Here is a 71925-nt window from a genome sequence, read left to right on the forward strand (position 1 = left end):
ATTGGATGAATTATATCAGGAATGGATGACTTTATCAGGAAAGGATAGCGTCATGATATTAGAATGCTTACAAATATTCTCCATGTTAACTATAGGACCTTTCCTGTAACTCTGTCATCACTGGAATCTTCTGGATCACAATGGAAAAACTAGCAGCTTTCCTCTGCTCCAATGAATCCAATGGTACTTAAATAAGGCAAATTTAAATTTTTGTACTGGATGGAATTGTTAGGCCTTCTGCTTTCTGTTAGGCTTGGAGGATGTCTCTGACTCCACATGTGGGGACACATGTTTCTTAAACAGCAGTGCTTATACCATGTGGAAGTGGCTTAGAGCTGCCTCCCTAGTTTCCCATAATAACTTTCCAGAAGGCAGAGCATCCTGCTGTCCGGACACGTTAAATCTTTGGATGAGGTAATATGAAACTACTTCTGCTGCTCTAATTTCCACTTATATATATTTTTCCTGGCTCCAGAACGGTGACCCAATTCTCTTTCCTCCTTAGATCTTGTCCTTCTTCCAGAGCATTCAGTTTGTTGCGAGCCCATGTTTTTTTTCTTCACTGCCCTTTTCCATCTTGCTTGCATTATGCCTTTAGAGGTGTGGGAGATTCATAGTGATTACTTTAGCTAATGGCTTGTTATGGGCAAAGGATTCAGCTGTGGGAAGGGACAATGAGACAAACAAGCCGGGGAAGAGAGTCTTTCTTTATCAACTAATCTCCGTTCCCTGTACTTGGGTTCCCATGTAGGCATTTTTGTACCTATGCTTAGGTGGCAACTAGGCTTAATAGCATCCCTGATTACATCATCAGAAGTGAGCTGGATGTCCTTTAGAAAGACTCCACTAGCTGTAAACAAAACTGGAGCTTCTCTATTGAATTCTCCCTATACGCAGTTTTCTACGCTAAGTGGGACAGGAGGTGGAAGCTGTATGGTCTATATGGCTTCCCACATGTGGCACTGATTGATTGATTACACAGGCCAGCACACATTTTGCTTCCTTAAACGTTACACCAATTCCTGGGTATATTTGGGGTGCTGATTCCAAAAATGGCATCCGTTTTGCCCTATCATGTCTAGTTTTGGAGATATAGTATAGCCTCTTCAGTGAATGGTTCAAGAAGCTTCCTCATGAGGAAACCTACACCATGGCTTCCTCATGAGGAAGCTGCTTGAACCATTCACTAATGAGGCTATACTATATCTCCAAAACTAGACGTGATAGGGCAAAACGGATGCCATTTTTGGAATCGGCACCCCCAAATTCATATCAAAGCACCATAAAGTTTGGGAAAAATTTTTTCTGACCCTCAGTTTTGTAGGCCTGTGTTATGGCTGCAATCCTAACCTCACTTTCCTGGGAGTAAGTCCCATTGAACACAATAGGACTTCTGAGTAGACCTGCTTAGGATTGTGCCCTATGACACTATATATCAGGCAGCCCAGTCCTAACCTGCTCTGGATCTTAAGTGGGGTGGGATCAACCTTGGCAATTTAGGATGGATCCTACAATCCACCTCCCAGCCAATCTGCCATTACAACGGGCTGTTCAGATTTTGCGCCAACGATTTCCCCTTACTCCGAGATGCACAACACCAGAACCAAGGGACATCTGCTAAATTTGGCTTTTGGGAGAGTTAGGACAGACAAAAGAAATATTTCTTTACTAGTTAATCTGTGGAACGCCTTGCCACAGGATGCAGTGATGGCATCTGGCCTGGATGCCTTTAAAAGGGGATTGGACACATTTCTGGAGGAAAAGTCCATCACGAGTTACAAGCCATGATGAGTATGAGCAACCTCCTGATTTTAGAAGTGGGTTACCTCAGAATGCCAGATGCAAGGGAGGGCACCAGGATGCAGGTCTCTTGTTGTCTTGTGTGCTCCCTGAGGCATTTGGTGGGCCACTATGAGATACAGGACTAGATGTGCCTATGGGCTGATCCGATGGGGCTGTTCTTATGTAAGGATTTCTGCTTCTTTTTCACTTTTCAGTGCCATGAGGGTTGCTTGGAAACCAGTATATAGTTACTGAAGGATCTAGGGAGCTCAGCCATTAAAAGTTTGGGTTCATTTCAATATTTTTGAAGTTTGTGGCTAAGGTGCCACATTGAAAAACAGTTTGGTAATAAGTTCGGATACTCAGAACCAGTTTACATAAATTTTGTACGGAAATTTCACACAGACACTGGCTGCAATCCTATCAATACTTTCCTGGGAGTAAGCCCCATTGATTATAAAGGGACTGACTTCTGAGTAGACATGCATAGGATTGGGCTTCCAGTTGCTTGCAATGTACTTCTGAAAAATGAATACAGTGATAACAATTCAACCTGAAAAAAAAAAAATGTAAACCGTTGACTTTTGAATTTTTGGAATCACTTCCGGTAGGGTTATCAGTTTTATTCCTTGGAGGAATTCAGAAGCATTCTCCATCTTCAGGGACAAGCTGTAGTTGTTGGATTTCATACCTGTCATGTTTGTTGCAGTCGCAAGAGCCCAATCTGGGAAAAGGTGGTGACCCTAACTTGGTGGCGACTGGGAACGGAGAGAAGAACACAGCAACAGTGACATGCCTGTGGCGTATGTCCAATGTTCATTGTGCCACCCCCTAAGCTTAGCGCTCCTGAATTAGATAGTCTTGATGCTGGATAGAAATTAACCAGAGAGAAGCAAACTCTCTGTTCTCTCAGGAGGGCTAAAAATCCCAGATATTGTGGAATTCCGCCCCTTACTCTGTGGAAAGAGTGCATACGATGAGGTCTTCTATGAGGTTGGGAGGGGTAATGTATGTTTACACTTAATGCAAAGATTGCAAAGTTGAACCTCCTTGTTTTTCAGAAGCAAGACATTCCAGAACTAGTAGGTGCATGTCACCCTCTCTGAAGCGGAACATGCTTAGACCAGTTAAAGCCAAGCACAGGGTAATCGGAGCAGGGAATTTCCCTCAGTCTTTAATACTTGCAGATCATTCCGCTCAAGTACATTCCTGAGGAAACCTATTGGCGTATACTTTCTAAATGCACGCATGGCAAGAGGCTGTGAATAGTTGTCTCTCTGCTTTGCCACCAGTGCTGGTCATGGCATTTCCCACATGTGTCATGACATGGAAGGGAGGGCAGCAGTTTTCTCCATTCATAGAGTTACAACCCAATCCTATCCCCTGCCAGCCCGTAGCATGTAGGGCCGCTGATCGGGTGTGCACTGCATGCTATGGTGAGGGGGGGGTACGATTAGACAGTCCAAGTGAGGTAAATAATTTTTTTTAACTTACTTCCCTGTAGGCCACCTGGTCTCCAATGGCTGTTTAGCTAGCATAAGTCTTTTGAGTCAGGGGCATGCTGGACCGAGGAAAGGGGGCTAGGATCTTGGCATGCATTGCTGTACCTGAGGTGCTCCCCCTCCCGCCTCTGGCTTGGTCCACTCCCCACCCCAAACGGCCCACGATACTCTCCATTCTGTCCCCTACTGATTATAGCAGCGCAAGATGGAGGAGTTTCCGCAGGCTGCTGTCAACTGGGCCAGCATCCAGCTGTTTGCCCTGGTGGCCACAGCCTGCAGGATGATGGAGTAACTTTTGCGCCATTGTTCCAGGACTTGCACTGATGGATTGCGAGATCTGTCAGCCTATGTCCTGGATAGGATTGGACTGCCTTTGTTCAAAGGGAAAGATGGATGGCAAAATGGATGCGGCCTAGTGGTTAGCAACTGACACCCTACTCTGCTGAAACACTGTTTTAACTAGGTAAACTGGAATTGGACTGGGGAAGGGTAGTTTTGCTGCCACCATCCAAAACTGGAAAGCCCAGATAGGAGAGACCACTTTGAGAAAGTCTCCCACTCATGTTGAGAGCAATTCCCCAAATTGGGGGTGGGGGGGTGGGAGGGCTGCGGCTTAAAATCAACCAGTAGGTGGGGCAACTCACTTCTTCCTGAATGAACTGAAACCAGGCAGGTAAACCATTAAAAATAATAGAAGGTTATTAAAAGGCTGGAACATTGAAACTATGGATGGAAAAATGATAACAACAAGGCCCCAATCAATTAGCAAAAGGAGTTACAAGAGAATGCAGCAGCAGCAAAGGTTGGCAAGGATGCTAAAATGCAAGCAGCAAATAAAAATCCAGATGTGACTTCCAGGTATGATCCCTAAACTACTTATAGCCCAATCCTAAAAGGCCCTAACTCTGGTGGAATGAGCAGTCCATCAGCGTAGACTGCCTTATGGCAGTTGCAAAAGACTTTTCAGCAGCATGCAAAGCCACACGCTGAAGGCCACAGTGGCCTTGTGTATGGTGGTGGCCCACCAACCCAGGTAAGTTGGAGGGCAGGATGGGGTGAGGAGAGTGGGGACAGAGGGAGGGTGGAATGGGGCAGCGATGGGATGAGGAGGGTGGATCAGCTCCGAGAAGGGGATGAGTTTGGCAGCAGTAGTGGCTGTCAATTCCAAACCCCCTTTCCGCATCTAATGCTACACCCTGGATCCCTGTGAACCTGCACCAGCGATTTCATTGGTGCGGTTCTGGGTAGACTCTCTGTGCCGTAGAAGATTATTCCTGGATAAGGGAACAAAGGGAACAAATGCTCCTAATGGAACATTCCCAGCAGGGTGCAATGCAAGCCATGTTGGTGCACCTGCATCAGTGGGGAGGGGGGCATAAGATTGGGCTGTTATTCATGCTGTTTCAGGCCCTTGTTCCTGGCCCCCACACTTGCAGCAGGGTGAACAAGCAAGTCCCCCATGAAGCACTGGGTGCTTCCAATGTCAGATCTGGGCAAATGCATAAAGCAGGGTGCGTAACGCTACTTTATATGACCTGTGACAATTCACCAGGTATCACCCGGAGGATTGGATCGGGGGAGGGGGGCAACCCTGAACTTTTTGTTCCTGGAAAATCAGTGGGTTTCAAAGTTGTATGAACAGACGAAAAGCCGTGTTCTTTGTTTACCGATCAGTCGGGGATAAAGAAGCTTAACAATAAATGGCAGAGATCAGTGGCATAGCTAGAGGGGGTGCAAAGCACTAAGTTTTGCAGGAAGTCTGACCACAGCGTGCAAGCATTCTCTCCCTGTCCCCCGTCAAAGCTGTTCCGAGCGGTGGGAGTAACACTGAGGCATTGCCGCTGTTTTGCTCACATCACCCAGAATGGCTCTGAAGGGGAGGGGAGGGGCCACTTTCATGCTGCTGTCAGGATCCCTGCAAAACTTAGTGCTTTGAACCTGCTCTATCTGTGCCACTGACAGAGATAATGACCTCTTCTGACTGGGCAAAGAGGCACCTTTCAAGGTGGTGCTCCTCTTACATTGAGCAGGAAAAGAGCAACTATCCCTTGTTGCCCCTGCATAGCATCTTCTCCAGTGGTTCTCTGCTGGTGTTTTCTCTGCATTTTGCATTTTTAGATGGTCAGCCCTTTTGGTGACATGGGATCATTTATTTATTTTGCTGTGTAAATTGCTTGGAGAACTTTGTTGTGGAAAAGCAGCATGCAAATATTCTTAATAATTCATACTGCGCTGGGATGACTAGGCAGCCTTTTCGAGGAGGCTGAAGCATCGCCGGCATCTGCTTGATGCTAGAAACCGTTGAAAAATTAGGCAAAAAAATAGAGAAACCTCAGGAATGTTCACTACCCAATCCTATCCAGTGCTGGCGCAGCAGGCCATGCTGTATCCAGCACTGTGATTGAACAGGCTGGAGGACTCCTTGGGAACATTTTTCCCCTTACCCTCGGTTGAGCCCCAGCCTGCCCAATGGAGCTACTTGGATATGTTCCAGCAAAATCCTACACAGAAGCTGCAAAATCCCAAAGCTTGTCCTATGAATGAACAGTTGCAAGGCTATGGGTTCCCTGCCAGGAGAAACTCTGCTCCATCTGGTATTTGCCCTGGAACTGCAGAAGTGAGGGGCAGGACACTCTGGCTGTTGGCCAGATGATGAAGGTTACTGGGTATTTGCATCACTCCTTAGGGAAGATTAGCCTGCCACTAACTGGAGATAAGTGCTTATAATCTTACAGGAATCCCCAGTCTATTCTGGTATTGTCAAACTGACCGCTCTCTTCTTCCTTTTCTCTTTTCTTACATTGGCACTGCTGAAGAGATGAGATTTTAATGCACAATATGAAGAAGGGACGGTTGGGTTGCCTTTTCTGAAACAACCACCACCATTTCTGCACTTAGCGGAAACCAAGAACGAAGTGGGAGACATAGATTCTATGCTTCCCCAGTGCCCAGGGCTGCAATGGCACCAAAATGGCAACTGCTGCATCCAATGGGGCAAGGAAGCAGTGCCAGGTCTCTTTGGGATGAGGGAAAAAATATTCCCTTATCTTATGTAGTGACCCAACGGGTCTCCTCAGATCTGTGCCCGCTGTTGCGTGGGAGCAGAATCAAAGAGACACATGTCAGGTTTCCTGGCCTGGGAGGGGGTTAGGATATGGTAGCAGAGCCTGCTGCCCTCTCTGCCCCCCCAGCCCTGCTCTTCCCCCTGCCCTCCCCCTGCCCAGTTCCATCTCTTCCCTACCCTTCCCCCTGCCCCGAAAAGGCCTGTTGCTGGTAGAACTTACAGCTGGGAGTCGTCACTGTTCGTTCTTCAGTACTGCGGCCCAGCATCAACTGATGCTGGACTCAGTGCTGGTGGTATGCAAGTACCTCTGGCACGAAAATGCCTCGCAGCACTTTTTGCGACAGGCCAACAGTGCTGGCGGAGCAGCCCATAGGATTGGGCCGTGTATGTGTGTGTGTGTGTGTGTGTGTGTGTGCGTGCGTGCGTGCGTGTGCGCACATTTTAATCCTTCTCCTTGCATAGAAGTGCATCCAGGACAGATCCAGACTCCTGAGCAATGGAAAGATCTGCACTTGATTTTGTAATTCCCCACTTCAGCCTGTTCATGCGTTGTATAACAGAGAAATGACAAATTAATTGCATGTTTCCCCCTCCCTTTTGTGGGTCTCTTTATTAATACATGTGATGCCAACTCAGCTGCTTAGAATAGATGGTCTGAAGCTGCTTTAATAATTACCCTCCTTCTGGGAAGGCAGCCTTCTCTGGGTGATTGGAACTCTCATTTCATCGTGTCTCTTTTGACACGGACCCATTCCATTCCCAGACCCCTTAAGAGAAAGCAGTAAGAACCCCTGGTCCCTACTTTCCCACCAAGTATAAAATGACTTTTTAGCACATCTTCTCTGCTGTGGAAAGGTAGTACACATTGTTTATAGAGCACCAGCCCAGTACTGCATTCAGCGGAAACCATGGTAACAGTAACTGCCATAAAATGGCAAATAATTATTTGGGTCATGCTCACTCATAAGGGCACATAGTGGATGTCAGCCGTTGTTCTATTACAGTTCATTGATCTATCATATCAATAGTATTGCAATAGGATGGAAAAAGAGGACACAGATTTTACTTCCTTAAAAACGGATGGAAACTCAGGTCAAGTGACTCAAGTCCGAGTCTCAAAAACACGTTTTTTGCTGACCCGTGTACACTCGTCAGGCGTGTCAATGCCTCCAGCGCTGACTCGAATCTGAGGCCACTGACTTGGAAATGAACCCCCACACATGCAGACTTGTCTGTCTGTGTCTGGGTGTGGTGGTTGGCAACCTTGGTATAAGACTTGGCAAGACTATGGTATAAGCCTACAGCACCTGGTATTCCCAGGTGGTCTCCCATCCAAGTACCAACCAGGTCTGACCCTGCTTAGCTTCCGAGATCTGACGAGATCAGGCATGTGCAAGGTAACAGTTGCTGCGGTGTGCTTGCTTACTTTTTTTTGGAGTGTGAAAGACCATGTGGGGTGCCCATTCAGATCAGGCAAGCAGCAGGGAAGTTCCAGCCAGGAGGCAGGGAAGGGTTAATGTTTTTGTTTTGCATCGAACAGGAGTTGGGGTGAAGAGGCAATCCTAGGCATGCTCAGAGGATCATGATGTAGTGGTGAAACCCTGATGCTGACATGACATTAAACTTGCCAATCAGATGGTGTAAGTTGAAAGCATTTCCCCTTGAATCAGTGGAGACCTCTGAAGAGTTGTCACCTCCATCTTTTCCCTCCCAGCTCCCACAATCGTAACGTAAGTAAGGAGAACACATTGCAGATCAAAGTGCACAAAATAGAACTTCATTTCTCTGCCCTGATGTCTAGAGAATTGTGAGGAAATGTACCTGGGGTAATGTATCCCCTGCCCCCCTTAGCTATGCCACTGGCTCCCTCCCTATCAGTGTTTTGACAAGGCCTGAAGACCCTGTTGTGCTGTTCTGCTTCTTCTGTTGCAAAGCCCCCCAAGTCTGGTTTTTATTCTTGGCTTGTGATTGTTTGATTACAGGTGTGCGACACTTAACAATGGGGATAAGTTCTCCAATCCTCGTTGTTATGTGGTCAGGTCATTAAATGAACATTTCACCAATCTAGTGCCTTCGTTGTGTCAACAGACACTCCCTGCCAGACTTGCTGATTGCACAGGCTACTGGAGACAAATGGCCTCTTCTTTGCATTAAGAGCCTCTTTGTTCTGTAAACAGACACTCTGCTGCAGGCTATGGGAGACGTGATTGCCTCATTAAGAACCTCTTTGTTGTGCTTTGTCCACCATCGTATATGCGGTCTGTTGTTATGCAATCCGTTGTTAAGTGGCACATGACTCTACTTCTTTTTTGTTTATTGTTGCTGTTATATTTTAATATTGTATTTTGTGTATTGTTAGCCACCTTGAGCAGCTCTTCCATAGAGGGGAAAAGCAGGCCTTACTTTTTTTAATAAATAAGCAAAAAGAAGAACACTTTGCACACGTCACAAGAAAGCCAGGGCTCACAACCAATAGAGGCAGGAGAGACAACTGCTGCTTGTCTTCTCAGAATTGCTTATGGGTCCTCAGGTGGCGAAGGTTTCTGAAGCATTCACTCCCAATCCCTCATGAGTAGCTAATTGCAGGAACGATCTGTTGAGACAGGTGACGATGACTCGTTCCTGCCAATGCATACCTGTCATCTCCTCACAGCCAGAGGTTGTTCTTCCCCCTCCACAGTGCTACATGGACCTGAAGCAAGGCCTCCTCTGTGGGGTTATGCCTTTTAATTCTAGCAGAGTTTCTGTGCCTTTTTTCAGAATCCACTGCAGACAATGGGTTTGTTCAGAAGACACTTTTGCCACCCCGCAGCCCCATGCGCTTAGAGGAGTGCGTGCTCATGTGGGATAATTGCTCTAATTCTGTGGGGTTTGGGCAGTTTGTCCAAACCGCTCTTTCCTGTGATGACAGAGATTAAACAGGAAGGGGAGAGGGGAGCCAGGATGTGTACACATCACGAATGTGCACACCCATAATCATGAGGGGTGAAAATGTCATCTGAACCAGACCCTTAACATAATGGGTGCTGCAACACCAAGTATGGAGATGCAGTGACAGAAGGATCTGTACCTTTCGTTCCTCTGTTATGCAGCTTTCTAAGGCATATGCTCCCTGCAAGAACAAAATCTGGCTACCCCATCCGCCATGTTGTTTTCAGAACTCATTCTACCGTGCATGCTGCTCATTCAGCATTAGGCCATTCCAACTATATCTGTGTTGTAATGAGAGTCAGGGTAATGAGAGTTCATTCCCACTCTTGTTATTCGTCTCAGCTGTCTACGGGTGCAATCCTAACCCCTTATGTCAGTGCTTTCCAGTGCCCCTATGTCAGTGCTGACATACGGGCAATGAAGTTCTGAGGTAAGGGAACAAACATTCCCTTACTTTGAGGAGGCATTTGTGACTGACCCCCAACTGCAGGATGCAGCACATGTCCCATTGGCACCGCTATGCCAGTGCTGGAAAGTGCTGACATAAGGGGTTAGGATTGCGCCCTGTAGCTCTCAAATGCTTCAGCACTGGGACCCAATTTTTCAAAGGACCATCTATTGCGACCCATATATCTGTCATCTCACCATTTTAGCCCTGCCCCACCTGCAGCTCACAAGGGCCCCACCTGCATTGTACTTCCACCACAGTGTTCCTTCCCACCACCCAGGTGAGAGCCTTGTCAGTTGTGGCCTGTCCGGCAGGACCTGCCTTGCTGGAAGGGGACAGAGGCTGCCTCCTCTGGCCACTACTGGTAGTGTCTGGGCCCACCAACAACTAGAGTTCCCAGCCACATCAAGTGCTGCGCGGGCCAGGTAGTGCCTCAACAGACTTTGTGCATGGTTCACCGAAGGCCAGCTGTGACCCACCAAAATTTGGCATGTGACCCACTGATGGGTCATGACCCACAGTTTGAGAACCACTGGTCTACAGGATGGGACACACTGTGGGAGGGGAGCCTAGGGCCTTCCCCACACCTCATCATGGCTGAGCCAATGGGAGAGATCCCACAGCCTAGCTACCTGCCACTGGAGCATCAGTAGGGGTAATGGGCTGGCTCCAGCAATAAAATATTCTCCTGATCTCACAAGGAATCATCTTGTTGAAATTATTATACGTAAACTGCCCCAGTCCATACATACCTCTATCAGCTTGGCCTTACCAATTGTACCCACATTGACAAACATTCTCCACTATACCTTCTCCTCAATCTAATCATGATTTTTTAAATGCTTCAGTGCTGTGGCTTTTGAGTCACGTTTGTCAAAGCTACAGCTAACAAGGGTTGCTCATTAACTGTGAATCACAGGGGAACCCTAAGCATTACTTTGGTGAGGAGCACATGAATGTGTATGGCTTCTTTTTAGGTCTTGTGATGCAGTCTGCACGCCAGAGGATCCAGGCTATTTGGGTCCGTTTAAATGAGTAACTCTTTGAAAATGTGCCAGGATTTTCTGTTCTAAAAAAAAAAAAAACCTCGTTGATGAGACCTTTGAAAATTATGCCGCCCTGTGATATTACATTGTAATCTCTGTTTTGATTGATCGATGAGGCTTTAATGTGCAAGGAGGAGTGAAATGGATGAGCCAATCTCAGAGAGAGAGCTCGGATAAGGTCAGAACGGGGGAGTCCTTTACTTTGTTTCCTGAAAGATATTGGGTATTAAGTGTCAGATGCAATCTTTGTCATGAAAATGAGGGAAGGAGGCGCTGCCATAACCCTATTCTTTCAATGCTGGTTGTGTCATTTGCTGTTGTCAGAACTCAAATGGAGCAGACTGGGGCAGGGAGAGAAATGTACCAGGCTTGATTCAAATATTTAAATCTAGTCATTAATTCAAGGCAGGGGCTAAAATAGCGGAAACACAATACTTTTCTGCCTTGGTTTCCAAGTCCTGATTATTGCAATGTGCGGGGAAAATAGATGCCTGGAATCTGATACCGGGAGGTTGCTTTAAAATGGCTTTATACAGCCTGTCTCTCCTACTGTGGCTCAGCTTGATCTGCCTTTCAGTCTGGGATGGGAGGCTTTATATAGGACTGAAGCACAGGAGAACTAGTACTTGGAGGTAAAATGGGGTGTTGTGGGGTGTGAAATCTCCCCTGACGCAATGTCTCTGAAAACTAAGGGATGAGGAGCAACAGTGGGAGAGGGTGTAAGCAGGAAGAGAGAACAAACCCAGCAGTTAGTGACAACTCTCACTTCTCTGCTTCACTCTTCTTATTGATTAAACTGGGAATACTGGCAAATGATAGGTCTCCACCCAAGCTAAGAAGCTCAGATAGAAAGATCCAACCTTGGGAAAGTCTATCCCCCAGAGTAACAGAAAGCCCTGAAATCTGGACAGCTCCCTTTAAAACTGAATGGCAGGATCCCTACCCTAATTATTGACTTTGTTCCAGAGTCCTGGTCCCTACATCCACATGTGTAGAGTGGTGAGTGGGTGGGCCTTTTGTGAAGCAGCAGTTGCTTCCAAAGATGGACCTGGGCAACCGTCATGGGGCAGGAGGCCTTGATATTATATATAGCCTGTGGGGTTGGGTATTTTGGGAGCACCTGATTGGCTTCTTCTAAGGCTCTTCACCAGCCATTGCAGAAGAGAGACCCAGAAGAGTCACCCAACTGCCTTGGTGTTGTGAGGACAATTCTTTATCTTGTGGGCCTGAGCCAAGCTGTCCCTGGGTTGTCCTCTCAAGCACAATGGGCAGATGCTGTCCATCTTTGTAGCTCTCCCAAAACCCCAAGAAAAGTGGGGATCAATTTCCCAGAACCACAAGTGAGGCTGCAAATCTGGAGTTGTGCTTTGACTCAGTCCTCGCTTGGCAGCATGTTCATTAGAACAGGCGTGGAAAGAGTAAGCTTTTGTTTTCTGCTTAATAGGTAAGAAAAATAAATGGCACTTCAGGGAAATGGGGCTGTGGAGGGAGGGGGGACATTTGGAAACCTTTACACAAGAAAAGACTGTGTCTGAATTCATACACAACTTTCCCGCTGTGCTCAACAACACCTCTTGCTCCCCAGTGCCCTTCTGTAGTTGTCGGCTGTTGGTTGTCTGCTTCTTAATCCTAAGCATTTTTCAAGGGTGAAGACGGCCCGAAACCTCTCCTGTATTTCTCACTCTCCTGACTGAGAAATGTTTGGAAGTTAAGTCAGGTAGGTGTGAATAACACAACCCAAGCAGCATAGCTGTCTAGGAGTTCCAACACTTTAAAAATAACCATAGCAGGGGGCAGCAATTTAGGTGTTGAAAATGCCCTATCTCTACCTCAAGGAGCAAAACCGTCTTGGCACTACAAGAATTTATGTGTGAATCTCGGGACACAGGAAAAATGAAACACCGTCCTTCTCAAGCTGCTATTTTTTCCCATGCCCTATCGCGCAAAAAAAAAAAAAAAAGCCAGTCAGAGGCAAATTAAATTTGCTAGATTATGTCAACACTTTAGTCCAGCCATTTTCAACCACTGTGCCATGGCACACTGGTGTGCCGCAAATGGTTCTGTAGGTGTGCCGTGGGAGTTTGGGGGAGGGTCACTTATTAGTAGAGCCATTGGGGGATATAAGCCCCCACACCAGCAACATGGTGTCAATTGTCCAAAAATGGATGGTGTGCCTTGACAATTTTAGCACCTTGTCAGTGTGCCAAGAACTGAAAAAGATTGAAAAAACCCTGCTCTAGTCTATAATGTCACTCACCTACACTCAATTCATCTTGCAGATACACCCACAATCTAGAAGGTTAGAATGGATTCAGATGTGCCGGAGGGGAGAGTGAAAGAGGAAATCCAAGTGCCTCGTGTTTTCCGGTCTCTACACTTCTTGTCCACATCCCCCCACTCTGAGGAAGGGGTGGAAATGCAAAAATTCTATTTGGACCTGACAGAGAATCAAGGAAACATAAAGTGTGGGGGACTTGTAACTCTTGTTCTCTCGTATTTCTGACACATTTACCAAACTGCTCTCTGTTGTTTTTTTTTAGTGCTCCTAAAGAAGGTGACTTCTATTAATGTCCTGGTGGACCTGTTCACATATCCAGGTTGCTCTGAATGGTCATGTGGAGATGGGTGCTGGTTCCTGGAGATCCCAGGACAAACCTGAAGGGTTGGCAACCCTACTCTGCGTGGAAGTTAGAGATCAACGGATCCTCAACGCAAGAGGCAAGGAGACAGTGGAGCAAGGAGCTGTGCAGAATGTTGAGGACTGAAGGTGTGTGCAGATCCTGCAAATGCCTTTCCTTTTTCTTTTCATGAACCTCAAAACAGTGTACATGGCATTCTCAAGTAGTCAGTCATCTTGGTAACTACTTGGTCTTGAGGCGTAGTTTGTGGGCACATGGTATATCCCCCTTTGCTAGAGCTTTGTGGACCTAAGTCTACTTAGGCTTGCAAAGTTTTAGCAAAGGGGTTTATATCATGTGCCCACAAGCTATGCCTCAAAACCAAACACTTCTTTGTGACTTGCACCTCCCCCTACCATCCCTAGGGATGCATCCATGTGGTAAAGCTGATTTGTGACTGCTTATCCATGAAAATAGCCACGGTTTCTCTGCCATGGGCACCTTCCATACCTGCAGAGATGGCAGAAAAGTCACTACTATAATCACGTCAGGTTCTTTACATTAATGGGGCAATCGAGCCTGAATCACACAGAAAACATTCTAAAGCAGGAGTGTCAAACATAAGGCCCACGGATCTGATCAGGTCTGCGGAAGCTCCTTATCTGGCCTGCATGAAAAATGGGCTTGTGATAATTGAGCTGAGAATGAGATGCGGATGGTGTGATCATTATCATTAAGTCAGACAGGTCATTGCCCATTTTAAGATGATAGTGTCCCGCTCAGGTTGTTAATTGCTCCAAAACGTAGGGAAAAAATTAGGGGGGGACACTGCCCAACAGAAGTAGCACCGCTGAAAGGGCATCCCATGTGATAATTAGTCTCTCCCATATCTGGAAAATGAAAAAAAAAATGCACATTTTCTTGTCTGTCATTTGCAGCTAATGAGTTCCTAGGTGAGAACGAAGTGCTTATCTGCTCATCACCTGCTTAATGATGCCACTTCCTGCTTAATGACACCGCTCCTAGCCCTAGCCCTCAGCAGGCACCATGGATGCTGCCTTTGGTCCGCTGTATGAAATGAGTTTGACACCCGTGTTCAGACTTCTGCACTGGCCTTAGATACAGAGGTTCTTCAACTGGCTTGTAGCACACGTTTCACATTTTTTCACAACAGCCGTGATGGCTAGATATTTGCAACGGACCTAGAATGGCACAGCCAACTGTTTCCATGTTGCATCCTGGATATTTTGATTTACATCCTGCGATCATCCTGGCATGTGTTGTCAGTGCCAGGGTTGCCTTCAACTGGAGATCATTATCACGCATCTCTTGCCCAAGAATTCTGCGCAAATCTCTCAGCACTGTTGGCACTTTTTTACACTATCTCTTCCTCGTATTCTATAGGAATAAAGAATATATTTATTTCCACCAAGCACCTACAGCAAGCCTGGGCAGAGTTCAAGCTTGCAGGATCAACTTGTTTTTGGTTTATTTTTGTTTTACTAGAACTGAGGTCTACCAACCAGAGCAATGTGCAAAATGGGGTGGGGGGGGCGTACATTGTAATTGAGGACCAGGATGCCGCTGAGGACATGCTCAGTTCCAGAGCTGAGCATTCAGTCCTTCCATACACACAAAAACCACTCCTGATTTCCCCTCAAGTTTTGTTTTCGGCAACCTATGTTTATTTGGAGGGAAATGAGTCTTGTTATTGATGCTCTGGTTAGAAGTGAGAATCAAAAACCCTTGCAAAGTCATTGCAAATCAACAAAAGATCTACAAGTAGATCCTGATCCAATTAGCCACCAAAAGTCTGGTCCCAACCCATAGTTTGGGAACCACTGATCTAGTTCGAATCAAGAACAAGGCCTTCTAAACAAGCATGAGTTCTAATATGCAAAGTAAGCTTGCCAATTAAGTACTGCTGCTGCTGGGGGATGGAGAAGAGGATATGTTAGAGTTTATTTTCCTTTTTTTTGAAATGAGAAATTTACAAGTACAGTCGTGCGCCACTTCGCGACAGGGATCGGGACCGTGATCGTTGTCGTCAAGCGGTGCTTGATGCAATTCGGACCCTCCGCAGGGAAGGGGATGCTAAGAACATAAGAACAGCCTCGCTGGATCAGGCCATAGGCCCATCTAGTCCAGCTTCCTGTATCTCACAGTGGCCCACCAAATGCCCCAGGGAGCACACCAGATAACAAGAGACCTGCAACCTGGTGCCCTCCCTTGCATCTGACATAAGAACATAAGAACAGCCCCACTGGATCAGGCCATAGGCCCATCTAGTCCAGCTTCCTGTATCTTACAGCGGCCCACCAAATGCCCCAGGGAGCACACCAGATAACAAGAGACCTGCATCCTGGTTTACTCCCCTGCATCTGGCATTCTGACATAACCCATTTCTAAAATCAGGAGGCTAGATAGCTAGATGCTCTGCTCCCATCCCCTCCGGAGGGCCATCTGAGCTTCCCAGAGGCAGTGCATGTCTGCCCGTTGCCTCTGTGAAGCTCAGACTGAGGGAAATTGCGTCTCTCTCTCATGACTTCACGGTTTTGCGGATGTACACTGCCTCTGGGAGACTCAGACAACCCTCTGGAGGGGAACAGAGCTTCTCTCACTTTTGAAGGGTTGGGGTGTGCACCCCAGATGACCACATGACCACACATGGTTGTTGGTTATGCGATCCCGGCGTAAGCTGGAGCATCACAAAGTGGCACATTCCTGCATTTAAAAGCACGTGGGGATTTTCCCGATCCCTTCCAACACTCTGATATTTCTCTGCAATTCCATGAAATTATTTTCTATCTATTCTGTCATTTTAGCGGAGATGGCAATATCCCCTCTCTTCCCCTCGAGTAGTGATGATGACATGCGATAGGCTAATCAACACTCTGATCTAGTGTGCCATTTAAACGTATGCAGTGAGCTCAGGCAATCCTTTGTCAGCAGGAGGATAAATGTGACTGTGGCTGTACAGAAAACACTTTCAGGATCCTGTGAATATTGCTCAGAGATTCATATTATTAACCATCTTCAATTCATTGAGTACGTTTCAGGGCTTGGGAGGAAGCAAAAGTGCACCAGCAAAGATTACTTGGAAAATACGCCTCTGATAATAAAAGCTTCTCTATTCTTAGTTACCCTTGCACTAAAAGGCTGCAATCTATGATCACAGCTACACTGGTGCCGCGTCCTGTTTTGCAAGAAGAATCTGCAAATTCAATTGGCTTCAGAGCTGATTAGCTAGACGGATCAGGTTTGATTGGGTTTGATTGGGATGAGGCAAGATACAATATATCCCTGCCCTTGTTTCCACCTAATCCATGTCAACATTTGTGCAATTGTCAATTGTACAGATAACATCAGAGGCAGTAGCAGTGCCACCAATCTTCCTGCCCATCCTGTTAGGGCACAGCAATATCTGCAAAGAAAACTTCCCTCTTCCATTCAACACCTTCTCCTCCAGGAAGTTTTAGGCGATACCTCTTATTAACTTGCTCAATGGCTAGATCTCACAAATGAACACCTGTAACTATAGCAGCCACAGGGACATATTGAAGACCCTACCTGATAACTGGGGGTGGACCAATGAGACTGATTGTTCGAAGAGCCCATGAGATGTTATTATGAGACAGTATGGAACCAATAAGGTGTTAGTAATGTGATAACCTTGGGTGTGTGTGTGTGCGTGTGTGTGTGTGTGTGTGTGTGTGTGTGAGACACCACTAGTGACCAAAATTGCTAAAATTGCAATTTGTAGGAATAATATCATCACGTTACATACCGTTCGATGCGTAATTTACAGCAGAATGCAATGAAACAAACCGCTTTGAAATATCTCTATTCTATCAAAAGGTATGGCCAAAAAACCAGTGGGAACAGGGCGATGGTACATCACCAAGTCCACCTCCCGAGTTTTTGCCCCGCCCACTGCATGGGAGGAGGTCCACCAAGGGGGTGATGCGCTGGCCCTCTGCACTGGGTAACACAAACCCAGGTGAGGCCACTGAGCAGGGTGAGTGGGGGGGGGGGCTGATAGATCTTGCCTGTGGAGCACATGCGGGAGTGCTATGACCCCATAAAGTGCACAACCTACCATTCTACAGGTTTATTCTGAAGTGTTGATAACATACTGTGGTAGCCCAGTTCTACCAAAAATCACCATGTGTTTTTGTGATGCACCATGTGATGCAGCAGCAACTGTTACCTTGCACGTGCCCGATCTTGTCTGATCTCGGAAGCTAAGCAGGGTCAGGCCTGGTTAGTACTTGGATGGGAGACCGCCTGGGAATACCGGGTGCTGTAGGCTTATACCATAGTCTTTCGAGACTGAAGGTTGCCAACCAACAACGATGCAGCTGCACTGGTGCAGGCTATTGCTATTGCAGGGGGTCTTTGGCTGCTGGAGGTCTCCTCAGGGTAAGGCTAAGGGAACATTTATCCCCTTGCCCCGGATAAGGCCCAGCAGCTCCAACAGGTCAACTGGAATCTCTGCCAGTGATATCAGTGGCACAAATCTGCATTGATCAATACAGGCAGATCAGGCCCAGGAGGGGGTTTAGATATGGTATGCACTGGATATGATGCAGTGCATTTCAGCGCTGTTGATCCTGCTTCTCTGCCAGGCCTGCATTTGCTGCCCTTCCCCACCCCATTACAAGGGTGCCCCGCCCTGCCTTTCCTCTGCCCCTCTGCTGCCTGGCTTGGGCCTTACCTGCTCTGACACGCAGCGTTCCTTACACTGTTACTGGCGGGCTGGTGGAGAGCTTCCTGCTGGTGCTGTGAACTCCTACATTATGGTGCTTTCGCGACAGCCTGAGCCACAGGGTGAGCGCTGGATTGTGCCCAAAGCAAAAACTAGCCCGTTCTTTGTAGCGCAGTTTGCACACGTAGCTCCTTAGATGGCTTGAAAAGTGAATTAGATAAATATATGGAGTACAAACCTCTCAGTGGTTAGTATACGTGATAGCAACATGGAATCTGCAGGTTCTGCCTCTAAGTGGCAGTGGCTGGGAAGAGACTCTGTTTCCCCACTTGCCCCATGTCCTGGCTTAGGCATTTGGTGGACCACTGTGGAAAGCAAGACACTCATTTAGAAATGGGCTATGTCAGAGTGCCAGATGCAAGGGAGGGCATCAGAATGAGGTCTCTTGTTATCTGGTGTGCTCCCTGGGGCATTTGGTGGGGCCGTTGTGAGATACAGGAAGCTGGACTAGATGGGCCTATGGCCTGATCCAGTGGGGCTGTTCTTATGTTCTCATGTTCTCAGGGTTTGTGTCAGGTTTGAGACATCCCAGGCCATGTGCTCTGTCACGTACCTGATAAAGGTCCAGGATCCTTGCTAAAAGCAATAACATAAGGTAGCACTCCTTCTGATGGGGGCCAGAAGAGGTGAGTGGTAGGGGTGGCAGGCAAGAAAGGCTTGCAAGAAAGGGAAAAGATGCTATATTATGAAGAGTTTGGAGTCTATGCCCCCCTCCCCCAGTTTCTCACATTGGTATCTCTCTGCCAGAGCCAGGTGCTGTGAAGTGATTCCAGGAAGATGCCTGTGGCTTTTGTTCATTCCCCCCCCCCCCCAGGTGACGGCCATTTTCCAGAGCCTGTGGCTTGCACATGCCACTTATGGGAGCTTGCCAACACAAGCGGTAGCCGAGCCAGAGCACTGCGCATCGGAGGGCGATCTGACTCTTGACAGCGCCATTGCACTGACTCTTGACAGTGCCAAATTCCAGCAATGGCTTTTGTATGACCAAGAATGCCTCGGCGCGGCACAAGCAGTTGTTTAACGAGAACCAGATTTGGGCCGTAAACCATCAGCGTATCAAGCCGTTTTTTTGTTTGCTAATGTTTACCTTCCAAGCGAGAGCTTTTCTCCCCCTTCCCTCTCTGCGCCCTCCGCCTCCTTTTTGGTGGTTGGACTAAAAGGGCACTGCTATAAAAGGAATGCATGGAAGCAAAAATGCTCTGAACTGCATGTGACTCGCAGCTGCAGGCTTTCCCACAATATCGAGGGCTGCCTCAACAAAGTGGCTTATGTGCCTTAACAAACATCAGCTGTTTGTTGGGGTGTAATGAACAAACTTGAGCCACAGCAACAACTGCTTCGAGTCATTATGAAGACAGCCTGCACACTATAGCCCTGCTTGTTTGGAGGCCCCGATGACGACAGCCCGACTGCTGTTCCTGCCAGCTTGATTTCAAAGCACTTTTCTTTCCATATTTCAAAGGTCGGTCAGCCTGCGTGGGGGTGAGGGCCGGAGAGAGGCTGCGGGTGTCAGGGAGACAAAGGAAGCCTTTGGAGGACTTCCAGGATTCCGCGCCGCACTTAGCAGCCTCGTAACATCAACAGTGACTCACTTGTGTGTGTGTGTGTGTGTGTGTGTGTGTGTGTGAGAGAGAGAGAGAGAGAGAGGTGTTGCTGGTTTTCCATTAAAGTTGAGAATGGTGCATCTTGTGCTAGGTGCTGTAGCACAACACAAACAGTATTTCCTTCTGTGGGTAAAACAGCATGGATTCCTGAAGAAATCTTCCTTCCAAACCATCTTCCTGTGTTTTGGCTATCTATCACGTCTTGTTAGTTTGACCCCTGATTCATTTAGATTCAATATAAGTCTCATGCTTATGCTTCCTGGACACTATAAGGGGCTTCACGTTTCATGATGTGTAAGGCTATACACAAATGAGGCTCCTGGCACTCACCGGGCATTCACCGGGATTCTGTTCCCAGAAGCCCTGCAGATGCTGAAACCTGAAATCTGCTGAAAGATGCTGAAATCATAACCATGGTGGAGGGCCCTCACCTGACATCCAGACATGATTGGAAGCATCTTTCAGTTGCGTCCAGAGGGGTTCTGAGACCCAGAGAGGCCGTGTGACCTGAAGGTGCTTCATGTCACATTTGGGAGGTCAGGTGGGGCCCTACAACTCAGGTTCTGAATCCATGGCGAGTCAAGTCCACAGGTTCCTAACCCACAGATAGAAAGGGGCCACCTGTATTGATTTTGGTGAAATAAGTCCATTTTTCAGCCCAATCATATTGGACCATACTGCCACCAGAACTAGAATGAAGGGAAAATGGGGCAGTCACAGGACAAATCAAAGTGGAAGACCATTGCCATTGAGATGACCAGACAGAAGCCTCCACCTGGAGTCTAATTCCAGGAGTAATTCTCCAAAGTGTAATTCTACCAGGCAACAAGGAAGGGGGCAAAAAAGAGGGGACCAACTGGTCCAAACAGTAGGAACATTTCTGATAGGAAGACATTAGACTCCCAGAACCCATCTTCAGCCCATCCAAAGGCGACAGGTTTATCAGCAGGCGAGATTGGCTGCTAGTCAGCCTTGATGGCTTTACCGAGATGCCGTCTTTTATTTCTTTGACCAGAGCCGCTAAGGCAAACAGTCACCATTCTGGACATGTAAATCGAGCAGGATGTGTCAATTCCAGCCTCACTTCTTGAGGAATGCCTGGCAACTTTCATTTCAGAAAACCTGCTGTTTTAACCCTTCAGCCCACAGAGAGCACACACAACTTCTGCAGGAACTGTGGTTGTGAAAGCGTTTCAGAGTGACTCGTCATAACTATGAAAACATTTGCAGGATAGCCTTGTCCTGGCACAGTGATTCAGTGATAGGGAAGATACATCGGTTGTATTTCTGCCTGCTAGGTAACCATTATAGGCTCTGAACTCTTTTGGAGGAAAAAAACAACCCTAAAGATAGTTGCTCTGAGTTCATGGGAAAACAAAGAATGGGATGAGTTGAAAAGAGGATCAGGGATCATAATCCATGGGAAGGGAGAGACAGCTGTGTACAGCATCTCAGAATGGCCCTGCCCCAACGTCCTCTTTTTGTTGCCTTCAGCAAATCTGCATTTCGGACTTGTCTCTGCAACCATAAAGACAATAAATTTTGCAGATTAGAGCAAACATACCAAGGGAGTTTGCCAGGCAAAGTCATATTTTCCTCTTGGACACACGCACACACACACACACACACACACACACACACACACACACACACACACACACACACACACACACACACACACACAACTGTTTCCAAGTCCTTTATTTTGTCTTAAAGGATCACTTTGCCCTTTGTGCAACATTTCCTAAGAATGGCATTGGATACAAGTAGCTCAGGGGACTGCTTACAGAGTTGGTATAAGAGGGAGAATACAACTCCATAACTCTGGCTGAGAATTTTCGGAGTTATTGGACTGACGTCATTAGAAAGAAGTAGGTTTAAACCAGCAAAAGCATTTAAACATAGTTCCCAACATATTATCTGGACAGATATCAATGATTCAGTAAAGCTTATTTCAGGAACATTGATTTCATAAGCAGTCTGGCAGGCCTCATCCTTGCCCCCCTTCCACGTACGTTACTCAGAAGGAAGTTCCACAGAGTTCAATGGGTCTTACACCCAAGTAAATATGCATAGGATCTTAGTGGTAATCTCTGCTTTCACTATCCTCCATAGCCAATATTGTTTTTGTCGGTTTTAAGACTAACTGTTCCAAATAAAGAATAGCATTATCTGACTTGATTTTGGGAGACTTAAGGCCAGTCTAGGCATGGTGTGATTTTTAAAAAAATTTAAAAACAACAACTACCGCACACACCACTTGAGATTGAGATCATGGTTTTAACTCTTCCGCACATCCTGGTCCTGATGAATACAGTCTCCACCCCCCAAGCTGCTTTGGCCCCAGGGAACTGTTGTGCCCATAACAGACTCCATCCCAGAGAAACAGCAGCTTCAGGGGAGTATTTTTGCCAGGATCGTGGCTCAGGGGAAGGGTTAAACCAGAGGTGTCAAACATAAGCCCATGGGCTGAATGAGGCCCCCTGGAAGTGATTTACCCAGCCCCTGTTATAGTAATTGGGTTCTCCCAGAGTGACAAAGGAAAGATCTAAAGTAAATGAAGATGAAATCACAGCAGAACAGATTTCCTTGAAGGGGAAATGGTGGTTATTGTGAAAATTATGAAACCTAAAAAGACTGTGAATAGCTTAAGGGGGCCAAGTGGCACAGAGTGGCACATCAGGACAGAGTGACCTCGTACAGGTGCCACGAGGGGTCTTGCAAAGATGCTGCTGCACTTAACAGTTGTTAACTTCTGGCCTTACGAAGATTTCTGTGTCTTTATATGTTAGGTCACTTGCCAAACTGCTCTAAACTTCTGTCCAGACTGTAAAGGACATCCCAGTTGTGCTGCAAGGCAGCACAAATGAACCATAAAGGTTACCAAGCATGCAACACACAGCTAGGAATGATAAATGAAAGGTCCATCTGCATGCCGTGTGCTCATGATGAACAATGCAACAGATGAGGGGGAGATGAGCATCTGCAAACACATGAGGAACATGCACCTAGGAACCTCAGCCATCCTGTAAAGAAGTGGTCCCCAAACCTACCAGGATTACAGCACTCCCACAGCCTCTTCTTCCCAGCTCAGCCAGGTGCCACCATCTTGGGTTGCACAAAATCCCACCCCATCCAAGGTGACAGTGCCCAAATCGCACAAGATCTCACATGCTCCAAGATGGTGGTGCCCAAAACTTGTGAGATTTTGTGTGATCCATGATGAAGGAGCCCGAGAGAGCCAGTTGGAGCAGCAGCAGACCTAGCACTGGGTAAACGGGGTGAATGCCCCGGGTGCTGAGTCCGCTCGACTGTAGGACCATGTGGGAAGTCTCACTGAGGCTCCCGACACAGTTGGAAACTGCACTTCTGGTTTTCAGAATGCCTCCCTAGTCAGCCTAGAAGTCATGCGAGGTCCATCACAATGAAAAGATGGGGAGGCGGCTTTATAGGTGGTGGAGGCGGCATCTTGTGGAGGATGGCTTTGTGGACCTTTGCCCTAGGAGCGGGGAGGGGTAAGTCCGCCATAGGGTAAGAGGGGTCACCAAGAACATCCCATGGCGCCCCTGTGACTAGGAACCTCTGCTGCTGTTCCTTGAAATATTGGCCATCTAACAGCCATTCCTAACTAACTTTCTAGTGCTGGTGCAGCCATGCCAACAGGACACAAACTGTATCTTGCAGTGTGAGGGGGACGGCACTCATGGAATGTTTGTTCCTTTACATTGGGGCTGCATTTCAGCTGCATCAGTGCTGAAAAGTGGGTTAGGATTTGATCTGAAGGGTGTTTCCACATGCCACATCTGGTGATAACAGCACCAAACCAGATGTAGGCGAATCGGTCATAGAAGTGGAACGTCCTAGTGTGAAACTGGGCTCAGCTGTTATTCCCCCGCATCACTCATCACTGTGCTGATTTCTGCTAATTCAGATGAGCCGCAATGATCCCAGAGACTAGGAATGGCCTCGTGTGGTGGTTTCAGCCTGCCCAATATGTTACAAAACCCTCTGTGCAGAAGCAGTTTCAGAAATAACTTGTTATGATCTTTTGGAAAACAACAACAACAACAGAAAACACTCGCACTGCAAGTATTACTAGGTTTCAGAATTCAGTATTCTAGTCTCTTGGGCTTATCTTGCTACACTATTTAGAGATATTTATGAGAAACAAGTGAACACTGCCTTTATTCTCAACACTGATTAATGTTACCCTGCAGATGCCTGATCTTGTCTGATCTTGGAAGCTAAGCAGGGTCAGGCCTGCTTAGTACTTGGATGGAAGACTGCCTGGGAATACCAGGTGCTGTAGGCTTATGCCATAGTCTTTTGAGACTGAAGGTTGCCAACCAACAGAGAAAAGGAATGCAAAATACATTTAAATTGCTCTCATTAACCTAATGGAAATGTTTATTTCTTGTTTATTTTTTCTAGCTTCTTGATTTTTTTTTGGGGGGGGGGGGAGCTTTTTACTGAAATTCAAATCTATGCTGGAATTTCATATCTTAATTTCTAACCATGGCTCTTACAAGTTTGAGCATTAATTTAGACCACTAACAGTGGGACAACTGTTGTCTGCTCTGGGTTGAATTAACAAATCAGAAGAAATGCAAGGGACTGCCAGTCTTTTGTGTGCATTTGGTGGGAGATTGATGGAATTCTGTTTTTCCCTAGAGGAGATCCATTATGTTCTGTGAATCTGTGAGTTCTGGGTAGGCCTTTATGGAAGTACAACCTTTAGGACTATAGTTAAAAGAAGAGCTAAATGGGAGTCTCTCTTTGCAGGTAAGATGGTTTCATGAATTGACGGCCTCATCAATTTGTCCTTGACATTAGCCCATTTGTGCTACTGCTATATCTTCATATTTTCAGACCAGTCTTACTCCTGGTGTTGGATTGGTCATCTTGGTTTTTCCTCCTAGTGCTGATCTGACTGATGGACTGATGGATTGTCAGCCAGCTGCCCTTTCTCTCTCATTAAGGAGGCTGTTGTTAAAGGACTGTTCAGTTCTTTAAACTGATTTTAAAGGGATGCATTTTTCCCCTTCTCCAGGGATCAGCACATTCCTTCTCATTTGCAGTGGCCATTTGTGTTGAGTCAAATCCGTGTATAAAAATTCGTGTTTAAATAGGCTGGACCTGTATTTGGGTGTCACTATCGGGGATCTCAGGAAATCTCATGAGATTTGGGTGCTGCCATCTTGGATCTTGTGAGATTTCACAAGACATACACATGTTTAGTGTGAATATGTGCTGGGAAGGAAAACAGCACAAGACATTTTTGTCCTCATATATATTTATGTTCTCTACTTGAGCTTAGAGATAACTCAAAGAAAGTGGGCTTGAAATATGTTTTATGCCACCTGCCTAGATACTGGGCCATATCTCCCTTCCCTTCAAAGTTAACTTAGCAATGTTCGAAAGGAAACTGATCAGTCAAAGCCTTGGAAATAATCTTAGTTTTCCCTTTCGTTATGATGGTATCTTATTTCCCTGCTGGTGAAGAAGCACCACTGTTTTTGTGACGTGTTGGCTGAATGCAGACACCCCAAACAATGGATGAATCTGCAGGACCAGAGACTATACACTGGGAGCTCAGAGAATTATTTCACTATACTATAATTAAAGCTATCACTCAATGTAATTAGTTAATCTTGATATTTTACAAATAATGAGATTACGTCCTAGCCATCTTGATTCATCCCAACCTGTGGGAGGAACATTTTGAAAACAGTACCGTCCAATAGGAAAAGGTTTTTTTTATATTATATTGTATTGGCAACCTTCAGTCTCGAAAGACTATGGTATCGCGCTCTGAAAGGTGGTTCTGGCACAGCGTCTAGTGTGGCTGAAAAGGCCAATCCGGGAGTGACAATCCCTTCCACACCAGGAGCAAGTACAGTCTGTCCCTGGTCTGTCTCCCTGGCTGTGGGCCTTCCTTCTTTGCCTCTTAGCCTCAGACTGTTGGCAAAGTGTCTCTTCAAACTGGGAAAGGCCATGCTGCACAGCCTGCCTCCAAGCGGGCCGCTCAGAGGCCAGGGTTTCCCACTTGTTGAGGTCCATCCCTAAGGCCTTCAGATCCCTCTTGCAGGAAAAGGTTAACCAACAAGTAACACACTGATACCTCCACGTATTTTAGGTGTATTAGGGCGCAATCCTAACCAACTTTCCAGCACTGACCTAGCTGTGCCAATGTGGTGTGCGCTGCATCCTGCAGTGGGGAGGTAGTCAAGGGGGCCTCCTCAAGCTAAGGACATGTTTGTTGCCTTACCTTGGGGGCTGCATTGCGGCTAAGTCAGTGCTGGAAAGTTGGTTAGGATTGCGCCCATAATTAGATAACTTAAATGGGATTTATTTATTAGGTTAGTCACCATGTGCTATACTGCTTTTCATTCAATAAGGCTGTAATTCAGGGGTTCTCAAAGTGTGCATCATGATGCATTAGGGCATCGTGGCATACTCATAGGAGTGCCGTGGGAGTGTAAGTGTCCCCTCCTACTTATTCTCCAGGTGCTGCAATCTTGGATCTCATGAACTCTCATGATATTTGGGTGCCATCATCTTGGATCTCACTAGATTTTGTGAGATCCAAGGTGGTGGTGCCTGGCTAAGCTAGGAAGAAGAGGCTGCAGGTCATCATGACTCAGGTAAGTTTGGGAACCACTGCCATAATCCTAAACATACTTACCTTGGAACGAGCTCTGTTTAGCACAATGAAATGTACTTTTGAGTAGACATACATAGGATTGTACTGTAAATGACTTTTCTGTAACTGAGGTCAAAAGAACAGGCCCTTGTACTCAATGGATTGAGTCTTTGGACTGTCTCTAGCAGTCAGAGTAGACAATACTGGGCCTGAGAGTCTGGTCTGACAGCTTCATTTGACTGGGACGTTGGTGTGAGCTATAGCCTGCCCTCATGGCCCTACACTCTTTCCCTGGTACAGCTTTGTTTTGCTCCATCACAAAGTGGTTGAAATAGCCAGATCACCTTATTGCCTCGTGCCTGACTTGTATCTGCTCTAGCCTTTGGGTTTGGGTGGCCAGAGGTCTACGAATTCCAGATATCTACAATGCTTGGGGCTCTCCAGCCCTGCCATGTTGCTTTGCACTGGAGTTTGAAGCTCTTCAGACATCACCACACCCCTGCAAAGTCCCAGAGCATGAAGCTTCTCAGATCCTAAGGCATGAACTCTGAGTCCTGAGGGCTATTTGCTAAAAGTCCTGTGTGCCTCTTTTCTGGCTTCAGTGCCTTACACAACATTTCCTTCTCTGGAATACTTTTTAGGTGTTAGATGTTGCATCTAGCTGACCTACCTGTTTGATTTTCCTTAATTGGATTCAATTATCCATGGGTTTCAGTATCTGCAGGGGATCCAGGGATGGGCCACCCCCAGCCCTGTTGATACTGATGTCCAACTGTATACAAAAACACGTTGGGCCATTTTACACATGCAGCATAGTTTAGCCCAGCAGTTCCCAAACCCTCCAGGAGTTTGGGACCTGCTGTAAGTTCCTGGGCGGAGGGGTAAAGACAGCAATGCAATTGCTATGATTGTGCTGCTTCTGGGGGAAAAAGGGGGTTTTGAGATACCTGAGGCAGCACCTGCCTCCTGGGAGGTCCGGGGAGCTTGCAGAGGTCCGAGGAGCTTGCAGATTATTAAAGAATATGCACAATCACAATTAAAAACTCGGTTCAATCCAAATAAGATTTGCAGAAAGCTACATAAAAGTCATTTTTTAAAAAAAATGTATGAGGGATTGCAAAAAAGGAACTTACCATAAGTTTTTGCACTGACACATAACTAGAACTCCAAACTCTAACAAATTCTTCCCACCCTTGCTCTACATCCAGAGATTTATTAAAAACACTTCTTTTAATAAACCTCACCTAGGAGCATTCGATCCAAGTTGGAACTGGGAACAAAAAAGTAAATTTATGGCTGTGGAAAAAATGTTAAAAATTTGCTATGGAGTTGCTTCGAAATGTTTTAAGCCACGCATCATATCCACTTATGTGCTAGTTGACCTTTCTTTGCTTATGTTCTCAGTATTACACAGAATCCTGAGATGCTATTTGTATGCCAGAGTTACTTGAATTTTTAAGTGCTAGCAGGCCAACACATTTTTTTTCATTCTTTCAGCACTGCTGATTCTCTTTAGTCAATTATATGTTCCCATCAAGTGCATAGATATTACTATATCTACTAAATTTGACAATGGGTTTAATGTAGGAGATGAAAGTTACAATTAAGTTAACAATGCAGCTCCTTTAGAATGGTGGACTTTCATCTATGTCAAACAGACCTTGTGAACAGCTTCCAAGAACCTAGTAGGTGTGCAGTCTCATTCTTCTACATGTAATTTTTAAAAATAATTTAAAATGATCTAGGACAGGGGTGCTCACACTTTTTTGGCTCGAGAGCTAATTTGAAACCCAGCAAGGCCCGGAGATCTACCAGGGGGGAAGGAAGCGTCTGACAGACACCCCCTTTAATGTATGGAGCCCCTGCTGGAGTCTAGTCAGTTTGGTCAGTTTTGTTTCTGCATGCCTGAAGAGCAGCTAAAGTGTCAGTTTCAGTGTCAGTTTAGTGTCAGCTAAATATGTCAGTTTCATCTAGTCACTAGACGAAACTGACATATTAACAGTTTGGAGAGACAGGGCTCTGCAATCTACTCATTTTGCCTTGCGATCTACCGGTAGATCGCGATCCACCTATTGAGCACCCCTGATCTAGGAGGTGTTTTGGGTACTGATATCACATTTCCAAAACCATTTTTTAACGACAGTAGAATTATGACACAGTTGAAGGAGATGGCCTCCTCTTCATCAACATGGATCTACAGCAGGAGTTATCCATCTTTGTCAGCACAAAAGTCTTCCACCAAAGAAGCAAGAACAAACTTTCCTATGAAGAAGATGCAGGGCATCACAAGGGTTTGTGTCAATCGATGCAAGAACTCATTGTGTCACCCCCGTGATAGACCTCCTCCCATACGAGACCATACAAAATGTTACGATATCATATGCACTGCCTAAATGCAGTGGTATCACTAGGGTTAGTGTCTCCCTCATTAACATTGTGTACAGATGTCACTTAATGACAGACTGCTTAATGACAGACCACATATATGATGATGATCAAAACACAACAAAGAGGTCTCTTCTTAATGAGGCAATCAGGTCTCCCACAGCCTGCAGCAGAGTGTTTACATGACAAAGAGGCTCTTAAGGCAAAGAAAAAGCAATCAGTCTCTAGTAGCCTGTGCAGCCAGTAAGTTTCTGGCAGGGAGTGTGTGTTTTACACAATAAAGGCACTAGACTGGGCTGAATGTTCACTTAACAACCTAATCACATAACAAAAGGGATAGGAGAATGTATCCCTGTTGCTAAGTGGCGCATATCTGTATTTTAATAAATAACACTAAAGGTCACCCAACAAATCCATAACCAACAAAAAACCAGTGACCAACTCGATGACACGCACACCACTAAATATGAGTTCTAGTATGCCCTCTGATATACGGAAATTAGACCAACACTTTATTGGTTCCCTGTTCTGTCATAACAACACTACTTCATTGGCTCTCAGAACAATCAGTCTCATTGGTCAGTTTTGAGTTAAGAAAATCCACTTTTTGTTGCAGAAGGCAGTTGTGTTTTCCTTTTCTGGTTATTTGACTGTAACTTTCGATAGCATACAGATATTTCAACGCGGGTTTGTTTCATTGCATTCTGCATTAAACTGCACACCAATTGATACCACATGATGGTATTATTCAAAAATACCAAGATTTTCATAATTTTGGCGCTAGTGGTATCATTTCCCCTGGTGCGGTCTGCACCCCTGCACCCCCCCTAGTGACACCCCCATATTGGAACAATTTTCCCTGTGCACTTGGAAACTGAAAGGGGACAGAACATTGTTCAGAGCACCAGCGTTGTCTGATAAAAGCAATATCTGAATTTGGCTGGCCCAATTCAGAGCTGACATCCTCTTTATGGAATTCCAGCAAACTAGACTTTTGGACCAGTTCAGACCACCACGTTCCCTGGCATTTGGGGAAAGGTGAATTTTAATCCAAGCCTAAGTGAGATTCCCTGATACCTGCTGCTGTAATATATATATATAATTGTTATTTTTGCTGTTCTTATTTTGAATGGGTTTTTAGAAAATTGTATCATATTGATCGGCTTCTGTAGTTCTTAATTGTTGATAGCTGTTCTGAGATTTGTTTTTGAAGTATGTAGTGCTGGGTCGGCCCATCCATAAGGCCAACTGAAGAGGCCACATGAGGCTGAAGATTAGCGGGAGGCACCCCCATCTCTGTCTACCTACTTGCCTCCACTCCTCCTCCTTCTCTGTCCGCCCCCTGGTTTGGAAAAGGAAGAGGGGCTCAGAGAGGAAGAGGATGTGGGGAGGGGAAAAAAGTGCTGAGCTAGAACATTGGAGAGTGAGTGGAGAAGACCTGCCCATCATTGGGAAAGGGGGTCAGCATTTGGCATGCCACCTCAGGTGTCCAGGGGTCTTGGACTGGCCTTGTTGTGGCGGGATGTAAGTTGGCAAATAAATAACAAGGACGAACCAACAGAGAACTGTCTGATAGCCTTCTTTCGAAATTTAGGCAGCTCCCAGGCGGGACGTTCATTTGATTCTGAGGTGCTGTTCATAATCCTCAAGAGAGAAATGTATATGGATCTTAAAAGAAAAAAACAAAATCGTGAAAAATTACTAGTTACAGCTCAAGCAGTGCTCCCATAGAAACAATCATTTTTACTGCACATTCTTCCCCACACCTTATACCTGATGTACGGTACAATCTTTCTTACTGCTTGACAGGTGATACAAACAATCAGGTAACCCCAGTGGCATGAAGCACCCACAAGTAATTTAATTTATATCATTCACTGTCAGTAGTTAAAAGAGATCTTCTCCCACACACACACACACAGTTCTGTGACACTTGTGAGAAGAAGGGCATCAGTAATCTGCTCCTAACCGCTACACATCATCGCTGTTCCAGGAAGGGTTACTGAGGAGTTTGTGGCTTCCTTAGCAATCTCCTGTAGGTGCTTCTTTTCCTGTTGTTTGTTGATAACAATTTTTTCAACAACTTACAGGCACTCTGCTGTTCAGCAGTGATTGTAAACCCGAGCTCTGGAGTTTAACAGGTTTTTGATGTGGTCTGTGACAAGACAAGATAAGTAATAGAGGTGGCAGGCAGGCTGTCTGTGCGGTGCGGATAATTCACTGGAAGTGTGAGTCTCATAAGTTACAAGTGTTGCCTGTAGTGGGACGAGGTAGATGTGGTACATCTCTGGGTGATTTGCTGTAGATCAGGAGGGATTTCTGACTCAAAATTGTTTATCCGTAGCAACTACAACAGGCTGTTTCCTCCCTAAATTGGGGTACTGAAACAAAGGCAGTTTTTTTGGGAAGCCAGGAGTGGGTTCCTGTGTGGAAAGACCAAATTCAATTCTGATGTTGAAGACAAATCTTTGGGCCGGGCATGTGCTCAGAAGCCCCCTTGTCCTTAATTCTAAGTGTATGCTTCTTCCTGCCCTGCCACAATCTTGCAGCTGGCTCTTGCTGGTGGACTTGGGGCAAAGCAGATCCCATCGGTGCTAGCTCCAGCAGAGGCAAAGCCCTGTAGTTGGCCATCCATGGTGCCTGCACCCACTCCCTGATGAAACATGGTACACTACCGTTGCCACTACTGCCACAAGTGCTCAGGGTTCAGGGGTTGGCTTGGCTAGGTGAAACAGGACCTCTGGCCAACCTCTGACACCATCCCTTGATCCCATAATCTCTAGACACCATTCCTGGATCCCTGGATTGGTATTTGCCCAGTATCACCTTGAATAACTACGGCAGCAACTGTTACCCTCCACATATCTGATCTCGTCTGATCTTAGAAGCTAAGCAGGGTCAGGCCTGGTTAGTACTTGGATGGGAGACCGCCTGGGAATACCAGGTGCTGTAGGTTTACACCATAGTCTTTTGAGACTGAAGGTCGCCAACCAACCTTGAATAACTACTGTGTAAAAATCTTTCAAATTGCCTCCATCATGGTTGTTGCAATGCAAACATGACCTTGAACAGTAGCATCGCAATGGCAAACATCCCCACAGATGACTATACACGAAGACCTACCAGGACCGAACTACAATTTCCGTTACCGTTGCCTTTCTTCTTTATTATTTGTGGGATTCAGAATAGCTGCAATGGAGCAACAAAAAGGGATGAATTTTCTTTCAACAAAAGATAACCCACCAACCAGACCAGTGGGTGGGCCAAGGCTCCTAGACTAAACCATAAATGTGTCTGCAGTTAGGGTGAATATTTTTCTGGTACATTTTCTAATTTCCAGTGGCTTCAGGATTCATTTTTCTGTTATTTATATTTCAGCGCAATCTTTCTTCAGAAGAATCTTTCTCATAACAACAGTGTAATGAAGCATATCTGAACAGCTTCAGTGCATCTTGTCCATTTCACTGGTGGGGGGAGGAGGAGGGGAAAATACGACTAAATGGGCGTTTCCAAATTTAAAATCTTTAATTGTTGAAAATTTTCTTAATCGGTGGAGGAACCCTCTATAGCCAGCCTGATCAATATGTTTGCCTGTGAAATCATATAGTTGAAAGGCCTCATAAGAGTGTGTGTGTGAGTTATTTTTTAGCTTTTCAGAAACTATGGGTAGAGACACAGGAAGTATAGATGATATGTTAAAAATAACTACGGTACAGAAACTGACCTTTTAAACTAGGCTGCGGTGATCTGCCTTACCAGTCAAAAGACAAACAAAAAAAGGAGTCTGTAGGAAACATTTTAATTCTTCCGGCACATTCTTTTCCCCAGGGTTTTAAGGAGGGGAGAGCTGTGTAACTGACCGGCTAATGCTGAGTTTGGTTTTGGCATTCCCTGAACCTCCAAAGCTTGACAAATTTGTAACGGCCTTTTTTAGACTTTAGAAATGCTACTTTAGAAGAGCTGGGGATGGGTGACAGGGCTTCAGGATGTGAGGTGAACATGTTGATTCCTATGTTCCTATGTACCGACTGAACAGATATAAACGCATAAATGTGCCTGGACTGCTAAGTATGCGTGCCGGAGGCACAAATAACTTTGCTGGGTGAATGTTTGACCTGGGCTGATAATAGCACTACTGGTATCATACACTTAGATATAAAGTTTAAAAAGTAGAGATAAAAAAGTAATAACTACTCTTAAAAGCAAAATTTGTACAGCCCAATCCTTCTTAAAGCCCCACTTAGAGATGCAGCAGTGTCAGCATGGGCTATGCTGCATCTCCTGGGGATTTTTGGCTGCAGAAGGTATCATTGGGGTAAGGGGCCATTTGTTCCTGTGCCCCTGAGTAAGCCCCACCACTGGCGATAGTCCATGTTGATCCATACAGGTCAATCAGGCTCAGGAAGGGGGGCTAGCTATGACTTGTGCCGGCTCCTGTCCCCGTAGGCCTGATCCGCCCACCTCTTCCCCTGTCATCACCCTGTTCCACCCTTCCCCTGCCCTGCTCAACCCCTCTCCGTCCTCTCCTTGCCTTCCACTGCCTCTGTACTGGAAGGCTCTAGCCTTCCTACTGGTGTGCCTGGGCCTTGCACTGTTGCAAAGCACTTTTTGGCCCTTTTGTGATAGTGTCCTGGCGGAATTCACGTTCTGCTGGTACAAGCCACGGTACAGTTGGAAGGGCCTGTTCTGCTGATACAGGCCCCTTCACCTACTGAAATCCAAAAAGGCCACCCCGCAGCATATTAGGGGTGCTTCAAAGGAAACCACGAGGAACTCAAGTTATCATCTCAAGGTATCTAAAGTTCAGAGGGATTGCTGAGTGACAGTGGGAGCTAAGTCTACAACATGTTTTCAAACAGCACTACTCTATAACATAAGTTTTTAGAATAGAGGGCAATCTTCCTTGGCTCCAGTCTATAGCTATGAAGCTGCAGACCTGTACCTTTTATATATTGCCGGTGGTATTGGCTCATTTTTGAACCGTTAATAAAAGGGAAACTGAGAACTCAGAGCTGATTGCTCTTTATAATCCCTTGTGTTGATTTGCAATGTGTATACGTGGCCCTCAAGGAAGGAAATGTGAAATCCTGAATGCCACTTTGAATGCTGTGAGGGAGATAAAGCAGGGTGTAAATTTGTAAGTAAATAAATCAGTCTTGCAAATATTCTCCTTCTTACTGCAGCCACAGCTTGTGAGTGGAACACAATGCCTTTCATGAACTGGACACTCATTAACAGCCTTTTTTTTCTTTAATGTTCAGAGTTCATTGTTGTGTATTTCCAAGAAGGAAAAGATGAAGACTCTATTACACTGGTTCTCAAACTGGTGGGTCGTGACCCACAAGCCCAAGAAGCACTATCTATCTCCCCTTAAGGGGCAGGGCAGGAGGATGATGGCAACGTGATCCCCAGGATCGTGCCACCACCAGGGACGGAGGGGCTTTTCTTTACTCACCCTCTGTCTGCGCCAGCCACCTAGGGGTGCGGGGAGCCCCACAAAGCCCTCTTCAGGGCTCCCTGCATCTCAGATTTAAAAAATGTGATTGCAACCCACTTCCAGGTTGCACTCACGGAACCGGAAGTGGGTTGCAATCGCATTTTTTCAAAGTTAAGAGGTGCGGGGAGCCCTGCAGAGGGCTCTGCGGAGCTCCCCGCACCGCCAGGAGGCTGGTGCAGACATAGGGTGAGTAAAGAAAAGCCCCTCTGTGTCCGGTGGTGACACGATCCTGGGGATCACATCACCACCATCTCCCCAGCTCTGTAAAGACTTACAGTGGTGCAAACCCGACATGCAAGTTTGACAACCGCTGCTCCATTACATCTGCCACAATCCTTGCTCTTTCTGTCTTGGTGTATGAAAATGTGCGTGCACACACACACACACACACACACACACACACACACAATTCAACCTTTTCTCGGTTTTGTGTTTTGGGACACCATCTGTTCCCTTTTGCTCACCAGGCCTATAAGTAGAGAATTATAAGGTGGCTCAGTAAATGAGATGTCAGAGCATTCTAGAGGTGGAAGACAAGTACCACAGTTTACTACTAGACTTCTCAGACCTGTACAAAGCACCAGTTTAGACCTACATTAGTGTGCAACATCGAACTCATGTTTTTACTTGAACGCATGAAAAATAATAATAATAAAGCCAGCAATGTTATGTGCTATTCAGATTAGTTATCACTTAAAACCTTCTGCTAGGCAGACATATGGATAAACTAAGCAGAGATTAACCAGGTCTGAGTTGGCATTAAAATCCTAATGTCAAGTTCGTGTGCTTAATAATATAAAAACCAAACCAGAGCAGGTCAAAAGTAATCCAGTCTGATCATGGTTTCGTTTTCAGAATTACAAGATGGGGGCCCTTCTGGAAGAGCCACAACAATTACCTAGAGATAATTCAAGGTTGTCTAAAGATAACCAGAGAGTGCAGAAATCTTGTTTACAGTTAGATCTGCCCATGGTCTTGCTGCAATATTTGAGAAGGTTTAAAGAGGCCAAGCTTCAAACAGTCACTTCAGATACCAATGTCTGACAAATATATGGATAAGCTAGGGATTTTTTTCATCCGTCACAAAAATAAGTGGCAGTAGAGTCTAGTGCAGTGGTTCTCAAACTTTTAGCACCAGGACCCACTTTTTAGAATGTAAATCTGTCAGGACCCACCAGAAGTGATGGCATTAAACTCGAAGTGATATTATGGCCAGAAGTGATGTTATCAAACAAGAAAATATTTAACACCTCCCCCATATGACAAAATCAAATCAAGTAAGTCACTGCGCAATCCTGAACAGTGTGTGCCGGCTTACCGCCAGCATGCATTGTTGCAAATGTGCCCTAAGTCACGTTTGCAGGCTCTACTGCCGGGCGAGCTCTAGTGCTAGCTCAGCGCTGGCTGGCGCTAGGTTAGCGCTGGGTGGCTGCCGGAGCTCCACCACTTGGCGGTTGCATGGACCGCCAAGTAGCGGAGAGGTAAGTGGAAGTGTGGGAGAAGGTGGGGAGGAGGTGTTCCGGGGAGGTGGAGGCGGGCGGAGGGTGGGGAGAGGGAGGGGAGGAGGCATTCCGGTGAGGCGGGGAGAAGGGCAGGAAGGAAGCGTGCCAAGGGGAGGGACCAGGGAGGGAGGGAGGCGGAACTGGTGTATCCATGTAGGAGGCCATCACACTTTTTTCTCTCTCTCTGTCTCTTCCTTCATTCTGACCATGACTTTGCCTCCTATTGGACAGTTACATCTGATGAATGAAGCACTGCTTTCAACACCCTCTGTCCAGGGTTATTGCACAGATATGCAAGCTAAAGACAGTGGTGTAGTTAGAGGGGGTGCAAGGGTAGCAATTGCACCAGGCTGCAGGCTGCCTGGGGGCAACAATCTGGCCATCCGCCTACACGGTTGCATCTTCTGTGATCACTGCTCCTTCCTCTTGCAAAAAGTGCCAGGAAAAAAATGGCACTCTGTGCAAGAGGGGCAGCAGCTACCACAGTCTCTGGTCGCTTGCTCCCTTCCTCTGGGGTTTGGTGAGAGACCGAGGGGTTTGTGGAGTGAGCAGGAGAAGGCAGTGGATTTTTTAATTTTTCAAGTTTGTTTTTTAACTGCAGGGTGACATCACAACCAGGAGTGATGTCACTTCTGGGTGTGACGTGGGAGGGATCATTCTTAACTTTTCCCTGAGCTCCAGGATAGCTAGCTACTCCACTGCAGTATATTCTGAGTGAGACAAACAGTGCACTCTGAAGGTTTTTTTTTTTTCCTAACAGTGTTATTTGGGTTCATTTGCATTTGACTGTCTTGGTCACAGTAGGCCAGACATTATGCATGTGCTTGGCTGAGAAACCACTGGAGGAAAAGTACAGGATAGGTGTGGTGATCTCAAGTTATCTCAAGCGAGTGAGTGCAGGCAAGTGACTTCCCATGCAGCACTGAAATTGGCATGTGAGATTTTTTGCATTTTAGGGCACAAACCTAATCAGGTCTACTCAGAAGTAAGTCCTATTTTGTTCAATAGGACTTACTCTCAGGAAAGTGTGGTTAGGATTGCAGCCTTAAATAAGGTTTGAGTGTGAAATCTGCTCTGTATCTTCCCCTTTATTTCTTCATGTGCTGGTCTCTTTCTTTCTTTCTTTCTTTCTTTCTTTCTTTCTTTCTTTCTTTCTTTCTTTCTGTCTGTCTGTCTGTCTGTCTGTCTGTCTGTCTGTTAATGCTCATCTCCTGTGATCTCCCTCTATGATTTCAGAAAATATCATGTAGAAAATGCCCTGAGAGAAAAACCTTAAAGTTAGCTACAGGAAACTGTGTTGTGATGTTGGGGGAAATTCCACATGACTAAAATGAACTTCACAGTATCTTTGTACTTTGCTAAACGGGAAGTAATCGTGGCTTGCTCGTCAAATGCAGGGAGTTCCAGTAATTCAATGCCATCACGCTAACTTAGGAAAACAACATATGCTTCAAATGTTTACAGCAGTCCTCCCCATCCTCACCCCCAAGCGACTGTAAACTACAAAAACAAAACAAAGAACCTCTTTCTTGTCCCAATCCCTCTGACCCAATACTTTCTTTTTCTTTATTGGGAATGGCTCTACTTTATGTCTCCCATATACAGCCATCCTCCAAAAGATAAATGTTTTATGTCAGTACTTTCCCTTCCTGTCACTCTCACATGAGGATAGCTGCCAGAGAACTTCCAGGGAAGGGGTTGGCAACTTCCCTGAAAATAGGGATCTGGATCTTAGGAGCAAGACAGTATGTAGCTATGATGTCTCTATTATGTCTCATTATATCTCTATTATGTCATTATGTCTCATTATGGCTGCAATCCTAACCACACTTTCCTGAGAGCAAACCCCATTGAACTAAATAGGACTTACTTCTGAGCAGACCTGGTTAGGATTGTGCCCTAAGTCTCTCTTATGTCTCATTATGCTCCATTCCTCACCTTTCCTACCCAACACCTGTGTGATGAAACTGAGAGCCCAATCCTAAGTGATCATGACAATGGAAGAGTGCTGTGCCAGGCTTGTGCCAGGATCCTAACCTCTTGCCTTCCTTTCTTTCTCTTACTGTCCTTGGTTCTGCACAAGCACAACAGCTGACACGGGTCTGTGAAGATACATTTGGGCAGTGAAGGCTTGCCCCTTGAGAAGTCCTCAGGGACCAACACCATCCTTGCAGGATGCAGCACATGCCCCATTGGCACAGCTGTATCAGCAGGGGGAGGAATTTAGTTAACATTGGGCTGTCAGTCCGTGTGCTCTATATCAGGAGAAATGGGTGGGTAAAGGGCTGTTTAAAGATTAAGACAAAAGTCACTTGCTATATACATGTATTGTCATCGGACTGTGGTTTATAATGGTACAATCACAAAGACATCACTGGTAGTACTTAACAATACTGAACAGAGAATAAGATGCATCTTCCAGATGAGAAGACCCTGTGAAAAAACTGATTCAGTTTTGGAGCAGAAGTCAGTGAGAGTGGTTTGGCCTGGATGAAATCCTCAGCGGCCTGAACAGGTCTGGGATAAGTAACGAGAAGTAGTTCTTAGATCAGTGTTTCTCAGACGGTGGGTTGGGACCCACTAGGTGGGTTGCCAGCCCATTTCCGGTGGGTCCCCATTCATTTCAATATTTTATTTTTAATATATTAGACTTGATGCCACCATGGTATGTGACTGAATTTGGGTAAATGTTACAGATCTGTACTTTTAACAGGCTACTTCGTATATGCTTTTAATAATGATAGTCAATGGGGCTTACTCCTGGGTGAGCGTGGATAGGATTTCAGCCTAGGACTGTTAAAACCCTTCCTGCTTGATGATGTCACTTCTGATCATGACATCACTTCCGGTGGGTCTTGACAAATTCTCATTCTAAAAAGTGGGTCCCGGTGCTAAAAGTTTGGGGATCACTGCCTTAGCTAAACTATGCTTGTTTTGATCTCTCCCCCCCCCCCAATTCCTTGTTACAAACCCCATTATCTCATTACCTTGGTGACTTAGGCCAGATCCTAACCTCTCCCTGCCAGCTTGGCATTATACCCAGCTGCTTGGATTTGCATCAGCAAATTTAGCTGGTGTGCGACAAGGGGTAAGGGGATACATATCCCCTTACTCTGAGTTGCACAGCAGCCACCCCCGAACCTGCACTTGATACAGTGCAGGCCAGTGGACCTGCCTGTCCCATTGCAGGTTAGGATTGGCAAATTATTCTCCCTCAAAGGGAAAGATAATGCACACAGAAAGCATTTTAAGTGTGTCTTGATCAAGGAGACTGGGGCACTATCAGAGAGGGGAAAGAATGTAATGCAGTAATATAGCCAAGCAGATAAACTGTATAATCAAGTATAATCCAATCAGAACCATAAATTGTTGGAGAAATGAGCTCAGACTTATTAGATTCTTATAGCAAATTCAGTTTGTGATTTATAATCTCACCTGCTCCACATTTAAAATGCTGAGTTGTGTTACTGTATCAGTAGGGGAAAATTATTTCATATAATAATATGATTTCATCTACTTCAGGTATAAACTTAATTAAAGTAACATTGTGGGGGATGGGAACCTTGAAAGCTGCTGTGCACCTCACTTTGCAAATTTGTTATATTTGATAGCCCTCATAAATGTAGCATAAATAACATTTTTTATTTCAATTCCAAACCTTCCCTTATACTGTTTTCAATACAGTGCATTATGCTTTAAACTCTGTGATAAAAGCAATTTGTGATGTGCTATTTTCAGAACAGGGTTATTTACTTTAAATGGCACATTGCCACTGGCTACAGTGAAATCATTTTTTTTTTTCTAACTCAAAATTATTTCTGCTTCAGAATAGCAAAGCTGCTCTTAAACTAACCTTACTGAAGGGGGAAAAAATGGGTTTAATCTCAGTCAACATAAGCACAGGGGAAAAAAATCAATGAAGGTGGAGGCCATAGAGACTGATAATTAAAATGTACACTGTCTCCCATACAATCAGGTTGTAAAATAAGCTTAAATAATATAAAGGGTCATCAAAATCTACAGAATACAAATACCTCATAGAATAGTCTCTAAGACTACTGTACTGTTTTATTTACTTCTGTAGTATAGCGTGCAAATGTTTCCAGTAAAATAAATAGTATTTGGCAGTAAGGTCCTGGAATCTGAAGGATTTCTTTAGACCTTCTAACATTGTCAAACACACGTGTAAAATGCACCAATTTCCTTGTGAGGGCTGCATAATGTTTGACTTTAAAAAACCAACAGACCCAGAATAAGTGCTGAACAAAGCACTGATTTTGTTGCAGGGGGGAAAATGTTTAGAGCAGTGGTGATGTCTGAAAAGTGGGGGCATATCTTGAGGATTAATTACAGCTGGGGTGAGTGGCCTGGGGTGATTAACTGATTCTAGTCATTCATTAAGTCCAGGAACTACTCTCAGCCTTGAACGGTATCAGCTAAAAATGACACCCTAGAGCCCTGCTATTGTATAGTCTTTGCACATTTATTTTTCGCAAATGTTTGTCGAAAGCAGAGGCGGATTAATCAAAATGAATGCAAGCCACAAAGCTTCAACTTTCTGGGTTCTATTACTGTATAACGAATCTGATTCAGAGGAGATGCTAGATTTCCTTGGCCTCAGTCCTCAAAGATGGTCACGACAATGTTGTCCTCAGGCATCCTAGTCTTACGGCCCAAATCTAATGGGCCTGGATGGCAGCGGAACCCTTGTTCTGCTGGTGCTGACTTCAGTAATGTGAGGCCAGAATGCTGGCAGGAAGGCTGGAGCCTTTCCACCTGCACCAGGCGATCCCCAGCTTCTTGCTGGGATGGTGGGGGAGATGGGACAGGGTTAGGGAAGGCAGAATGGGGGCAGGGAGGGGGTGAAACTGGGAGGAGGTTGTAACAGGGAGTGGGGAGGCTGCGGGATGGGGTGGATCCGGCAGCTATCCCCCTTTTGCTAGTGCAGGTCCAGGGAGACCCATTGTGAAGTGGATATTTAAATCCCTTTCACCCCTGAAGCCTCCTGATCTGTTGTTCACCCCCCCCCCCCGGCCTGCTGGATACCTGGCAAACCTGGACACCAGCAAACATAAACAGCATACCTGTTTTTGGTGTGGCTGCACCAGCAAAGGGCGGGGGGTAGGATTGGGCTGTTAAAGACATTCAGAGCTGTGACAAAACACATAGCAGCCTCGGTTGATGCTAACCCAGTAAACATACTCGGTATTAAGTGAGCTGCGCTGGGTCAAAGTCAGCCTAGTGTATAGGTTTGGCAGGTCTTCCTGGCAGAAATGAGCCTTTGCTTGGGATGAAGATCAGTACTTGAGGGATCCTAATAGGGTTCTGGAATATGGTCTGAGGGTGCTGAAGATATGTAGGTCTAGGTCTGGAAACTCCATGCACACTGTCTTGAGTCCCAGCATGGAACAAAGGGGAAATATAAATGTGACAACAAACTAAGTGAAGAATGCAGTAGCCTGGTGGTTACTGGAGCTAGGAGGTTTGAATTTGTTGGACCACTGCTTCAGTGACTACACGGAACATTTGTTTCTCGGCCCAATTCACAATGCTGTTATTGACCAGCATTCACGGTGTGGGTTCAGGTTATCTGAGGGACCACCTTCTCCCATACATTCTGGCCCAACCTCTTAGGTCATTTAAGGGGTTCTCCTACACTTGCAGCTTTATCCCAAGTTAGAGGGATGGCGGCACAAGGGTGAGCCTGCTCTTTAGAGGCTCCACAACTATGGAATTCCCTACTGGAGGAACTAAGAACTACCTCTCCCTCGTGGCTTTTCGGGGAGGGCTCAAAACATTTCTGTTTAGTCTTATGAGTGTGTGATGTGCCGTCTGTCTGCTTCCTGTACCTCTATGCCCTTTTTCGTTTTTATTTCTTGTTTTATTGTTGTTTAGATTGTGGTGTTTGTGTTTGTTTAGTGGGTCGTGACCCTATTTTTGGACCCCACATCCTATTCCCAGGCCTGATCCACCAACGCGGGTGCACACGGACTTGCACCAGCTATGTAGCTTGAGCAAGTCCGAGTAGACCCATTGCACTGACTGGGGCTTTCCTCTAGGCAAGGGGATGAATGTCTGCTTACCTTGAGGAGACCTCCGGCCCGCAAATTTCCCCCGCCAGTTGCATCACAGCCCATGCTGGCCCTGCTACACCGATGTGTGGGAATTTGCACTTGTTTGGGCTACCCATCTTCTTAAAAGGATCCTAACTTCTGATTTCAAGGCAACACCAGCAAACCTAAACAGTTCATGTCACCCACCATCCGAACTCTTATTCTGGTATGAAGTTTCTCAAGAGTGTTTCATGGCTTGTCTATAATTGATGGGGTAAAATGGAAAAACACCCCACGAGTGAAGCAAGCATCACAATTATAGATTCTATCTCCAGTGCTTCCTGCGGTGTTTTAAACATATTGATATGGAACCTAAGAGCTGCAAATGTGTTTACTGTGTATATCAAATCCATGGAAATGTACTTTGTCTGAAAGGTTAAATTACATCACACGGGTCTTTCCCTCAACTGTTCATATTGTTTTTTACCCATGTTGTAAAGTCACAATGCACTCTTTTAGATAGGGAAAATATATCATTACGGTTCTGCTTTGATTGTGCAAATGACCTCAGATAAATGAAAAGGGATATTTCAACCCTTTATTATAGGTTGACGGCATGTTAGTCTTATCGCGCAAGACAGCATTTAACATTGAATTATGCTGTCTCCCTGAATTAGTCATTATGAGGTTTTAATGCACCATAAAACAAGTCTTATGATCTCCAGTTTGGTAAGATGCCAGTCTAACATATTAATGCAGCATATATCTTGCAAAGAAATAGTTTGGCAACAGCGCTCTTTGAACCTTAGAATTTTTTTTTCTTTCAGTGTATGAATTGCTGGGTTCTTTTCAAGTGCATTGTAAGTGGGCATTAAACAGATTATTGGCAGTAGTGAAAGCATTGAAAAAGCATTAGTGACAGCACTTCGAAGATCATTTTTGCTCAGTACAGATGGAAATGGACCCCCCCCCCCAATAACTTGGCATGCAGGATTGCTTGGGGCGGGAGTGGGGGAGATGAATTTCATGCACATGCCTAGAATTTCCTGAGTGGTTGGCAACCTTCAGTCTCGAAAGACTATGGTATAAGCCTACAGCACCCGGTATTCCCAGGCGGTCTCCCATCCAGGTACTAACCAGGCCTGACCCTGCTTAGCTTCCAAGATCAGACAAGATCGGGAGATAGTGTTCAGTATAGGGAGATGGTTGGCAACCTTCAGTCTCGAAAGACTATGGTATAAGCCTACAGCACCCGGTATTCCCAGGCGGTCTCCCATCCAGGTACTAACCAGGCCTGACCCTGCTTAGCTTCCAAGATCAGACAAGATCGGGAGATAGTGTTCAGTATAGGGAGATGGTTGGCAACCTTCAGTCTCGAAAGACTATGGTATAAGCCTACAGCACCCGGTATTCCCAGGCAGTCTCCCATCAAAGTACTAACCAGGCCTGACCCTGCTTAGCTTCTGAGATCAGACAAGATCAGGCATGTGCAGGGTAACAGTTTCCTGAGTACATTGATGAAATTACTCTAGTGCAGTATTTCTCAACCAGTGGTACAGGTACCACCAGTGGTATCTGAGGTGGTCTATAGTGGTACTCACAGGACCCCTGGGCACCCGCTGCCTGGGAGTGCGACCAGGAATGTGACACAATAAATAGTGGTAGGAGGCTCGGTTCGGTGGGCAGAGCTTCAAAGCATGCTTTTCCGCACTTGACAGAGATCACTTGTCCACCCTCTTACTGGTGTTTGTCACATCACATCTGGCCTCCAAACCCAGAAGTAACTGGTGATGATGTCATTGCCAGTTACTTCTGGTGGTACTTGGAATAGAAGGACCATGTGAAGTGAAGGACAAACATTGAGAAACACTGTTCTAGTGGCATCTATAAACAAGGAACAACCAAACAATATAGCTAGAATCAGAGGGCCAGAAGGAAACGGAAGCACTTCTACTCCATTTTCTGCATTGGCACAGCTGAATTTTATACTCAGAAGTTAACAGCCCAGACTTATCCTAAGTACCAGAGCCATGACGAAATGGTGCTGAAATGGCCACTGCTATATCCAGCATGGGCAACAAGGCTGCTGGAAGGTTCCATGAGGTAAGGGGAACGCTGGGAAAGGTCCCTGAAGCTGCTATGGGGCTACTTGGGTCAGTGCCAGCAAAATTGCTGCTGCAGGCATGTGCAGCTGTGTGTCAGCAGATAGGATAGGTGGATTGGGCCCGGGAGGGGGGATTGAATCTGATGGCAGCCTCTGCAGTGTCCCTGCCCTCTCCCAGTCCTGGTCCACCCATGCCTCATTTTACCCCCTCCCTGCCCTCCCCCGGAATACCTCCACACTGCTCAGTGGTGAACGGATCGCCATTGGTTCCTGGCGCCTCTCCAAATGACATGAAGGTGCAGTGCCATTCCATGCTAGCTTCCACCAGTGCTCACCTCCACGCTGGTGCCTGCCTCTCTCAGTGGTGTCATTAGGAGGGTGCGGGGGGTGTGGGCCGCACCGGGTGACGGGCACAAGGGGGGTGATGCACACTTGGGGGGGTGACATGCTAAAATCGCGGTGGTTAGGTGTAGCCCCATCATATTATATACCGTCAGATGTGGAATTTTGAGCAGAATGCAATGCAACAAACCAGAGTGAAATATCTCCTTTCTATCAAAAGTTGGGGCCAAAAAACCGGAGAACCAAAAAATGCATGGAGCACTATGGAAAGTGAAAGTGAGCCATATCGTGTGTTTACTCGCAAGTAGGCAAAATTGCCTTAGTTCATCAGAAAGGGCAGGCTGAGAGGAATCCAATGACACCAGAGTGGTCCTGATCCAATGAATGCAGCGCCCAGAAACACCTGAGAAGGAAGTCCCTCCCTCCAAGCAGATGAATGTATTGAGCCCTATGGAAAGCAAAAATAAGCCTCACAGTTGAGTTTACTCATGAGTAAGCAAACGTGCCTTGGCTGGTGTGGAAGATCAGGTGAAGGAGAGTGCAAAGCTACCAGAATGGTCCTGATCCTATGCACCTGCAGTTAAACAAGTGCTCCAGAAGGCAGCCTCCCCCCCCCCCCCACACACACACACTATAAAGGATCAAAACAAACTTCAGCTGATAAGGTGAACTTTTTTGAGACTTGCAAATCCAGGTGGATCCTGACAGTGATCTGGTTTAAACAGAAGTTCTTAAATTGAACTGGGCACTGGGTAGGGCTGAAAACCTTACTGGTTTTGGAGAGGGGGTGTTATTGCAGGCAGGCTACGGAAGAAATTCACTTGGTGGAACAGGGCTGGCTTCTGCTTATTTAATTATTTGTTTCACTTTAATTATTTATACTTATTTATTTTAATTTGCCTGATGATGTTACTTCCACAATGACATCACTTCTGATGGGTCTTGGACAGATTGTCATTCTAAAAAGTGGGTCCCAGGGCTAAAAGTTTGAGAAATGCTGCAATAAGTTGTTAGTAAGTTGACACCCTGGGTGTGTGTGTGTGTGTGTGTGTGTGTGTGTGTGTGTGTGTGTGTGTGACACCACTAGTGACCAAAATCACTAAAATCACAGTTTGGAGGAATAATACCATTATGTTATATATCAATCTATGCATCATTTCATGCAGAATGTGTTCTGTCTTTGTTCTATCAAAAGGTACAGGCAAAAAACCAGTGGGGGCGGAGTGATGGTACATCACCACACCCACCACCTGGGGTGTTGCGCTGCCCACTGTGTGGGGGGTGACGCGCTGGCATCCTGCACCGGGTGACGTGAACCCTAGTGATGCCACTGCTCTCAGTGGCTGCTACAGATGGTCATTGCCAGGGCAGCATGCTGGAGACTGGCGCTGCAGCCCTGGTGGATGGGACTGTAAATTTCTTTCTCCAGATTAAGGCAGAGAGAAACATTATGATAATTTGGAGCTTCCGCAAAGAATGGCGGCCCCATGTCAAGTTCCCCTCTCCTCCCGAACAGCTACTACACCATAGGCTGTGTCCTGATTTCATGTCGTTGTATTCTGCATTTCTCTGCTCTCATTCAAGTAACTGAGTGCTGTTTGTGGAGGACATACGCACACAGCGTTACAACAGATTGATGTGAAATTTGTTATTTGTGGCAATAGTTACCCTGCACATGCCCGATCTTGTCTGATCTCGGAAGTTAAGCAGGGTCAGGCCTGGTTAGTACTTGGATGGGAGACCGCCTGGGAATACCGGGTGCTGTAGGCTTGTACCATAGTCTTTTGAGACTGAAGGTTGCCAACCAACCATCTTATAGGAAGGGGAGAAAGATATTTGATGTGGAGCTGCTGCCCCTTGATTCTTGAACTCGTGTCTCACTAGGCAGTGCAGTAGATGCGTGAGTAGCACCAAAAGCAGAGACTGAATATTTATCTGCTTTGGTGGTTGCTGTGATAGTAAAGCTGGCTACAAATAAGAAATATCCTACCCTCCTCCCTGCAAAATCTAGTCTTCCCCCTCCAGTAGGTCTAATAGAACTTGCCTTTCATGTTGCACCATCACAGCTTGAGTGAAATTCCATTTGATGTGACAGAAAGGGAAAGGGAACTAGACATATGGGAGCTGTTTTGGAAACAGCTGCATTTACTATATAGTTGCATTACTAAACAGTTGCATTTACTATATATAACTTTGAATGTGGTCCTTGATGTCCAATGTTCAAGCTCTGCTTAGTAGTGAACTACCAGTTAGGTCCTCCACCAGGTTGCCCAGTGGTGGGCCTGGAGGGGGAGCAGGAGGGCAAATGCCCTGAGTGTTGTGTTCATGCAGCGCTCTTCATGCCCATGCAGGAAGCCTTCTTCTGACGCGATCTTAAACAGTACTTCTGGTTTTCTGGAAGCACTGCTTAAGAGTGTGGGAAGCCTCACAACGCTTCCCCAGTTGGTTCCAATGTGGTGTGAGGTTCTGTGGTGCTGGGTAAGGAGTGGGGTGCGGCGTGGTGCAGGGGGCAGTATCGCGGACTGTTGCCCCAGGGTGAATAGCAGGGCAGGTCCGTTGACTGGAAGTACAAAATTATCTTAGGGAAGTATTTTTTGTGCATCCTCTGAGTTACTGTCCAAGAGCAGTACTTTGTGGGCCAGGTCACACTACCACGGTCTTCATCCTCTGTCCAATTCTTGCCACTCCCTGAAGTATAGGAGGAAGTGTTAGGGCAAAATTTTAGCTTCCTTTTGGAGAATGGAACCCAGCAGAAGTGGGGAGGGGAGCTGTGGGGAAATCCTACCCTGTGTGTGTGAAAATGAAACCTACGAACAATTGCACTTCATTATTATTTTTTTTCAATTCCCTCTCCTTTACAATAAAGGTCAAGCCAAATGGCTTTTTCATCTCCTGGTATTTGTAGATAAGGGCATGCTTAGCAATCTATCTCCTTCAAACATCAAACAATATATTGAGGATGTCGCCTGCATTTTCCACGCTAACCCTGAAAGGGTCCACTACTCAATAATTATAGTAGTCACAATCCTTTTGGCATTTTCTTTTATAATTACTTGTCTGGAGAAAAATGCAGGCAACTCCACCCATGACAAGACTATTTGTATTGCCATCATTATGTCTAAGCTTTGACCCAGCAGCCACAATATTCACAGGCCTTGAGGTCCTGGACTTCTACGAAAAGTTGTACTTACATTTGCTGTATATTCTGTCTTGGCGCTCAAAAGTCTTCCAAGGTATACCCAGGGATGTGTTGGAGCCACAGCACCGAGACTCGAGACAAGATTCGCGTCTCAGGCCACTTGAACTCCGTGGGGCTCCCAACACCTCCCCAGACCCCAGCAGCAGGTAAGGCAAATTTTAAAAACCCCCTCTTCCCCTGCAGCGGCCCTATCCTGAAGATCATGTTGCTGCTTTCCACCCCGTCCCCCTCAAAGACTTACCCAGGTTCTTGAACTCCCAGAGAGTTTGAGAACCAGTGCTATTGAGGATTGGCAATAGACTTCCAGGACCATTATCAGAGCTGCCTACACCTGCCGGAGCAGGTAAGACAGTGGAGGAGGTGGGGAGGGGGTGAAATAGAACGAGGAAAGGAAGGGGAGTGAGCAAAATGGGGTGAGAGGGACGTGACAGGGGTGGGGAGGCTTTGGGAGGTGGTGGATCGGGGCCAAAGGTGCAAGCTGGATCCTATCCCCTCCAGTAGCAGCCTTCCCTTTTTCTCCTTGGATGAGCACTAGTTAGTGCAGGGCAGAAACTGTTACCCTGCGCATGCCTGATCTCGTCTGATCTTGGAAGTTAAGCAGGGTCAGGCCTGGTTAGTACTTGGATGGGAGACCGCCTGGGAATACTTGGATGGGAGACCGCTGGGTGCTGTAGGCTTATACCATAGTCTTTCGAGACTGAAGATTGCCAACCAAGGAGACCTATTGCAGGTTAGGAGGCTTCTGCAAGGATAAGGAGATTTAAATTCCCTTTCCTAAAGCCTCCTGATATCCCCCCACTGGATACAGTGTGCCCTTTTTTGGTGTGGCTACACCAGCGGGGAGGGATGGATAGGATTGGGCTCCAAGAATAAAGCAAGTAAGAATTAAGAACGAATCCAAAATCATTGTGCTTTCCTCATTGTCCCTAGGATTGGCCAACAGCAAATACAATCTTTGTGGGAATAAAGAATAGTTTTATTTTTCTCTGTGTGGCTTTTGTTTGCTTTCTATTACAATATTCATGAGAGGATTTATTTGTACGGCTCCTTAATGGAATTCTAAGTATATTGTTTTCAATGGAGGTCAAATTATCACAACAAACCCATAGCAGTGAGTAGCTTCTTAGAGTTCTCTCTTTGATCTGTGTATTCTATGTTTAAAAAAGGAATTGAGAATAAAACAGCCAATATGATAATGCCATTGAACAAATCAATGGTAAAACCACACCTGGAGTATTGCGTCCACTTCTGCCCACCGCATGTCATAAAGGACATAATGGAACTATAAAAGATGCAGAAGAGAGCAACCAATATGATTACTGGGCTGGGAAACTTCCTTTATGAGGAAAGGTCATAGTGTTTGGGGCTCTTCAGTCTAGAAAAAAGACACCTGGGAGGGATATGATTGAAACGTACAAAATTAGTGGTGGTGGTGGTGGTGGGGGAATAGCAAGAGATGTTTTTTTTTCTCTCTCTTACACATCACCAGAACCAGGGGACATCCACTCAAATTGAGTGCCGGGAGAGTTAGCACAGACAAAAGAAAATATTTTTTTTACCCAGAGTGTAATTAGTTTGTGGAACTCCTTGCCACAGGATGTGGTAATGGCATCTGGCCCGGATGTCTTTCAAAGGGGATTGGATATATTTCTGGAGGAAAAGTCCATTGTGGGTTACAAGCTGTGATGGATGCATGCGACCTCCTAGTTTTAGAACTCTGCTACCTCAGAATATGAGATGCAACAGGATGCAGGTCCCTTGTTGTCTTGTGTGCTCCCTAAGGCAGTGTTTCTCAAACTGTGGGTCGGGACCCACTAGGTGGGTCGCGAGCCAATTTCAGGTGGGTCCCCATTCATTTCCACATTTTATTTTTAATATATTAGACTTGTTGCTACCATGGTATGTGACTGCATTTGGGGAAATGTTCCAGACCTGCACTTTTAACAAGTTACTATGTATATTCTTTTAACAGTGATAGTCAATAGGACTTACTCCTGGGTAAGTGTGGGTAGGATTGCAGCCTAGGATTGTTAAAAATGTTCCTGCTTGATGATGTCACTTCCGGTCATGACATCACTTCCGGTGGGTCCCGACAGATTCTCATTCTAAAAAGTGGGTCCTGGTGCTAAATGTGTGAGAATCACTGCCCTAAGGTATCTAGTGGGCTGCTGTGAGATACAGGAAGCTGGACTTTGGCCTGATCCCGCCAGGCTCTTCTTATGCTTGTACTCTCAGGCACTCTGGGCTGCTGAGGACACTGGATGGAGGGTTCAAGCAAAGAAATCTCACATCACACTGCAGTGAAATGCTGGTTGTTGATAATATCAGTTTGAGCTCAAATATATATATTTGTTTTGGTATATTTATCATTCTGCTATTATAACCTGGAGCAGTTTTGCTAGACTTCCACCCTCCTAATAAAACATAATGTGTCTTAAGGTATGCTATTATGGGCGAAATCCTAACCAGGTCTACTCAGAAGTAAGTTCTGTTTTGTTCAGTGGGGCTTACTCTCAGGAAAGTGTGGCTGGGACCGCAGCCTATCTTTCTCATCACCAAAGATGCTCTCTTATTTTACAGCAGCATCATTTTATAAAGAGAACAGGACTAAGGAAGGATTGCTTCTCCCTCTCGACTCCTCTGTCTACAAATTGTGCAAGGCTTTGAGTCATTTCTGAAATTAAGAGCGACTATGCAATGAAGCCTGTCAAGGACAAATGCATGTCCTCCTGTGCGAGTAGACAGGCTGACTCCTTTCCGCATAATCTTTTAGTAGGAAGCTGATACTTGGCTCCACAAAACAAGTCCTGACCTGAGTGGCAGCTTAAGCTTCTCTAAATGGGGTCATGTAGACTGGAAGGTCTTAAAAAATATAATTAATTGGTCTGCTCCGTTAACATGGCTTTGGTTTTCTTATGTCAAAACCTCAGCACACCTCGGCACTTCTGCTCCAAAATAAAATGTCTTTCAAAAAAGTCAGTCATATCACTAGGGTGTGCATCACCTGGTGTGGGAAACCAGTGTGTCACCCCCAGAATGGACCTCCTCCCATGCAGTGGGTGGGGCAATGTCCTGGGCGGTGGGCGTTGTAATGTACAATTGCCCCACCCTTCTGGTTTTTTGGCTATAACTTTGGATAGAATGAGCATATTTCAACACAATTTTGTTTCATTGCATTCCGCATGAAATTATGCATCGAACAATATATAACATGATGGTATTATTCAAAAATACCAAGATTTTTAACATTTTGACCAGTAGTGGTGTCACCCCCCCATGTGTGTCACCCGGTGCGGTCTGCACCCCCCTCTCACGACGCCACTGAAAAAGCTTGTTGGAAGGTGTGTGTGTGTGTTTTTACACTGTGATTCAGGAAATACTTTCCAAAGCGTAAGCAATTCCAAATAGTTCAAATGTGGCATGTTAGAGACATTGTACTTACAATTAATGGCTTGGTCCAAAACGTGTGTTCCATGCTGCTGCTGTAGCTGTTGCAAAAGTGCCATAAAGCACTTATCGTCTACAGTATGAGCTGCATCCTATCCCCGTGATCTGCCAACACGGATAAACGGGATTTGTGCTAGTGATATAGTTGGTGCAGGTCCCCATTGTGATTGCTGGGACATATGCTGGGACAAGGGGGCAAATGTCCCCTTACTTCAGGGAACCTCCAGCAGCCAAGATTCCCATGCAGGATGAAGCGTAGCCCACACCAGTGCTGCTACATCACCATGTGGGAATTTAGTCAGGATTGGGCTGCAACTTGGCTTACTTCCGGCATCATGCGTGAAGCCCCAAACACCCTTGCAAAGTCAATTTTTGACTTGAAATCCCATCATAACCCCAGGCCTGATGCTCAGGCGGGAAGTCAGGCGGGCTGGTAGGGAGGCAAGATGTACGTATTGGGTTATATAAAGATTAGAAATCCAAATGAGAATGCTTGCCCATGAAGTACATGTGATAATTCAACCCAGCTCGGCTTGGCTTTCTGGAAGGTACTTATTTTCATGTGGATTTCATAGGATGACCTTATGGGGGTAGCTGAAGATAGACAGATAGATAGGCAAATAGTTTCTCGTTTGACCAGAGGTGTTTTTTTTTTTTTTTAATTTTTTTGGTCTCTTTGTCCTTCATTTCTACTTCATAAAAGGTTATAGGAACACAGGCAGTGAACTTTCCAGAGGATCCTGGGCCTGTGGCAGCTGTCCACTACCGTTGCTTAATCTTCTCCTTTCCAGGGCACCTTCGTCCACTACAGATAGTACAGCCATTACATGCCTGATCTTGTTTGATCTTGGAAGCTAAGCAGGGTCAGGCCTGGTTAGTACTTGGATGGGAGACCGCCTGGGAATGCCGGGTGCTGTAGGCTTCTACCATAGTCTTTCAAGACTGAAGGTTGCCAACCATTTGTATGTGAATTATGGGAGTCCTGGGATATCCCCATAATTTGGTCCAGTCATAAGGCAGAGCGAGGTGGGGGTGCTTCAGGTGGGGGTTGGGCGCAGGTGGTACCCTGTGCCCATTGGTCACCTCCACATCTACCTCCACTCTGTGGCCGTTTGTAAGTAGCAGCACAGAATAAGGCAGAATAAGGATGCTAAGAGAAATACAGCCCCTTGTCTGCTTCTCCCCATTTCCTTGTTCCTCCTTCCTGCTCTGTGGTTCTGCTGCACTGTTTCAACACAGCCTGCAGAGTCAGGAGGAAGGAGCAGGTAAGATGGGCAGTCTGGGGAGGAAGGGAGCAAACATGTTTGAGTGCAGCGGCAATGATGATCCCTGGCTGAAAAGGGAGACACCACCACCTCATCACCATCCTTTTCTTCTTCTCCTTCCCCTCTCCACTCATGGCAACCTGCAGGCTAAGGGCACAATCCTATGCATGTCTACTTGGAAGTAGGTCCTGTTGTGTTCAATGGGACATATTCCGAGGAAAGGGTGGATCGGATTGCAGCCTATGAGAGTTGCCGCTATCATCATCATCATCATCATTGTCTCTTCCTCTTTGCTTGTGGAGGAACAAGTAGGTGGGCCAACTCTGGTAGTCTGTGTAGCAGTGTGTTGCCGGGGCACCAGGGAGAAGACCATAGCCTTCCTGCAGCTGTCAGAGGAGTACACTGGAGATGCTAAGGCAGGTAGGATATCGGGGGGTGGGGGGTGGGAGGGGATGGGGGAGGGCTGAATGGGGGTAGGGAGGGGTGAGACTGGGCAGGGAGGGGGTGGAATGGGGGCAAAGAGGCTGTGGATCTGGTGACGTTGAGCTACCACAGGTCTGAAGAGACCCATTGTGGAGCAGGAAGCTTCTAGAGGTGTATGGGGATTTAAATCTCCCTTCCCCTTCTAAGCTTCCTCATATTTTGTCTAAGCTGGATATTTTGTCACAGCTACACCAGGGGGTGGGGGAGAGAGGATAGGACTAGGCCCTAAATTACTCTTACCAAAGTACCTAAAATGGTTTTCTGATTCTGTCCATATAATTCTGCTGTACGTGTAAAATCAGCTCATGGTTGTTTATCTAGAGTACTAACAGACTTGCATACATGTTGGACAGGGCAGGGCAGCTTAATCAAAGTGAGTTGATACAACAATGGATACTAAGCAGTTTAAATTTACATCTCAGACTGGCTGTCTGTACTATAGAACCTCCTGGCCTAATGCCAGTGGAGCTGACAACATGCAAACTTGGAGACAAGATGGCCATTATTTCATCAATGCAAAACAAATCCAGTATATCTGTATCTGAAATAAGACCGTTTCTATCTCTCTTCTACCCTAGTGAACAGTTTCAAACCACAAGACAAAAGTATACTGTATGTCTTAATCACCGCAGACAAATTCTGAGTCCTCTTGTATAACATAAAATGCCAGCTGCTTCATCATGCTTAAAACAAAAAGTTTATTTTGCCTTTATTTTACCCCTGGTTTAGATTAACACTGTGTATTCTAAGAATAAAGAATTATTTGGCTCTTTTCCTTCCTCGGCATCTACGGCAACTATCCTTCTATATCAGGGGTGCCCAAATCCCAGCCCGTGGGCCACTTGCGGTGCTCTGCAGGTCCCCATTCGGCCCCCAGGGGGTCCCCCATCTTCAATGGGCACTTGGCCCTCACCCCAGCCCGTGCTGGCCCGTGGGAGCTCAGTGCCTTGCTTTCCCTCGCTGCTGCTGAGCTCAGTGGCAGCGAAGGAAAGACAAGCCCAGCGCATGCGCAGGGCCTTTTATAGTGGGAAGGTAACGTGAGACTTGCAGGTCTCGCGTTACTTCCCACTATAAAAGACCCTGTGCATTTGCTGGCTGGTCTCTTCCTGCCTTGCCCATGGGCTGGGCTGGGCTCTGCTAGGCTGGGCTCTGCTCCCCTCCCCTCCCCTCCTGCAATCTGAGCCAGAGGAGTGCAGGAGAGAGAGAGAGATCCCCTGGGAGGAGGGGGAGGGGATGTGTCTCCTTGCCTTGCCCTTCCCATGGGCTGGGCTGGGCTCCGCTTGGCTAAGCTTGGCTCCCCTCCCCTTCTGCAACCTGAGCCAGGGGGGAGAGAGAGAGAGAGGGAGGGCAACCCAGCCCAGCCCGAAGCACATATCTCCGAGGGAGGGAGGGAGGGCTGGTTGGCTGGCTGGCCAAGCAGGCAGGCAGCAGCAGCACATGCCGACCTAGCTAGCGAGGAAGGCAGGCAGGCAGGCAGGCAGGCAGGCAGTTGGGCGAGCAGGCAGGCAGCCAAACGGGCGGCCAGGCAGGAGCACATACCGCCCAAGCAAACGAGGGAGGGAAGGACGGAGGGCGAGGGGGCAGGCAAGCAGGCGGGTGTACGTGTGTGAAAGTGTAGAAGATCCCCCCTCCATTTGTGTGTGTGTGAATGGGCACAAAATGGGCATAAACTGGCATGAAGATTCCCCCCTTATTAGGGTGAATGGAATCATAAATTGGATTGAATTCATTCATTCATTTTCTGTCTCTAATATATTCATTTATGTAAATTTATTCAAATTTTAAATGTAAATTAATTTTTTTTCCGACCCCCGACACAGTGTCCAAGAGATGTTGTGGCCCTCCTGCCAAAAACTTTGAGCACCCCTGATCTAAACAGAGAAAAAGCACATTCCAATTTATTTTCGCTCCAAACACGTGCACATAAAGACTCATCTCCTTTGTCTAAAAAGCTTGTACAACCTTTTAGTGGTCCTATCACTGACCATTATCTGTGTATTCATTCTGCATGCTTACTGAGCCACGTGGAACTTGCTTTCGATCAAACTTTAGCTTGCTCCCCTGTGTCATCTGTCCTGAAAGCAGTGGCGGACATGCCATTGATTTGATGGGGCAAATGCCCTGGGCGCGGAGACTTGAGCACCTTTAGGACCCTGTGGAAACGTCTCTGGTAGCCATCTAGGTTTTCTGTTTCACATGACATTATTTTTGAATGTTGTAGAAAAGCAGTATATAAATATACTTGATGATGATGATGATTTTGGAGTCACTGCATGGTTTATCTTTTCCAGATCTGTAGACATGTGTTGTTTTCTGTTCCGAACAGATGCACAGTTGTTCATTTTGTAGAATGCTCTTGGGTGACCCGGGTCCAAAGTGGCAGACGTGTGATTTCTCTCTAGCTATAGCTCTTCCTAGTTGGAGCTCATTTATCAATAACTGGAGAAGCTCCAGAGTGCCAACGTCTTCCATCCGGTGGAGAGATAAAAGGCAAAAACAGCTTAAGCTCCATGAAATAATAGGATTTATTTTGAGGACAGATCAGCTAAAGCATTTATTAATGTTTGTATCAAGCACAGATAGGTTACCGTGCATTTTCTGGTTTGGGCATATTGGGGCTGTTGGTGATTTATCTAGAATAAGATGAATTGAATCCATTGTTCTGAAAGCACCTGAGGATTAAGATTAGCTCCTGTGGTTTAAGCATCTGTGCATCCAATAGGAGGCGGAAGAACATGTACCCTTGCTATGTAATTGAGGACTAGAAAAAGGGATTAACAAACAATAGCTGTCCATTGTAAACAAATGTTGGCTACACTGATAAATCTGACTCTTTTTCCAAGTGGAACATTGTCAGTATTTGAGTCAGAGTGTTATGAGTGCAAGACGAGGTTCACTTGCTGATCGAGGAAGTGTTTTTGACAGACATCATGAACACATATCCCCGTGTAATGCAAGATCCATGCTACACAACCCATTTTCTTATAACAAGAGAAGGGATTGTGGGACCTGAGATGCAGGGCAGAACCAAACAAAGTTCTGTCTTATTCCAGAAGTAGATGCTCAAACTCCAACTGCAGCTGCATTCCCAGATGTCTGTTTGTGGGATCAGGTTGCCTGGGCCACTTTAAGATTGCGACACGACATCAAAACTGCAAAATTCTAAATGGATTTTTTTCTGACTGTTGTTCAGAATATTTTGCTGGGTTTTCAGTTGCCAAACCGCCTCTCACAAGCCGCATAGGGCTCTTTGACATATCATGTGCACAGTGGCATAGCTAGAGGGGGCAATCTGATAAGTACTGCGGGTGCCAAGCAAGCAGCCCATCCCACTCGCCATTGGGGCCATTCTGGGCAGCGGTAGCAATGTGCAGGAGACACAGAGTGGTTCAGTGAACACTTGCGCACTACTGTCGCTGCCCAGAATGACTCCAACGGCAAGGGAGAGGGGCTGCTTACACCGTGCATTGCGGCATCTGCAACACTTACCATTTTGCCCTCCCCCCCTAGCTATGCAACTGAGTCCCAAATCCTAACCAACTTTCCAGCTTTGACACAGCTATGCCAGTGGGGCCTCCTCAAGGTCAGGAAATGTTTGTTCCCTTCACATCCCTGATCTTATCTGATCTTGGAAGCTAAGCAGGGTTAGGCCTGGTTAGTACTTGGATGGGAGACCGCCAGGGAATACCGGGTGCTGTAGGCTTATACCATGATCTCAGAAGCTAAGCAGGGTCAGGCCTGGTTAGTACTTGGATGGGAGACCACCTGGGAATACCGGATGCTGTAGGCTTAGACCATAGTCTTTCGAGACTGAAGGTTGCCAACCATTTTATCTTGGAGCTGCATTGCCCTTACCTCGGTGCTGGAAAATTGGTTAGGATTGCACCCTGAATGTGTGACTCCCAGAAATATATTGGCTGAGCTCCTTTTTGCAACACAATTAATATGAAAGATAAATAAGAAATGTTCAAGCTTTCGAACTATTGACTGGGTATAAAGTCCACTAGATTAAAACATTAAATTTAACATTTGTGGCGAGCAGATATATTTAAGAATTTCAATGCTTCTTAAATATTGTGGCTCTCAAATATCTCAAAGTTTATCATATGTTAAGCAAGTTTGGCCACCCCTACTTTAGCCTCTCCCATTCTCTTCCTCCGATCTCCGTGATCGTAGTGGAAACATCTAGTCCTGAACTCCAGTCTCCAGAATTTGATCCGCAAATGGAAAAGGTACAGATTTAGGCCTGTCTACAGATTTATAATTTGTCTATCTGGGCTGTCATGATAACAGACATATTTGCTTTCCTTAGATGTACAGTAGATGTCTTCTGGTATTACAAACGAGGTTCCTTTCACTCTCCCTGGAAAAGCACACTTACAGCTGGCTGACTTTTGGACTGTTTTGTTTCACTTTGTTGGTCAGAATAACTGAAGAAAAGGAGCTTTGGAGAAAATGGCTTTGTAAAATGTGTCAAATGGAAAGCCCATGAGCCAAATTGGATGTGATGCAAGAGATCTGTGACTGATCTGATGTCTTGTTAAGGGGAGTCTTGACATGAATCAAGGCTGATGTTCTGAGGGCGGTGTTCCCCCCCCCCAATCCTTTCCCCCATGCAGTTTCCTCAATTTAGACTGACAATCCCAGCTGATGTTAACAGCAAAGGGGAAGTGAATGTTTTCTCTATCCCCTCCCCACTAACTGCACCATTAGAAGGAGGAATTTTAAATCAGGGAAATGATGTGTGGGGGGTAGAGAGTTAAGCTGCTCTCCAATCTAACATAGGACATTGGGAGATTTGAATTCTGATCTTCTGTGCCATATGCATTTTGTCCCTTCCTTAGACCATTTAACCCAAGGCTTACACTGCCTCTCTTGTGCTATTTCTGTGAACTTCTGCCATTGTAGATGCAGGTGGAGAGAAGCATGTGTAATGTGAGTTAGCTTTTTGGCCAGTGCGGTCTTTTGTTTTCATTCAAAGTGAGAGAAGCAAGTTTCATGCTTTAAGCCAGTGGTCTTCAAACTTTTTTGTGCCACAACCCCAATCAATCAATCAATCAATCAATCAATCAATCAATCAATCAATCAATCAATCAAGTATGGTTTTGGGGGGAGGCTCCCATCTGTAGATGGGATGAGACTCTGGGAGAAGCAATGCTGGTGGGAGTCTCTCGGAGGACTTGTGACACTGGTACTGGTACTGGAAGTGTTCTGGGGTTGGCCTGATTGGATGGTTTATGACCCCCCGGGCATCCCTACCTGCCCTCTCACCTGGTGAGACGGGTTAGGATGCCCAATTGACTGGTACATGCCAATCCCAGCAGTTGGGTTGGTTAAGGGCTTTTGGTGGACCCAGATAATGAAGACAAATAATCCGCTAACTATTTATCTGCTTGGCCCTGCAGCCTTTCTACAATTCCAAAGATTTCGGAATGTCACAGTGAAACCGATGGGGGGGGGGAGAAAGGAATGAAAGGAACACAGCCATTACACTATGAAAAATTTCAGATGTCAGATGATGTCTCTGGATCCAATCTTCCTCTCTAGTGTGTCATACACATGGGATCAAAATGCACATGAACAAAAAGAAGATGTGGTGAATCTTTCATCTGAAATACAGTGAGGCCCCTGAACTCACAAATCCTGTATCTGCAGATTCACTTATCCATGGATTGGGTCCATGGGAACCCCTGCATGCGCTCCCTCCAGAGCCGAGGGGAGCTCCCTTCCCTCACCTCTGGACTATTGTCTGAGCCCAGCAGAGGTCATGCATGTTGGTCTGCAGCCTCTGCTGGGCTCAGACCGAGCCTCAGTGTGAAAAACACATGATTTCTGTTTTGTTTTTTTTAAAAACTAGAGGTGATATTTTTAATGCTTTATAATTCATTGGGAGGCCTGGGACTCTGGAGGGAGGGGGAACAGCATTTGCCCATATCCGTAGTGTCACTTAGTCTCAGGGGGTTCTGGAATAGAACCCCCATGAATATGGGGGCACACCTGTATTCTTTTGGTAGGATGGACTACACATGTATGTGTGCCTAACAATGATGGTCTGGAGGTATGCGCTTTAAGGGAAAGCATGGTGTGCCTCTCATTCCCAGCAGTGTGCCACATGGAATGTGACTTTTATCTGCATATGCAAAGAAGGCACTGCCGAACCATTCAGACAACACAGTGGTGGGTGCACTATAAACGCCGAAACCGATTAGGCAGAAAGAATAAAACATGCCTCAATTGGCCCCAGGCAGCTTTTAAGATGTGCTGCTGGAATGGATATATGGCACATGTCTGTGAAATGCTCGACTTAATGAGGTCAGGTAATGTATACAGAGGAGATGTGTGGAGGAACTGGGAAGTCCAGCCGCCTGCATTTGAGCCAGAGATGAAATATTGCCTTTAGGGAAATGTCCGCTGGATTCAGAATCCACCAGAGCAGGTTAGAACAATACGCGTCTCCTGTGACATTCTCAAACTGACAAATGGATGAATTCACATGCGCGCTGAACTTTGAAATACGTTTTGAGACCATTTCCCCCCTTTTTGGGGCTGTACTGTTCCCCCCCCCAAGAATAATATATGAAGCTTAACCATAGGGGAAACTATGCTTCTGCACCCTGAAACAACAGTGCAGGCATCCCTATGGAATATTTTCCCTTGTGTCCATACTAAAACGTCAAGGGCATGAGTGCTATATTGGTGCTTATATAAGAGGAGTCCCCATTGGTTGCTACTAGGCCGTGGATGCTTTAAGTCTTCCACCGATTTAGAGGAGTGGCCCAAACCCTAACCAATTTTCCAGCACTGACATAGCTGTGCCAATGGGGCATGTGCTGCATCCTGCAGTTGGGGGGGCAGTCATGGAGATCTCCTCAAGATAAGGGAATGTGTGATCCCTTACTTACCTCGGAGCTGCATTGCCCTTACCTTGCTGCTGGAAAGTTGGTTAGGATTGCACCCAGGGTCACATAGTTTCTCCCCCACAGCTCACTGACACTATTATTCATGTTATTTTACACAATTGGCCAGGGATGGGCTGAGACTTGGATGTCATGGACTCGAGTTGTGAAAATGCATGTTTATGGACAAGTCACTCATGTCAAAAACTTGGGCACAGACTCAGGAATTGTGAGTTTTACCTTAAAAATGAAAAGACTTGAATAGACTCGAGTCAAGACTTGCTTTTGTGGGTGCTTGTGACTCTGTTTTGTGTGTGTGCTTGCTTGCTTCCCCCCCCACTTCTGAAAAGCTTGACTCACTTTGCAAAAAGACCTGCACTTGAAAAACAGCTCTGGATGAGTCAGGATGGCTGTTGTTAAGACTGGTGGGCAACTCGAGTCAAGGGGGGTGGGGACTCAGGACTCGGCTCTAGTCCCGGTGCTGTGGCTCCAGCACATCTCTGAAATCCACTTATCAATATAGTTGGAGAACCTAAACCAGAAACATTTAGATTTTAAATGGATTCCTTGGATATTAAACCAGGCTCGCTCCACCAAATTTAAAGGGTCAAAATGTTTCTGATGAATCAAGCTTCAAAGCTCAGTCATCCATTTGGCTTCTGCTCAAGCAGTGAATGCACCCTTAACTCTCTCAAACTGGGATTGACGTTGGCAGGTTGCTGATTATTTTTGGAAGCTCAGGTTCACAGCGTCAATAAATGCATTTTCATATTTCTCTTGGATTCAGATAAAGTGCATGTAAACCATCCAGATAAACTCCTTCTGGAGAGATTTTTAAAAACATTTCCCCCCTGGCATTCCTGAAACACTTGAGGGAAGCCACTTCAGAAGTGTAGATGACCATTCCTTGGCCTTTCACTTTCCATCCACATTCTGAAAGAAGGCACTTGTGTGCTGCTTCTCTTAGGTTGGCAGAGATGTTTCTGGATATGTTACTTTTGGGACATGAATTAGGAGAAGTGCTGTCTTCCTTCTGTATTTTGGCAAATCCCATGACCAGCCTCGCCTTGCTTTGCTCAGCAGATTTGAACCTGTAAACGAGTTGCAACCCGGAGGCTTCCTGACTTCAGAGTAAACACAGTTATTAGCACACAAAAGAGGTGATTTCAACTTGAGCTTCCTTCATCAACTTCCTTGTTATCAACCTGTTTTAATCTAGAAGTTGGATGGTAACTGAGGAACAGGTCTCCTGAGCAATAAATTGACCCTCTACCATACCATACAAATCAAACTGGGACAGTACAGTAGCATAGCTAGAGGGGGTGCAAAACACTAAGTTTTGCAGGGCACCTCACCTTGGTGTGCAAGTGACCCCTTCCACTTCCAAGTCATTCTGAGACACTAGCAATACTCGTTTTTAAGAAAGTTGTCTGGATTGGGTCAATTTTCTGCATCAAACTGCCATTTGCATGGACCCATGAAGAATCATAAGACACATTTGTGTCTGCTTCCAGACTTGTCTCACCATCTTAGGAACCATCTTGGGGACTCCAGCTGAACCTTCATAACCCTGGCGATGATGAGAGGCCAATGATAAGAGGTCTCTGGAAAGCCACCTGAGGGCTGCTCTGGGGCTGCAGCAAGCCTAGAGAAGGAGCCAAGAGACAGAAGGAGGACAGGTGAAACAACCTCCCCCCACCCCGAACTCTGAGGCCTCATTTTTGGGCCAGCAAACTTCAACAAATTGAGGTTTAACCAATGTGGAGTAGTCACCATCACTACAACCTTCAACATATCGAGGGATATCCAGCATGGAGGAGCAAGCATCAGATACTGGAGATGTTGATGAACCCCCACTATAACCCACCCAGCTCCATAGACTTCAAGATTTAGGTTCATAAAGTTCATAGAGTGTATGGTGAAGAGGGTCCCCTGGAACCTAACTCCTGGAGACTTGTGGATTTTTGTCACATACTTATTTGCAAGAATGCAGTTGGGCAGGTGGCAATCGAACAGGGATATGGGCAGGCAATGTAACTTCAAAGCAGCAATATCGTGGCTCACCAAGGTTCTAAAAAGCTAATTTTGCTAGTCAGAATCATCTTAAGCAACCTTTCTAAGTCAGCTACCAAAATTGGAATAGCTTTCTCTTTCTCTAGTCAACTACAAAACTAGCTCCCTTCCAGGTTTGGGGTGGAGCGGAAAATAGATGGGAGTGCTTTTTTAAAACAGCAACTGTGGGAGGAGTGATCAAGGCTTTGGTATGAAGTGGGGTGGGAAGGGGATTTAACCTTTTGTCTCTGCACTGGTTCCCTGACTTAAATCACTTCTGCCTCACTTTTAAAATCCTTTTTTTTTTTTTTAATGATACGGTTTTGCAATTTCAAAATACCCATCCTTCTACGTATAGTCAGGAACACCAATTAACTAAACAATACAAAAAATGAAACTTCAAGGGTCACGGAATAAAAGAGCTAATTATAATTTCCAGAACCTGTAGCCTAGTAGTTGTTTATAAAAGCAACTTCAAGGGATTATGTGGTTAAATATTTGAAACTCGAAATAAGTAAATAGCAATAGCGGGAATCTGAGATTGTCTCTTATGCTTCCAGTCTGCAGCATTTGTTTCGGTGAGGAAAATGTCCCATATTTTTCCCCTCAAAAGTCACCTTTATACCAAGGATTGGATATAATATTGGATAAAATCTTGGGTCAAATTTTGTCCATGGTGAGTGCACCCCATGTTTTAATACAGGGGTGTCCAAAATTTTTTGGCAGGAGGGCCACATCATGTCTCTGGCACTGTGTCGAGGGCCAGGGAAAAAAAGAATTAATTTACATTTAAAATTTGAATAAATTTACATAAGTTTACATAAATGAATATATTAAAGATGAACTTATATGAATGAATGAAGGTCTTGCAATAGTTCAAGGCTTATAAAAGGCCTTGCACAAAGCAAGGCTGGCCTTTCCTTTGCTGCCACTGCTGCATCACAGGCGTGAAACAGCAAGCAGTGGAGTGAAGCAAGCATCCCACAGCTCACGCGAGAGATCAAACAGTTGCCCTCACGCTGAGAGCGGTTGCATCGGGCCAGTGCGGGCTCCAACAAATCTCCAGAGGGCCAGAGGCCCATTGGAGACTTGGGACTCCCTGAGGGCCATATTGAGAGGCCTTGAGGGCCACATGTGGCCCCAGGGCCGGGGTTTGGGCACCTTTGTTTTAATAGCTTGAACTCTTGTGTTTTTCATCACACAATTATTTTCACAATTTTTATCACACACAGCAAAAGTGGAGCCTTGTTGACAATTTATCATGGGGGATGAGAAGTATCAGTGGTGTCACTAGGGGTGTGTGGGTGGTACGGGTTGCACTGGGTGATACTCATGGAGGGGTTACACCACTACTGGCCAAAAATTTTTAAATCATGGTATTTTCAAATAATACCATCATGTTATATATCATTCAGTGTGTATTTTCATGTGGAAAGTAATGGAACAAACAGCATTGAAATATTTCTATTCTATCAAAAGTTACAGCCAAAAACCAGCAGGGAATGGAGCATCACCACGCCCACTGCCCAGGGCACTGCCTTGCCCACTGCAAGGGAGGAGGTCCATCATGGGGGTGACACGCTGCCTCCCATAGGGGGTGATGCAAACCCTAGTGATGCCACTGAGAGGTATTTCAGTCTGAATCAATGCTGTTTCCATCCATTTCGAGGCTAGAAAGGAGAGCTCTCAGCTGGCAGCTAAGGAAAAGTTTTGAGGAAGAAATTCCTAACAAGGTCAAGAGACTTTCCTATCTGCAGATAGCAGGAAATATTTTTGCCTGAGGAAAAGCACTGTGAAGATTGAAAATGTGTAGCCTCTCACCCGTTGAAATTGGTCCAATGAAAGAACCAATAAAGAACTTCATGTTCTCCGAAACCAATCTGGCAACACTAACAAAGCAGCTACTCTGCAGTGAGATTTCTTTTCCAGCAAGCATACTAGACTTTGATTGAACCTTCACTTAGAAAACGAAGGGGTGATGTAATGGTTGAGGTGTTGTCGGCCTTTATGTAGTGCAATTGTCTATGCTCTGCAGGGTTGCAGTGTGGCTTGGTTGCATGAATGGCGTATAAAATGCTTGTTAGAGGCCTAAGGTAGCATACAGGGCAGTGATCTTCAACCTGTGTGCTGCAGCACATTGATGTGCCGCAAAAGGTCTGCAGGTGGGGTGTGGGAGCACAGCAGTTGACAACTGCTGAAAAACTCTTCTAGGTTGTTCTGTGGTTCAGAAGGACCCTGCCGGCAGAGGAAGGGTGGCCGACAGTTCTTTACTACAGACATTTGCCCTAATAACAGAGCCGTAGAACCTGCAAGAGTGTCCCTGAAGCGGGACGTGACATCACAAGAGGTAAAGACCATAAAGAAGACTGTAGTAGAGGCCAGTGCGCCATGAAAAGAAAAATGTTAAAAATTGCTGCTTCTCTGTTTGCTTAGCTTTAGGGCAGCAAGGTCCTGTTGTCAGATGCACCTTCCGTGAATGGAAGGCACAAGGACCTGTTGCGTGAGCCGAATTCTCCTTCTGTTAACGGGGATGGGGGTGGCCCTTCTGTGTTAAAGCAATACCTGAACTAAAGTTCTGGGTTAAAGCAATACCTGACTACCTGAATTGCTACTCCCTGTGCAAATAAACTGCTAGGGAAGTCATACGATCTTATAATGAAAAGTAAATCCTAAAGTTCTGGTGTCATAAACAGGGGGCCTAGCGATGCAATTGCATTGCCAAGTCTGCTGTAACACCTCAACAAACACTGCAGAACTTGCAAAGGTGTGTCCAACGGCTGGATTTGAAAAGCATAGTACAAGAGGACAACACCCACCACTGCAGGTCAAGGAAGAGTGCATCATATAACAGGTGTAAACAGAAAGATACCAAAAGTGCTGATTTTTGAAAGATCTTCCAGCAAAAGCACCAGTGGAGTGAGCTCCCCTCTGGTTTTTCAATTCAGTCACTTGACACATTCCACTGCAAGTTCCATAGGTCTGCATTCCAAACATCAGAGCTTAGATGATGTCACCTCTGGCCATGACATCACTTCCAGGTTAATGACATCACTTCTGGTGGGTCCAGAGAGATGGTCATTGTAAAAAGTGGGTGCTGGTGCTAAAACGTTTGGGAACCACTGGTCTAGATCATCATCATCTGGGGGGGGTGTGTTAAAATTTTTCCTGCTTGATGATGTCACCTCTGGCCATGACATCACTTCCAGGTTAATGACATCACTTCTGGTGGGTCCTGGGAGATGGTCATTGCATTGACCCCACACTTTGCGTGCCTCCTGCAGGCAGCAGGGCAGCTGCAAGGCTCCCACTGGGCGCCTCTCCTCTCCCAGCACAGCAGCTCCATCCTCAGGCTGCTGCGGCTCCCTAGCCCTGCAAACCTCGAGCGCCCGGGCTTGTTTACCAGCGGGTGACGTCACCGCTCCTCCTCCCGCGCCCCTCCCCTCTCGGAACGCGACGTCACAATGGTGCGATGCTCCGATTGGCTGCGGCGGGTTCTCGGAGCCGTCCGCGGTTATAAAAGGAGGCGCGAGCGGCGCTCCGCCTCCGTGCCGAGCAGAGGGAGATGCGGGTAAGCTAGCGGGAGCCGCAGCAGCAGCCGGGCTCCGCGGGAGGGAGGCGGCCGAGGGGCCATGCGCGCCGCCCTCCTGAGCCGCGCCAGCATGATGCGCGAGATCGTCGCCGCCGTGGGCTTCATCGCCAAGTTCCTGCGCGCCAAGGGCCTCCGCAGCGAGCGCCAGCTGCAGACCTTCAGCCAGAGCCTGCAGGAGCTGCTCGCAGGTGAGGCGCCCCGCGGGTGGGCACGGCCCCCACGGCCCCGTCCCGGCCGCTCGCTCGCTCGGGAGCGCCCCACTGGCTGCAGCCCCATCCTCACTTCCCTGGGAGTAAGCCCCACTCGCTCTAGTGGCGCTTACTTCTGAGTAGGCACGCATAGCGTGGGCTCTGAGGCTCCTGCCTCATCCACACTTACCTGGGAGTAAGCCCCACTGACTGTAATGGGACTTAAGGCTGAGTAGGCATGCATAGGATGGGACCCTAAGGCTGAAAACCTACCCACCCTTACTTGGGAGTAAGCCTCATTGACTATAATGGGACTCAAGGCTGAGTAGGCATGCATAGGATGGGGCCCTAAGGCTGAAAACCTACCCACACTTACTTGGGAGTAAGCCTCATTGACTATAATGGGACTCAAGGCTGAGTAGGCATGCATAGGATGGGGCCCTAAGGCTGAAAACCTATCCACACTTACTTGGGAGTAAGCCCCACTGACTAATGGGACAATTCTGAGTAGACATGCATTAATCCTAGCCCCACTTCCTTGGGAGTAAGCCCCATTGGCTGTAGTGGGGCTCAGTTCTGAGTAGGCATGCAGCAATCCTAGCCTAACTTCCTTGGAAGTAAGCCGCATTGGCTATAATGGGACTTAGTTCTGAGTAGGTGTGCATAGGATTGAGCTGTTAGGAACTTCCTTTCTTTAGGGACCCCTCCCCAAATCTTGTTTTGTTTCTTCTGCTGTACTGGGAGGAAGGTGCTTGCAGGATTTATTATCCATCATCAAAATCATCATCACAAAGCCATGTTGTTTTTGACGGGATTTTGCACATATCCACCTATCTAGTCCTTCCCAAAACCTATTTTGTATATATCCGCTTACCAAGTCCTTTCCAAGACCTTCCTGAGACCTATTGTTATTATTGGGAATATTTATGTTTTGCTTTTCCACAAGAAGTCATGCACAAAGCAGTAGTAAAGGAAATCAGCAAATGGTTCCCTGCCCCCAAAGGGCTCACAATCTATGCTGAAAGAGCCTCCACCCCCAGCAATAGCGACTGGAAAAGATGACCATGCTGGGGTGGTGAAGAGGGACTGTTGATTTCTCCCCCTGCCTAAGTAGAACAGGGTGCCAATTTGAAAGGTACCTCTTTGCCCAGTAGTAATAAACACTTTAAAAGCCCCCCCCCCAGCAACCCCTGCCTTTTTGCACAATGCATGAGACCAGCACACTCTTCTCTTTCTTCTCTCCCCCCCCCCCCTGCATTTGTGGGATTAACAGCACTGCAGTGTTTGTTGGCCTTTCCCAGAGTCCTTTCGCAATAGTGTGGTTAATAGTCATTGTTTGTGCTTGAGGGTGTCTGTGTTCGTTTTCTCCCTCCCTGTGGGTGAAAAGTCCCTTCCCTCTGCTGTCTTCAGTTCTTCTTTTCCTCCTCTTTGGTGTTTGTACTCTGAGATCACGTCATGCAGTTCAGTTCTCTGCCTCCTCCTCCTCTTCCTCCCCCCATCAGTCTTCTATGCAATTATGGAAAGTCCTGCCCTCTTTTTTTCCCCAGTCTTCTTTCAAAGATATTTTGTGTGTGTGTGTGTGTGTGTGTGTGTGTGTGGTTATTTTCCTAATCTACATAGTGTGTGTGTTGGGGATTTGTATACAGAACCTTCTGAATAGGTTCTTAATGTGCAGTTGTTTATCCTGCATCCTCTGCCCTGGGACAGTGGCCAAAAAGGCCCTTGCAGAGAACCTGTAACTGTTGGGTTCTATGGGGTGGCCTTATTGGCTCTTACATGCGTGTGCTAGTATTCTTCCAAAGGGTGGGGGGTAATGTGTCGTTTTCATCTTTTCATGCTCCTCATGTAGCATTTGGAGAAAGAAAAGTCGGGTCCCAAACCCCTGTTTGCCTCTGAGCTGAGGAACAGGGTTTGCCTGATTCACCTTGGTGCAGCAGTGTTGCGATGGTGGTAAATGGCAGGATTTGTTCTTTGTGCTGTAGTCAAACCCCTCAGTTGTTGTGTATGTTTGGCCCATCTCTCAGTAGGGGTGCCCCTTCCTCTTCCCCTGGCCTAAGTCTGCTTTGAACCACATCAGTGGCCATTTTCCTCCTTATTTGGGAATTAGTGGGGGGAAGGTAGGCAGCCCCTGTCCAACTGCAGTAGTGAACCTTTGCTAATCCCTGCTGCTGCTTGCCCTACAACATAAAACCAGCCTTTCATTTTATTTTCTGTTTGCGGTGCCTAAATGTGGCTTCCTTTCATTGTAGAGACAAAGAAGTGCCACTAGTGCGAGTGATGAGATTGTAGTAATTTGGTGTGCTATGATTATTGTGTGTATTGTGCTGTGTGTGTGTGTGTGTGTGTGTGTGTGTGTATTGCAAGATTTCATCCAGCAGCATTGGAGCACAAACACCATAATGACCATTATATGCCATATAGTATTTGCATCACCATTACTGACCCACATTTTAAATAAAAATAAAGGGTGCATTAATCCTGTAAGATGTGTGTTTTTAAACAGTGTTGGGTTGCAGGGAGACTCTACCAATCTCTAAAAAGCTATCTGATTTTAAGCAGTTTTCAGAAATTAGCAGGTTATATGTGTTCAGTTGATCAAACACATTTTATTTTTTTAGAGCACCTCTTTGGGAATAATTCTGAAATTAGGTTTATAAATATGTTTATTGTATGTAGCGTTGACAGGCTTCAGTTAACACATTTGTCTCTATTGTAATAAGATTCCTTTGCAAACAGAAGAGCAAATCTCTTCCCACTGAGACAGTTGGATATAATCCATACAATTAAATTTGTGAAAGTATAGATCTGTGCAGTTCAAGTTGAACATTAAGATTATACAGAATAGTCTAATGTGGTGTTAAAAATGTGTGTTGTCCAGTGCTCCCATCTAACAGATAACAAAGGAAGCAATTGGTGTTAGAAAATACACTGAATACGTGTGTCTCAGAGATTAGGAATCTCTGAAAACATGTTCATAAAAATATCAGTAATGTCTTCCTATGGGGACCTTTGCTTAGCACTGCAGTCTGAGCACAGTGTCTCATGTTAGCCTCACACACAGGCATACCCATTATGAAAATGCAAGTCTGGCAACAAGGGAGGAATGCATTTCTTAATTCAATTTCCAGGCTGATCTGGAAAAAGGATATTTGAGGGCAATTCATGCTTTACGCCGAGTTGTATAAGAGTGTGGATCTGGGTATGAACTGGTAAATGTGTGAAGTGGTCCTTAGAATTGTACTTCATGTACAGTGGTGCTGGGGGTTTTTTTTTTTGCCCCTGAATTTTAGTTATGTCCCAGCGTTGGCTTTTAGTTACCAGTGAACCATTTTGCCCCCTTGAGGGAATGTCTTTCTGTGCCAATTTCACATAGTTGTATTAGCAGTTGAATTGAGACATCACGAGGAAAACTTCAGTGCTTTCCTGAAATAACCAGGGTAGTTCATGCCAGCAAATAGTACACTTGTTTGTTTGTTTACAGGACTTGTATCCTGTCTTTCCCTTCACAATGTGCAGAGTGCTGTTGTAGCTGTGTTATCTGAGTTTTTCAGCTCTTCTGCCCTAAACAGACTCTACTCTTGAAGCTCGAGGAATGAATCATATGCATTTTTTGAATGGGTCCTCCAAGCTGAGCGTGATCTTAATTGTTTGTTTCCCTTTTAGAACACTATAAACATCACTGGTTCCCTGAAAAGCCGTGCAAAGGATCAGGCTACCGCTGTATTCGAATCAACCACAAAATGGATCCTCTGATTGGGCAGGCAGCACAGCGGATTGGACTCGGCAGTCAGGAACTGTTCCAGCTTCTTCCAAGTGAACTCACTCTCTGGGTTGATCCTTTCGAGGTATCCTATCGCATAGGAGAGGATGGCTCAATCTGTGTGCTGTATGAAGCCACGCCGGCAGGAGCTAGCCAAAATAGCACCAGCATGCAAATGGTTGACAGCCGAATAAGCTGTAAGGAAGAACTTCTCTTGGGCAGAACCAGCCCCTCCAAGAGCTACAATATGATGACTGTATCAGGTTAAGATATAGCCTATGGATGGATCATCTTATAATGGATGGATAAATTTGGTTTTTACTTTGGGTGGGCTCCTCTGGGGAAGGATTATGGAATTTAAACCATGTCACAGCTGTGAAGACCTGGCACAAGATAGAGTGGTAAACTTTATTTTCTAGTGGCAGTGCCATAGTTTGGACAGTACCTTTCACTGATTTTAATAGCCTGTGAGTAAAGATGATCACTTTATTTCCTAAGGTGTGAAGTTGTCCCAGGAAGGCTGCAGTTTTCTCCCAGCTGTCTTGCTTAATTTTTTTAACACCTGTTCTTTCAGCCCAAATCTATAGCTATAAAATTGTCCTCTGCAGTAAGTCCTGCCGAGTAAATTTGCACTATGAGATTTTTTAAAAAAAAGTTACTGTTTTTGGCAGCTCAGACAAAAAAGACTTGTTATAGACACGATAGTACTGGAAATTTTATCTGACAAGACTTTTACCTAGCACTTAACTATATGTATAAACTGTACAAAAGTCACACTTGGTGAGCATGAACTGGGGAAAATTGGTCAGATCTCTGTGGCGCATATTGGCCTTCAAGGTAGCAAGTGAGCAAGATCTGATATGGCAACAGGCTTGAGAGAGACCATATAAAGACACTGTCTGAACTGTGGTGTGTTTACCAGCCAGCTATCTGTACATTTGCTAGCTTGTAGTTTTCTAAGACTGAGTAAACCTCTTATTTTTAGAAAGTGGAGGTCTGGTTTGTACTTTCCTTGTACTTAATTGGGTAAAAGTCTTTTCCACAAACCACCATCTATTTTGTGAACTTTGTTAGTCATCTATTTTTTTCTTTTTTTTGGGTAACTTATGAACTGGTGTAAATTTGTACAGTTCATGTATATTGATTGTGGCAAAGTTGTACAGATTTCTATATTTTGGATGAGAAACTTTTTCTTCTCTCTATAATAAATTGTTTCCTATCTTGGCATTTTAATTTAATCTCTTGTCGTGCTTGCATAGGATGAGTTAAACTATTTTTAGTCCAGTGGGCTTAATGTATTGTAAGGGATAAGCACTGAGCCATGGATGCAGGGGACAATCTTGATATAGTGATGGCTGGATGAGGACCGCTTGAGAAGTCCATAGAACATAGTCATGCGATACTTTAACAGGATTTAAAAATAAATTAAAAAAAGGTTGGCCCGTGATGTGGAAGATAACACAGAGCTCTAGTAATTCCTCAGTGTGAGGAAAGTATGCAGGAGTGCCATTCAACCCATGAGAGCTGTGAACAAACCTGGAAGATGAATGTTTACGTGGTTTCCTGACAAGCGACTAGTGAAATGGCTGTTTTGACGCACCGTTATTTAAAAAGAAAAATAAAGGCTCATTTCTGAAGTGATGGATGCCTGCCCGGTTGGCATTTAATAGGACCAATGTTTTGCAGTCCTTAGGAGCAGACTAATACCCATTCAACAAAAAGGTTGATTGCCTCTTGCTTTTCTTCATATGCAGAGTTTCTCTTAGAATTCAGTAAGCTGGAATTCAGCAAAAGGTATGTGTACACTTTTCCTTCCCAAATTTAAATAGATGTTCTGGGATTAACCTGATGAGGTTTGGCCTTCATTGTGGACACACTTAACTTACAGGCAAGTCCCACCTCCTGAGTAAATGTGCATAGGACTGGTCTGTGAGTCTGTATTCATAAACTTTCAGCATATATTCAGCAGGTCTGGCTATGTTTCAGGCTACTACGCAGGTTGTCCCTGCCCACCTCCTCCAATTATTATTAATTATTATTAACAGTATTTATATACCGCTTTTCAACTAAAAGTTCACAAAGCGGTTTACAGAGAAAAATCAAATAACTAAATGGCTCCCTGTCCCAAAAGGGCTCACAATCTAAAAAGATGCAAAAAGAATACCAGCAGACAGCCACTAGAACAGACACTGCTGGGGTGAGGTGGGCCAGTTACTCTCCCCCTGCTAAAAAAAAGGAGCACTCACTTGAAAAAGTGCCTCTTACCCAATTAGCAGGGGTTTGCCTCTTACCAATTAGCCTCTTACCCAATTCACACAACTGCATTTAGCACCATGTAACTTTCTCACTGTGTTGACGTTCTATGCATTAAGAGGGCAACTTGGTTTGCCTGTTAGATGTAAACCAAGATTCTCATTCTTAGGATCTACTGGCCATCTTGGACTGTGTATTCATTGTACACTTTTTATTTTGTTGTAGCATTCAGTCTTTTGAAGCACCCTGACAACATTGATATTCTTTTGTGGATGGGACGTTCAAGCTTGTTTATACTAGCAAATATAGCTTGGATTCTGGAAGCGAAGATACATTCCTGACTGAAGCTGGAAGTTGTCCTGCTTCCCAACAAAATTCAAAGGCCAAAGTGTAACTTCACTTCAACCGCCCAACTGTCTATATCATGTGCAATTGGTTTGCCCTGTGCTGGAGCGCCAGTCTACAAGCTAAACACCTGTGTCCCGTTTCAAGAGGCAGGGGCCT

The 71925-nt window shown here is 45.8% G+C and overlaps 1 protein-coding gene and 4 pseudogenes across 1 annotated transcript; 4 read left to right on the forward strand and 1 right to left on the reverse strand.

The window, feature by feature from the left end:
- Window positions 1-7643: 7643 nt before the first annotated feature.
- Window positions 7644-7763, reverse strand: LOC136657672 (5S ribosomal RNA; annotated as a pseudogene).
- Window positions 7764-17583: 9820 nt separating this feature from the next.
- On the forward strand, window positions 17584-17703 carry LOC136657918 (5S ribosomal RNA; annotated as a pseudogene).
- A 13921-nt stretch (window positions 17704-31624) lies between these two features.
- On the forward strand, window positions 31625-31747 carry LOC136657998 (5S ribosomal RNA; annotated as a pseudogene).
- A 14192-nt stretch (window positions 31748-45939) lies between these two features.
- On the forward strand, window positions 45940-46059 carry LOC136657977 (5S ribosomal RNA; annotated as a pseudogene).
- A 19127-nt stretch (window positions 46060-65186) lies between these two features.
- BTG1 (BTG anti-proliferation factor 1) lies at window positions 65187-70401 on the forward strand. Its single transcript, XM_066634404.1, has 2 exons — window positions 65187-65408; window positions 69072-70401. Exons 1-2 carry the CDS (start codon window positions 65261-65263, stop codon window positions 69434-69436), a joined length of 513 nt encoding a protein of 170 aa, XP_066490501.1. The 5' UTR covers window positions 65187-65260; the 3' UTR covers window positions 69437-70401.
- The last annotated feature ends 1524 nt before the right edge of the window (window positions 70402-71925 follow it).

The sequence above is a fragment of the Tiliqua scincoides genome, chromosome 7, assembly GCF_035046505.1.
Source record: "Tiliqua scincoides isolate rTilSci1 chromosome 7, rTilSci1.hap2, whole genome shotgun sequence".
Lineage (NCBI taxonomy): Eukaryota > Metazoa > Chordata > Lepidosauria > Squamata > Scincidae > Tiliqua > Tiliqua scincoides.

What these genes read in the sequence shown, in the direction of transcription:
- BTG1 (XM_066634404.1), top strand. Translation starts at nt 65,261, where the DNA reads ATGCGCGCCGCCCTCCTGAGCCGCGCCAGCATGATGCGCGAGATCGTC. An exon ending in CCTGCAGGAGCTGCTCGCAG is followed by an intron (nt 65,409 to 69,071) that starts GTGAGGCGCCCC and finishes TTTCCCTTTTAG; the next exon opens with AACACTATAAACATCACTGG.